Raw genomic sequence first — 71,805 nt, forward strand, 5'->3', positions numbered from 1 at the left:
TTAAAACCGAATTTGGAAGATTATATTATCTATCAAAATGGCTCAGTAAGCTATCGGAGTTTTGAAAATGGTCATTTTGAAACATTTGTTTAATTTAGAGGAAAACTTAGTCTGTTTTTAGAAAACTTACGAGTTATCAAAATCGGTTTAGATTAGCTAACCTATGTAATGGTGACTCCTTTTCGAAAACTTGATTAACTACCAATTTATGTATTCCTCAAAATTTTAATTATAACTTAGCAACGGAAAAGTGATATCTATTTATGTTTTTAATGAAAACTGGGGTTCATGCATAATTAATTAATATTCACAATTGATGTCCTAAGATCGAATTAAATGTCATGCAAGCTATAAAATAAAATCCAAAACTTATGTCCTATGCCACAATTCAAAATAAAATGATAAAATTTCTTGAATAATTAAAATATCAAATAATAAAACTAAAGTATTTTATTAACTAAAACTGAGTCGAGTCCCTTCGAATGTTGCGTCATCGTCCTAACCTGGTGGGTTATCTGTAAGGATAAAGATTAAAAGAGGAGTGAGCTCTGACGCTCAATGTGAGTTCAATTACAAGAAATCGGTACAAAACAGTAGGCAAAGCATATGAGTTAAGAATTCTGAGAATAATCACAATCATAAAACACTTCAGAATAACAATTTTTTGTATAATCACTTCACTACACTATCTCAGAAATCACAGTTTTTGTATGCACATGGTAATGAATGGTAATGCAATTTCAATTTATCGGAAAAGGTCCTACCCAACTCTGCTACACACCTCACTTATGAGTTCCCCAGAACTCATCTACCATATCACTCCAGATTTTGGTTGAACCACCGCTGATTTGCAGATAAACTGCCACTTGCTGTTGATACACAATGTAATTACAGATAAAAGCTACCGCTAGGTTTGTAAAAATTTTGGATAAACCACTAGTATTTTTAGATAAAAACATTTGCAGACAAGCTGCCACTTGGTTCGAGATCGAACCACATATTTGCAGTTACCGCCACTTGTTGCGGGTGCACAACACATTTGCAGATTAAACAAACTGTCACTTAGTTTGTGGACAAGCCACCAGTTGTTTGCAGATTATTAAATTGCTACTCTTCCTCCATACAAATCATTTGGCCCCATGCAATGCAATATGACATACTTTATAATAATGCAAAAATTCGTAGGCATGCTTAACACTTATTCCGTTCAACACTAGCAATAAACATGTTTATCATGTATTCAGTGGGGCGATAACATTATTAACACTCAAAATTTATCAATATCACTTTAACAGTAGGCATGATTAATATCACATGTTTACTCATAGCATCGTAACAATTCAATTTATCAATATCACTTTAACAGTAGGCATGATTAATATCACATGTTTACTCATAGCATTGTAATGATTCAATTTATCAATATCAATAAACACATTATAACAGTAGCAATTCAGGCATATAAATCATATATTTCCGTATAAGCACTAATTCAAGGATCAATTAAGTGCAAAAAAAAAAACCTCTAGAATAATTTAGGGATCAAGCAGGGACTAAATTGAACATTTCATAATTTTTGGGCAATTTTGTAAAGTAAGGGACACGCGGTCATGTGGCAAGGTCGTTTGGGAGTTACACGACCGTATGGCTAGGCCGTGTAACAGACTATGGTCGTGTGGAATTTACAACATTAAGCTACAGGAGAGATATGGTCATGCGACAGGCCGTGTAAAAGGGTTTTGGTCATGTGAGATTCAAACTAGCCTAGGGTTTCAAAGGCACATAGCCCAGGGTTTCAAATCCTTAGCTAATCCTCTTTTCACAATGAAGACAATGTAATTATAACCACTGGACCACTTGGCATTCCAAACTCCTCTTCCAACATCTTAAAGAGCTCGCGAAAAATGCAATTGTTGAGAAAAGCCAAGAGGATCAAAAAAACTTCTTTTTATCCATTGTGTAGATAGAAAAGCAGTCTTTATCAACTATTGATGATTTATTAGAACGATTTGCAACGAACAACTTTTTATTATTCCTTTTTGAAGCAATTTTTTTCCTTCCAATGAATGCTATCTTCTGCCACTTTCTTATCATTCTTATATGTTTCTTTAAGCTAATTATGCTTGCTTCCATTTGTGTAGCGAATAAAAATCCTAGAGAAGGAAGATGAAAAAAGAGGTTGATTGGTTCCTTATTGCTAATACTAAAGAGGGAAGGAAGTTTGTTTGATGTTTATATAGGAGGTACAAAAGCTCCTTGAACTGTTGACCTTACTTTTGTCAGTAATTTCAAAGTCGAAGCATGTAATTTTTAGTAACAAAAATATATGTAGAACCAACATAAAAAGAAAAAAGAAGGCATCGAAAAGTTCTTTATATAGATGTTTTGAATATGATGAAAAAAAGGGCTATGGATTTATTGATTGATTAATTTTTGTATTTATACATCGGTAAAAGTTAATGAATCTCAACTAAACATCCTAATAGACAAAACCTATCTAAGAGTCAATAACAAATTACTCTAATATGCCCTTTTAAGATTTGGGTTAAATTTCAACACTTAAGTTTGAAATCTTAGAGTGAAGACTACCTTGAGAGATGCCTTGGTGAGTATATCAGCAACCTAATTAGCAATGCAGACATGACCAACATCAAGTTCCTTTTGATTAACATAATAGCGAGTAAAGTGAACATAAACTTTTAAATGATTTATCTTGTTGTGCAATGTACGATGTTAAAAACGTAGAGTAACACTCATTGTCACATGATATTTTAAGTGTATTCAAAAGAGGTATCCTAAGCTCTTTCATAAGGTGTTTGACTTAGAGAGTTTTAGAAGAAGCAGCTCTAAAACCATTGTCGAAACCGCTTTTTGAAAACAAAAATTTTAGTTTCGACTTAAAAATAAAAACAAAACTGGAGTCGCCACCGATCCTTGATTAAGGTGTGATCGGCGCACCTTAAAAATGACTTTGGTCTACGAAATTTGAGAAAATGGGCTCGAGAGTCGATTCACGACAAGGAAGGGTTAGCACCCTCGTAACGCCCAAAATTGGTACCAAATTGATTTTTTTAAAATGCCTTGGTGTCGAAAATTTGAAAAGATTTTAAAAGGAAACTTTTATTTCATGAATGGATTAAAATAATAAGGCAATTCTTATTTCAAAGAAATAAAACACCACACCCGATAAGTTAGGGCACAATGTTTTAAATCTTGAATACCGAATATTGCCTTTTGTTTTGAAAATTCTTATTTCGAGAAGAAAATGTCATGGCCAGTAAGTTAGGACCCAACATTTTGAATTCCCGAGAATAAGCTTTTATTTAAAATTCGTGAATTTGTTGCAAAACAAATACTTGGCTTTCTAAATTCATCGAAAAATAATCGCAATCCAGTAAGTTAGGACGCGATCTTTCACGAGAATCATGAATGCCAAATATTTTAGAATTTATAAAATAGGATGATTTTAATACTTTGAGAAAATCAAAATTGATATTTTAAAGAGATGCCAAAAAGGGTTAAGGCATAACATGAAACAAATACTCTAGTTCAAGACAAATATGAATAAATATTTACAAGTATATGTACAAGTACACTATATAATTAAATTTACAAATATGCGTACACATATATTTAACGATATGTACAAGGATACACATAAAAGATGAAATGGGATATATCAATCAAAATATAATAAAATGCATGTATGTATTTAGAAATCGTGAAAATAAAATAAACATAAAGCATGTACATGTGTATATATTTACTGAATAAAAATGTATATGTGTATGTCTTGGTAAATCATGAAAATAAAGTAAAGATAAAAAAATGTATGTGTGTATAAATTTACAAAAATAAAAATGTATGAGTATATATATATAATATAAAGTATATAAAAGTTTTTAAAATATAAAATATATATATGAAAAAACGTATGAATAAAAGATATGCATGTATTCATAAGAGCTGAAAATCGTATATATTAAAAAATGCATATATAATTACAAAAGTAAAGTAAAACAAATGTTTTCAAAAGTAAAATATAAAAGATATATATGTTTTGTAAAAAAAACATGTATTTATAAAATTAAAAAATATATTAAGAAATTATGAAAATGTATATATATGTATATAGAAGTTAAGAAATAAAATGAAAAATAAAAAAATGTATTAAATGTGTGCAGGTATGCATATACCACATAAAATGCATTTATAATGATTTTAGAAAATGGGTTTATAAACATATTAAAACGCACATGGTATAAAACATATATAAATGTATAAAGTATAAAGTATGAACAAAAAGAGTAAACAAAAAAAAATATGTATGCGAAAAATATATATACAAATTTAAAAAACTTAAAAGTATATATTAAAAAACAAATGTATTATATATAAAAATATGCATGTAAATGTATAGTAAATTCAGTGTAATGATAGCAAACAGTATAATAATAATGATATAATGATAATAAAAATAATAATAAGAATGGACTAAATTGAAATAAAACGAAAAAATGGGGCAGATTTGAAATTAATTTGAAGATAGGACCGAATTGAATGCGCACATGATGGCGGAGGACCAAAGGGAAATTATTCCCGCCTTCCAAAAACGCTGCATGCAGAAGAGGTTAAATTGAAAAAAAAAAAAAAAAGCGAGGCTCAATTTAAAAGAAACAAAGCGGGTTTAATTGCAACGCGCCACGAGCAGGAGGGACTCAATGCGCAAATATACCATGTGACGTCAGAAGGCGGATCCTCCCTTGGTCGGGTCACCCATGCTGGTCGAGCACTGGACGAAGCGGCACCGTTTTGCATGTCATTTAAAACAATGTTTTTCCTTTTCAAAATCATTTGAAACCGAAATGAGAAAAAAAAAAACACAACCCCTCTTTTGCTCTGCTAGGGTTTCCATTGATGTTGTTAATGAACAAGGAAGCATAGGGGATAGAGAGGATTGAGACCCCATTTGCGAACTTTGATAACTTCTTTGTGCCATTGAGGCTTGCTTGAGCTCATAGATGGTCTTAGATAACTTGGAGATGTGATTTGGATTGATAGAATACTCAAATCTTGGAGGTAGTTTCATAGTCTTTTTCATCAAAAGAACCCTAAAGAAAAGCATTATCAACATTAACTTGATGAAGTTTCCAATGATTTTGCATAGCCACAGAAAAACCAAGGTATCATTGTAGGTTCGAGAATCGGGATGAATTTATAATGATAATCTATTCCTAAAATTTGCGTAAAATCTTTTCCAACAAGTCTCATTTTATAGCGATCAATAGAGCCATCAAACTCTGCTTACGATACCACTTTGCAAAGAGGATTTTCTAGACCATATTTATATGTCCTAAAAGTGATGGAGGAGTAACATTGGTAGTATAGCCATCAGGGTTTCTTTATTTTGAATATATTATTTTAAGGTCTAGTGAGTAGGCGAGATGAAAAGGGTAGGCTCGATGGACTTGGGTTTACTTTGGTGAATGAGTTTTGGGATAGTGGAGAAGGGTCGTGGGTAATATATTAGGGAACGAGGGATGCTCTAGGTTGGGGAGGTGAAGGAAGGTTGATTTGAGAAGATGTGAATGTTAGGATTTTGGTAGGTGGGGGTCGATTTCTACGAGTGTAAGTAATGATGGAAGGTGGTTAAGATGGATAAGAAGTAGAAGGAAAAAAGGTTGATGTATCTGATTACGAGAGTTCCAAGAGAGATGTGACAAATGTTGGCATCATAAGAGGAGCAGGCAAATTATCCTATTGATTTTGGTGAGTGGTTACAAATTTAATCAATATTCTACGAAGAAGTTAAAATTTGGTAGTATCGTGAAAGATATTAGAAAAAGTAGCATTGCATAATAATTTTTTTATTTGACTCAATTTTTTTTAGTAGATAGAGGATAAACCCAATCAAATTTTAAAAATTTATTTTTACATTAAAAAAAGTATTTTCAATGGGGTAATTTTCTGGAATAAAATTGACATCTCTAAAAAGAAAGAAAGAATTTTAATGTAAGTGTATCATAAGACAGATAATAATTATGGATTGAGGAAAAACCTAAATAAATACATGATTTGTGTCGAAACCACCTTTTGAAAACAAAAATTAGTTGTCGACTTAAAAACGAAAATGGAAGTCGCCACCGATCCTTTATTGGGGTGTGATCGGATCACCTTGAAAACGATTTTAGGTCTACGAATTTTGAGAAAGTAGGTTCGGGAGTCGGTTACGCACAAGGAAAGGGTCAGCACCCTCGTAACGCCCAAAATTGGTATCGAATTGATTATTTAATGTCTTAGTGTCGAGAATTTGAAAATATTTTAAAATACGATCCTTTGAAAAGAAAATTTGAATAAAATGAATTGGATGATGAGACTCACTTATTTCAAAGAGATAAATTGTCACATTCAGTAAGTTAGAGTGCAACATTTTAAATCCTCAAAATTAAGTTTATCTCTTGACTTTTAAAACCTATGCATTTTGAGAAGGATATCTGATTATTCGGATCAAATGAGGAAATCAAAACCCAGTAAGTTAGGGTTCAATCTCACAAAATTCCTAAATATCGAATATTGCCTTTATTTTAATTTGTTAGAAAAATCCTCGTCTCGAGAAACAACATGTCATACCCAATGCGTTAGGACGCAACGTATCGAATTCCCGAGATAAGCTTTAATTTTGGAATTTCTATGTTTAAATTGAAGAGGGGATATTCGGTGATCTAAATTCAACAAGGAGAATTGAAGCCCAGTAAGTTAGGGCACAATCCTCTCGAGAGTCTTGGACACCGAGTATTTTGAAGATTTATGAGCAAAACAATTTCGATGTTTTTCTAAACAAATGTAATGCAATTGAATGGTGGTGCATAATTCAAAAATGATAATTCGTAAATTGCGATAAATGCTAGTGGACGATAAATCATCAAATAATATAAACAAGCAATGGATAAATTCAAACAAGAATAGCAACAATAATCTTGACCATACAACATTCAAAGATTAAATGAATTACTAATCAATTTTATTAAGATACACTAAAAAGAAAATTATAATAAATAAATCATGTGCACAAAAAGTTGTAAAATGGACAATATAGATATATAAATATGAAATGTATTCAAAATGGAGTAAGAAAAAGAACCAACACTACATAAAATAATAGTACCTTAATGCATTTTTAAGTAAATATTATAAGAAGAAAATCAAAATTTATAACATAATACACACATATTAATTTAAAAGAGTAGTAGATATGGAGTGAAAAACTTAATATAAATAATATATATGAACATGTTTAAAAGAAAACTTAACATCAATAATTAATAAACCAATAATATATAGATTAAGCATAATTTAATATCAATAATATTATACAAAATATTTACAAAAAATGAATTAAAAGAAAAATAAAAGATAATATATATATATATATATAAACATATCAGATTTACATAAAAAATATAAAAATATGTTAAATTTAAATAATGATACATAGTGAATTTTAAATAAGAATACATATAAAACTTAAAATAATAATAAGAAAGAAACTCAATCATTAAATTAAATTTAAGATTAAATATATAAAAATAAAATAATATACGTTTTTTTTTAAAAATAAAAATAAAAAGCATTAAACAGAATTAGTAAGGATCAAATTAGATTTTAAATAGAATTAAAGGGAAAATATCAAAAATAGAATAAAATAGCGGGTCAAAGCGTGACGTGCGGATAACATGGGGACCAAATGGGAAATATTTCTCGTACCCCAAAACGCAACGTCTTTGCATGGACCAAATCGGAATGAACACAAAAATGCACTGCCAAATTTAGACGAAATATAAAAATTTATTTGAATGCATCATAAAAAGTGAGGGGCTAAGTGCGCAAGAATCCCATCAGACCCAAAAAGCGCGGATTCTTCCCTTGGGTCAGGTCACCGCGCAGGTCGAGGGCAATCAGACGACGTCGTTCTAGCATTCACAGGCTTCAATTTGAACGGTGCCGTTTTTGAAAACATTTTTAGACCTAAAAAAAACCTAAACCTAAATCTAAATGTTTCATTTGAAACTGTAGAGGAAAGGTGAACGCCACCTCCATTTTTCCCCATTCTCTGCCGTTTCAAATCTCAGGCCTCCGCCTATTCAACTTCGATTCGCCCAGAGGAGAAGAAGGCTTCATCGGCGCACCCACGAAGGTAAACACCTTCTCCTTTCCTCTCTTTATTTTCTCTTTTGGCAAATAAGAAATATAACAGACTAATCTTGAAGAAAACAGAAAAGAAAGAAGAAATCGAGGAAAAATAAATTTCAGATCACCTTTAAAAACTGTTTTTTTTATTGCTTTTCTTTCAAAGATTTGATACAATATTCGTGTCTGTAACCCCCCACACAGATTTCAATCGGCCCTCTTTATAGCCAAACCAAGAAAAAAAAGAAAAAAAATCAAATTTTCTCTATTTGTTTACATTTTCCTTCCTATTTACTGCTAGTATTTGCTGTCAAATTGTTTCCCCTTTCTTTGCTGTTGCTATCTGTTTTGCTGCTTGTTTGTTTGTCCTTCTTGCAGGTACAGCGTACGGAGGGTGGACGTGGCATGTGGAGGCGTCGCGTGCGTGCGAGGGAGAGCAGAGAGGTGTTACTGCTGCGGCGCTGGGAGCCGAATGTTGCTAGGGTTTCAGTCTCAGTTAGGCTAGGTGTTGGGCCTCTGTAATCGAGCTAGGGTTTAGATTAGTGGGCTAAGTGTTGTAACTGGATTAAGCTATTTTGGGCTATAAATTTTTTATTTTTTTATTTTTTGACTTTGTAATATGGACTTTGAATTCTCAATTTTAGGGCCCGGGCTAAAATGGGTCATTACAATTTGGATCTAGGTTGAAGCTTACTTTTAGTATTGGCTCAAATCCAATGTAACACGAGCAGCCAAGTCTTTTTTTTATATATATATATTTATATGTAATTAAAGCCTTTTCCAAATAGCTTTTTTGTAGGGAGATTCATTTTGGAGGGAACCGTTTGGTTGTTTCAACAATGTGATGTTGTCGTTTTTTGGGAAGAGCAACTTATTATGGAGTATACAGTCGGAGATAAAAATGCTTTATACCTTTGTAAAACAAATTTAGAGAATGACGAAGAAGAAAAGAACAAATTTTGAGTCAATTTGTAATATTCATTACTCAACAAACTAGCTATACACACTACAGTTTATCCAAAGAGAAAAGAAGATAATAATAATAATAATAAAACCTAATCCCTACAAATTTGCTATGTAATTTATGGAAACCCCATAAATAAGCTATTTACAATTCTATAGATCTTCTCTAGCACTCTCCTCAAGCTGGAGCATAAATATTGAAGGACATTTAAATCTAACCCGATGATTTATTTTTTTATAGTGATTTGGTTGAATAATGTATTAATGCTTAAAACAAATTGATTTTTAATGATAAAATTTTGTTACCATGCCATAATTAACCTTAGAATCTTATCATTCCATAAAATCCAATTATAGATACCTCCAAATAGTAATCGACAGATGAGCAAGTCTGATTTCTTTCCTTTTCAAGTTCCCTTGCCTTTCCAACCAGATTACTCAAGGTGTTGGGGAAAATATTATTGGTTTCCATTTATGAATTACCTGGTTTAGGATGTGTTTAGATGGACGATTGGGTACGGTGCAGTGCGGTTAATTTATTTTTTGTCTCACGTTACAGTATTTGATCCCACCGCCACCGCTGTTTTTACACTTCTAGATATTCTTAATTTAATTCCCTCTATAATTATAATTTCGTATCAACGAACAGGTAATTGGAAAAAGAAGTTCCACCTAAATAGGGTTATGTTCAAACACCTAATTTTATACCAAAAGAAAAATATCAAAATGAACAAATATAGCCTTGAAGTTAGGCATTATAATTAAAAGTAAAAGGGCATAAGTCAACAATCAATGTGAACAGGTGTGGACGTATTTTCAGTATATTCCGAAACTGACAACTAATTTGTCACAAATGAATGTAAAACAATAACACAAGACATTAAAACAAAAAATATCTTGATTGATGCATAGCACCATAGAAAAAGTTGGGTTCTTTCATACGTTTCACACCAAATCCGTTCCCTTTTATAGGCCAGCTATAGCTAGTTATAAAGGCACACTGTTGAGAGTTGTGTAAGAGAGTGAAAATGGGTGAGTGTAGAATGCAGAAGATGTTAGCTTTCTTGTCCCTTATGCTTGTTACGCTTCCACCAATATATGGTTGGGGAACTGATGGCCATTCCATAATTTGTAAAATTGCTCAGGTTTTGATGTCATATATATAGTCTGTTTATTTTGTGTGTGTGTGTGGTTACTGCTAAAAAGACTAAAAATCATATTTGTTTGTGTGATAGACTCGGTTGAGCGAAGAAGCAGCAGATGCCGTAAAGCAATTGTTGCCAAAATGGGCGGAAGATGATCTAGGGAGTGTGTGTTCATGGGCGGATCAAGTGAAGTTCCGTTACCGATGGTCATCACCTCTTCATTTCATTAATACCCCTGAGGCTTGCTCTTACCAGTACAAAAGTAAGTCTCTACTGCTTTTGGGTTTCATAGATTGACAACAGAGAAGCTGGATTGGGAAATATCAGTAATTGTTGCCTGGAAAAAGGCTACCCCAACGTGTCAGTGTTAGTGCCAGTTCTTCTCATACAACACATTAATGTCTCTTCTTCGAAAAAGGTTTACAAATGGGGGATACGTTTGAACTTGACTGGTTTGGACGGCAACCCTGGAATTTTTTTTAAAAATTTCTTAGCCAATAATTTGGGTTGCTTTTTCAAAAAAAAAAAAGTTCAATTTTACTTTATAATATTTAAACAGGGGAGGGATTGAAATCGACCGAATTGGTTGAATTTAAATTCGGTCGAGGGTAACAGTTCAGTGATTAGATTTGTAGATTAGTAAGATCAGTTGAGTTAAAAATTGGTTAAACTATTAAACCTATTTTCTCTATTTTAATTTTTTATGAATATTTAATAATTTATTTAACCAAACTGATGATTTGATTGATTCGACTATCGATCCAATTTTAAAATACACAAATTATTATTACTTGTCGGTGGGTAGTTGAATCTTGCAAGACAGTCCAATTTTAATGTTATCAACTAATTTAATCTTCAGGGGATTGCAAAGATGAAGATGGAGAAGCAGGTAGGTGTGTAGCCGGGGCAATTAACAATTACACTTCTCAACTTCTCACCTACAATTCTGCCGCAGATAAAGCTGAGTGTATGTTCTCCACTTACCCCTTTTCTTTTCTTTTTGCTGTAAACATTTGGTTTTTGGTGACGGTTCAAAAACTCTCAGATAACCTTACGGAATCACTTCTTTTCCTTGTTCATTTTATGGGAGACATCCATCAGGTAATCCATTTTGATACAAATTTTAAGTTCCACAAAAAATAAATTAAATACATAATAACGATGTCCATGTCCAGCCTTTGCACGTAGGGTTTGCATCAGACAAAGGAGGCAACACAATCGATGTCCATTGGTATAAAACAAAGCAAGTTCTTCACCATGTAAGCCTGACTTTATTTATAACTTGTTCATTGGCTCGACATGTGATATGCATTAATGCCAAAGATTTTACAGGTTTGGGACACCAATATAATTGAGACAGCTGAAGAGAGATTTTATAATTCAAATGTAGATGGCATGGTTGATGCAATTCAACAGAACATTACGGTATTTTTCTAATCCATTTTTCCACAAAGCTTTATATTTTATTATAAAATTCATCCATTTGTATTTGATGACTGTGAAACCAGAATGAATGGGCAGATCAAGTTAAAAGATGGGAGACCTGTAGTTTAAATAAGACAGCATGCCCTGATATGTATGTTTCTCAAGCCTTTTAACAATTTGGTGTTATATATGAAATAATATGTTATTGGCAGATATGCATCTGAAGGTATCAAAGCAGCCTGTGATTGGGCATATAAAGGTGTGAAAGAAGAGTCTGTACTTGAAGGTAAACTTCATGTTAATTTCTGAGATTAGACATTGTTTATTTGAGAATAGAAATATGAGGTGGTGGTTTTTGCAGATGATTATTTTGTGTCGCGATTACCAATTATTTACTGGAGGTTAGCAGAAGGGGGCGTTCGATTGGCAGCAACTCTCAATCGTATTTTTGGATGAAAAAGTTGCCCATAACCGATACTTTTAATAAAAATTTAGCTTTTAATTATTTGAGCTGGGTTGGTTTGCTTAATTACAGCCCTATCAAACTACTACCATATTATACATATAATTAATTCAAAAGTGACGAATATAAACAAATAAAATCAAATAATTCTAAAGATGTTGGTAATTAGTCAATCTCATACAGCGGAAGCATCTTTAAAAGAGGTATACAGAGTCATATTATATGAATATTAGTCCCTATTTTGACTCTTACGTAGAAAATCACGATAACCGGAATACAACAATGTAGTGACCAAGCTCTAACATATGCAACAAATCTGTTTCTGAAAGAGAATATTCTTCCAAAGAAGCATTTTTATTCCTGTTCTTTCTCATTTCGTTTTGAATCCACTTATATCTTCCAACCTAAAAATTAAAATTAATAGATAAATCAACTGATGAACAACAACAGCTGTCAAAGATATGATAAAATTTCAGAAAAAATTTAGAGAGCTGCCATGAATAAAAATCTTGGTAATTAGTGTTGGAGTGGATACAAAATTTTCAATTAGGATTGGGTGATTGATTGTAAGGCTCCATACTCGAGTTTCGATTTAAGTGTTTTCTCACATTACATTGTTAAAGCAATTTAAGTTACTATAACATAAATTCATTCAATTTAATCATCAAAATAATTCATATGCATGCATTTATACACTTATTGATTTCACTTCATCAACTTACGGGATTATGTGAGTTAATTTCAGAGTTAGGGTTCGAATCCAAACTTAAATGTCAAATTTTAAATTTATGTTTCAAGACATGAATTCCCATGTCTCACTAGGTCTCGAGACCAACCTCCTCTACTTTTTCTATTTTTGCTTCAATATTTGAATGTCTCAAGATAAAAGGTTCATGTCTCAACACTTTGTCGAGGTACCGCAAGACCAAAGAGATCGAATGGAAGGGTACATAGACAAGTAAATCCCTTATGGCACTCGTAGACTATTCAAGAATTTCACATTTCATTTATGTCCTAATTTTGAATTGAATAAAGAATTAAGAGTAGAGCAAAATTTATTTAATTTCGATGTTCTTTTGTCTGGAGACAAAGACCACTTGACTCCAGGACCTAGGAACAATTACCTCGAGACTATACAAATATGTCTCAAAACCTCAAGCACTTAAATGAAAATTTTAAATGAAATTTGTTCTAGCGGTCTCGAGACATAATCTTTCTGTCTCAAGACTCAAGGACTAAATGGTCAAAATCTTGTACTTTGAAGTGTTTAAAGTCTTAACCAAATGAATCTAAACATACCTAAAATGTACCACAAAACATATTCATCCAGTTAACCTATTTAAACATGTTCAAACATTTCCAAATCATAACCTCCAATACAACATTACTAAACCAACCATTTTGCACATTCAAACTCACATAATCAAACTTAATTAACTAGTAATCAAAAAATAAAATTCAACCATTATAACATTATAAATCACTTACCAAAAGTGTCAAAACTTAAGTGTAGTGGCCGAATTCTGTCCGGCCCAAACAAAACAAAACAAAAAAGCCAAAAACAAATAAACAACAAAAACAAATAAAAGTCTAGTCCATTTATAAGCCCAAAGCCCACTATTCTAAACCTAAGCTGAAAAAAGAAAAAACCCTAATCCCTTCAGCCGCCGCCTCTACCATGTCAACAGGCACACCCCCCAAAGTTGTCTGCGCCCCTAGAACTGCCCTCTACCAATTTCATTGAAATGGCAAAGGGTGCATCTCCCCATCACTATTGACCGAAAGGTTCCTCAATGCCACCATGCAAAGGCCTGAAACATAAACAGGAACAGAAGTAGAGAAGCAGGAAAGAAAAGAAAAGAAAATATATTGTGTAATATATCTAACTATAAATGCCGAAAACTATGTTGTAATTTGGAAAAAAAATCGAATACAAAAGAAAAAAACAAAGTTCAGAAAAAAAAACTAAGGTTGTTCATCTATTTTTTTTTACTTTTTATTTCGAAAAATATAAGAAAATAAATAAGAGTTTAAATCTTACCCATTCATCGCCACTGGGAGGCCCGTCTCCGCTCTCAAAGGTCTTTGAACCCTTTAGGGTTCGTCAACGACCACATCGAAGAAGAGAAACCAAAAGGTCTTTGGGCTTCCAATCGAACTTTGACTGGGTTTTTGGAGGATCTATCACCATATCCATGATCTATGCAAACAAAGGGGCTAGGGGAACTTTTTCGATTTTTCGGACACCGGAGGCGATGTCGCCGTCGTCTACGACCTGTGGCTGCAATGGATGGCTGGCTAAAGGGAGTCTTGAGAGAAAAAAAATTAAATGAAGAAAATTTTTTTGAAACATGTTTTAAAATGAGTTTTAAAATATTTTTTAACTTATATAGGTTTAATGAAACTACGTCGTTTTGAACTGGCTTCAAAAGCCCCAAAACGAAGTCGTTTTGAGCTCGACCCAAAGACCCAACCCGAGTATCCTCAAGATCCGCATGTTTTCTAAAGAGGGGTCTAATTGCTTGTTTGGTCCTTCCGCTTTTTGCCCCTTTTTTAATTTCGTCCCCGTCCTTTTATTTATTTTATATTTTAGCCCATAATTTTAATTTTCTTACAAACCAATCCCTTGACCCTGTGTTGACCTGCCAAGGGAATGACACGATGCTGGGTTGGGGAAAATAACACCTTAGGTCTTTGTACTTTTTATTTTGTTTTGATTTCATCCTTTGTTTGCTTTTCTTTGTTTTTTTTAATTTATAATTTGAATTTCATTTAGGTTTCAATTTAATCATTTGCCTACTTATTTTTTTATTGTTATTTTTTTATTTATTTTACTATTTTCGGCACTTTTATTTCATTCACATTTATCCCTTGTAATTATGCATCTTTTATTTTTATTTTGAGTTATCACTTTTATTTTATTATTAAATATAGTATTATGATTATTATTGTTACTATTATTACCATTGATCAATGTTATTATTATTATCATTATAGTTATATTATTAATATTGTACTATCATTACCATTGCTACTATTATTTTATTCCTTTATTATTTATTTATAATATTATTTTATTTGTACTTATGTAGCAATTTCATTTTTGTTAAGTATTCTATTATGTTTGCACATAACCATACAATGCCCAAATAAATTAATTGCACATAGCATTAAATATTATATTCATTTTTATAGGAAATAATTAGAACCGAGACAATGTTCATTAATTAGGGGATTTAAGAAATCGTGCCATAACTTACGGGGTATAACTTTCTCCTTGAACCGAGATAATCAAACATCCTTTTAAAATAAAAACACATAGCATTTAGGTAATAATCAAATGGTGATTATTCTTGTTTTCAAGGATTCGAGACATCATGCCCTATCTTATGGGGCATGATCCTTTCTTCTCGATTAACTCAAAGTAAAGCCTTTTCCACAAAAAAAATTTAATTTAGTTAGTGTTATTTTAATCAAATAATATCACGCAAAGAGGGATCGTATTTTAAATTCTCTTCGAATTTTCAGTTCTCGACACTAAGACATCAAGTAGTCAACTAGGTACCAACTTTGGGCGTTATGAGGGTGCTAATCATTCCTCGTATGTAATCGACTCCCGAACCCATTTCTTAGATTTTGTAGACCGAAAATCATCGTTTTAATAAATCTAACATTTTATTGAAATGATCAAAATAAAAAAGATTTGTGGCGACTCCATTTTCATTTTTTTTTAAATAAAAAGTTGAGTTCCAAAAAGGTTTCGACATTAAGCATCAAGCCAACCAACCTAAGTACATGTCATATAACTTCAAAACATATATATATGCATACAAAATAGGATCGTGATGGCTTCCAAACTAAGCTTTAGAATTGGATGATTAATTACAAAATTTCTTTAGCTTTATCCAAGACCGGAAACAAAAAAATCCGTATGCTAAGTAATAGTTACTCAGTAGTGCTAACATAACTCGAATTCAATTATAAATGTAACACAATTTAAATAACATAATAACTCAAGTTAACTAACTAGTCATATCACATTAATATCAAAGATATGTATATACCAATAGATTATTAATCATTTTATCTTATTCTTGCCAATGTTTTATTTAATTTCTCGATATAATTTTCAAGTATTTGCACCTAATTTAACTTATTAAAATCATGTCTCGTATTAACATTAATATATAATTCCAATTCAATATATATTGAACATGCCATTTTTACATTTATTCCATATTAACCAAATCGAATATAATAACGAATACTCGGACCAATCTACCATCACACCAAATATGCACCAAAGTGCTAAGTGGACATAAATGCAATGATCCCACCAACCACATCTGAATACACTCGTACCCTCAGGGTATTTGAGTTGGTGATACGTTCTAGACCACCAGAGTATTAGAGAACTATCACTATGTACACGTGTTGCGTTGGATCTTTCACCTATTAATACGGATCTTATGGCATGCCAGCTATACTCATGACTCTATTCGATAACATTAATAAGGTAAATATCATCATTTTTATCGTATATTATCATCAAGCATATATATCTATATTGTAAAAATAAATAGAACATTGGTAATGATAATGTATCACAAAGAAAAAGAGAGAGAGAAATAAAGAACACGGATTTTACGTGGAAACCCTTTAAAAAAAACAACGGCCAGAGGAGAAGATAATTCTCTATGTCAAATTCGAATAATTACAAGAGGAGTAGACTATATCTATTTATAGGCTTGTAAAACCATATTCTAATAGGAGTTTAGTAAGATTGAAACACCTTATTCTAATCAATATCAAATACATGGAGTTTAATAAGGTTTAAAAAACCTTATTCTAAAATAAAATAAAAGAAGTATAGTTCTATAGGGATTTTACTTTATTTTATTTTACCACTGCATTTTATTTAAATAAGAATTTGGATCACTTAATTCTAACAATATCCACCTTGACACGAATTCTCAATGAACAAGTTCTTCATCGCGAACTCTCAACGAACAAGTTCTCCACCTCTTCCATAAAACTCCTTAAGCGTTTAACTTCAACAATGAACACCAATCAAGTCTAAGCAATGCTCAAACTTGGTTATAGGAAGTGACTTAGTCATCATATCTGCAGGATTTTTGTAAGTACTAATTTTGCTCACAACAATATCACAACGAGCAATAATATCACGAAAAAAATGATACTGAACATCAATGTGTTTTGTTCTCTCATGAAACATTTGATCTTTTATAAGGAAGATGGCACTCTGACTGTCACAAAATACTGTATTGATTTGAATGTCTTCATTGAGTTTACTAAAGAGTCCCTTTAACCAAATGGCTTCTTTACAAGCCTCAGTAATCACCATGTACTCAGCTTCAGTGGTAGACAAAGCAACTGTAGTTTGCAAAGTGGTTTTCCAACTGATTACACAACCTCCAATTGTAAAGACACAACCCGTGAGAGATCTTCTTCTATCAAGGTCTCTAGTAAAATCAGCATCAACATACCAAATGACTCCATCTCTAGTTCTTCCAAACTGTAAGCAAACATCAGTAGTCCCTCGTAAGTATTTTAAAATTCATTGAACTGTCTTCTAATATTCTTTACCGGGATTCACCATGCATCTACTAACTGCACTAACTGCATATGATAAATCTGGACGTGAACAAACCATAACATACATGAGAGATCCCACTGCACTAAAGTATGGAACATGTGACATGTACTCAATCTAATCATCTGATTGTGGAGACAAAGCGATGAAAGTCTGAAATGGGCTGCTAAAGGAGTACTAACAAGCTTAGCATTCTGCATATTGAATCTACAAAGAACTTTCTCAATATACCCCTTCTGACTTAGGTACAATTTACTTGCTTTTCTATCTCTGAGAATCTCCATACCAAGCATCTTCTTTGCTGGTCCCAAATCTTTCATCTCAAATTCTTCACTTAGTTGGGCTTTGACCTTTCTTATCTCTCATTTATCTTTCGCTGCTATCAACATGTCATCAACATAAAGGAGTAGATACCCAAAAGAACTATCACTATTTTTTTAAGTAAACACAACTGTCAAAGCTACTTCTTTTGAAATCATGAGAAGTCATAAAGGAATCAAACCTCTTGTACCACTGTCTTGGTGACTGTTTCAAACTGTAAAGGGACTTTTTCAGCAAGCAAACATAGTCCTTTTTTTCTGAGACTGTAAAACCCTCTGGTTGTTGTATGTAAATATCCTTCTCAAGTTCTCTACGCAAAAATACAGTTTTTACATCTAACTGCTCAAGATCCAAATCATGCATGGCCACAATACCGAGCAAGGATCGAATTGAACTATGCTTCACAACTAAGGAGAACATATCTGTGAAATCCACTCCTGGAATTTGACTGTAACCCTTTGCAACAAGCCTTGCTTTATATCTGGGTTCTTCAACTCTTGAAGTCTCTTCTTTCTTTTTAAAAACAAATTTACAACGAACAACATTTTTATCTTTAGGAAGTTTCACGAGATTCCATGTTTTGTTTTTGTGGAGTGATTTCATCTCTTCTTGTATAGCAAACATCCACTTTTCTGAGTCTTCACAGCTAACCGCATTAGAATAATTAGATGGCTTTTGGTTTGTATCTATATCTTCAGCCACATTTAAAGCATAAGCAATTAGATGAGCCTCTTCATACTTCTTTGGAGGTTTAATTTCTCTTCTAGTTCTATTTTTGGCGACAGAGTATTGTGGTGAAGAAGCAACTCTATTTTGAATTTTTGTACTGGCTTGAGGAGTCGACTCTATTGTAGATTCTGGATTAATCTGATGCTCCACCTGCTTTTAATTTTCTTTATTGGAAGAGTCTTTAAGAGATAAGTTAGGTAGCATAGCAGTTTCATCAAAAACAACATCTCTGCTAATCACAACTTTTTTAATTTTAGGACACCATAACTTATACCCTATTACTCCAGCTTTATAACCAAGAAAAACACATTTAATGGATTCGGTTCCAATTTTCCATTATCAACATGAGCATAAGTAGGACACCCAAAAATCTTTAAATCAGAATAGTCAGTAGGATTACCAGACCATACCTCTTGTGGAGTCTTTTTCTCAATGGCAACGGATGGAGATCAGTTGATCAAAAAAATGCAATAGAGGTTGCTTCAGCCCAAAATGACTTTGGTAAGTTAGAATTTAACAACATACATCAAACCTTCTCCATGATCGTTCTGTTCATTCATTCTGCAACACCGTTTTGATGTAGAGTATGACGAACTATCAAGTGTCTCACGATTCCTTCTAACTTGCATAGTTTATTAAACTCATCAGAACAAAACTCTAAGCCATTATCTGTGCGGAAGTATTTTATTTGTTTTTCCATCTGTTTTTCAATCATAGTTTTCCAATACTTAAATACGGAAGACACATCGCTTTTTTGCTTCAAGAAGAACGTCCAAACTTTTCTAGAAAAATCATCAATAAAAGTTAGCATATAATTAACTCTACCACTCGAAGGCACTCTAGATGGCCCCCATATATCAAAATGAATATACTCCAACGTTTCATTCGTGTTATGGGTTCCTCTGGTGAATCGAACTCTCTTTTGCTTCCCAAAAACGCAGTCCTCATAGAACTTCAGTTTGTAAATTCCTTACCCATCTAGAAGTCCTCTTTTACTCAATTCTGCCATGTCATTCTCACTCATATGCCCTAGGCGCATATGCCAAATTTTAGTAATATCATCATTTGACAAAGAAGAGGATGTGACAGCTGCATCACCAGTAACAGTAGAACCCTACAAAACATATAATTTGGCAGTCTTTCTCTGCCCTTTCATCACAACGAGGGAACCTTTGGAAATCTTCAAAACCCCACTTTCAGCTGTGTATTTATACCCTTTTGAATCAAGAGTACTCAACGAAATTAAATTCTTCTTCAATTCTAGAACATGTCGTACGTCACTAAGTGTTCTAACAACTCCATCAAACATCTTAAATTTAATTGTTCCAACACCTATAATTCTACATAAAGTATTATTTCCCATCAAAACAACACATACAGACACTATTTCGTAAGTTGTAAACCAATCCCGATTGGGATTCATGTGGAAAGTCCAGCCCGAATCAAGGATCCACTCCTCGCTCACTTTAGAATTGTTGACAGATGCGACTAGAAGTTCACCATCGCTATAGTCTTCTACAACATCAGCTTTACCGAAATTTTCTAGTTGTTTTCCATTTCGATTCGCAGTCTCTCTTTTGATCTTGTTCTGTAGCTTATAACACTTAGATTTAATGTGTCCTTTCTTCGTGGAGAAGTTACAAGTTTTACCTCTGTTTGAAGACTTCGATCTACCCTTAGATTTACTGCGAGGATTCCGTTCCTGTATCCTTCCACGATCATCATCAGCATTCTGATCTTGTCTTCCACGAACAATGAGACCTATCCCTAAGAGTCAGTTTTAACCACAAGATGTTTAATCTTATCATACGAGGTTAAAGAATCATAAACCTCATCAACTGTGAGAGACTCGCGGCTATATAAAATCGTATTTCTAAAGGTTAAATAAGACAGGGGCAACAAACAAAGTAGAATCAACCCTAGATCTTCCTTATCATATTGAACCTCCATGGCCTCCAAGTTTGAGAGAATTTCTTTAAACACTGTTAAGTGTTCGTGCACAGACGCACCTTCTTCCAAACGATAAGCATAAAGACACTGCTTCATATGCAGCTTGCTAGTTAGAGTTTTCGACATACATATTTGTTTCAACCTCTTCCATAATCCAGCAGCGGTCTAAGAATAAGAATGGGCCGGTCATTCAACGAGAAGGGGGCTTTCCTTCATCACATCCTGTAAAATTTCATTAGACAAATGCAGATGTAACTATGTTAACGTCTTTCTATCCTTGCGTTTCTTCTCTTCCTCCGTCAATGTTGAAGGCATCTTATCTACCCCTAGCAGGGATTCCTCCAAGTTCATCTGTGCAAGAACTGTCTGCATCTTTATCTGCCAACGCAAATCTAGTGTTGCAATCTAACAGTGAAATCTCATACTTCAAAGACGCCATTATCGTGATTGAGATGAACAACCCGAAAGTTCGGATACCAATTTGTAAAAATAAATAGAACGTTGGTAATGACAATGTATCGCAAAGAAAAAGAGAGAGAAATAAAGAACACACAGATTTTACGTAGAAACCCTTTCGAATAAAAACCACAGGCAGAGGAGAAGATAATTCACTATGTCGAATTCGAATAATTACAAGAGGAGTAGACTATGTCTATTTATAGGCTTGTAAAACCATATTCTAATAGTAGTGTAGTAAGATTGAAATACCTTATTCTAATCAATATCAAATAGATGGAGTTTAATAAGGTTTAAAAACGTTATTCTAAAATAAAATAAGAGAAGTATAGTTCTATAGGATTTTACTTTTATTTTATTTTACCACTGTATTTTATTTAAATAAGAATTGGTCACTTAATTCTAACATATATTCATTCAACCAATTGATTATAAATCACACAATCAAGTATATACATAATTGTCGATCACATTCTTATTGATAGTTAATCATTCCAGAACATATATATAATTATTTAATGAACTCGATTTATTGGAGCACAAACTAAAATATTTATTCGTCGATGGCTTTGGATTTTCTTTATCTCCGGATGATCCTATGTCATTTTTAGCTACGAAATTAAATTCAAATCTGAAAAATTCATTAATTACACGACTCAAATACAATTCAATATATTAGACACATGAATGCATTTTATTTGATTTAGTCCTTAAACGCCTAATATCCAAAACATTCATTTCTCACAATTTACTCGATCAAATTTAAATTTGACTTAATAAATATAGTACAAGGACCTCTTAAAATCCTTATTTATTTACCAATCTCAAAACTTTCATCCCTTACAAATAAGTCCCTATTAACATGTAATTAACTAAATTACTTAAATTCAAATTAAAGCTTGAACCAACAATTTTATCACACTTGCAACTTACTCCTATCATGATTTTATCTAAAATTAATCATGCATGTCTTGAATGCTCAGCATCAGCTTTTCTCAAGTTTCTCCACAATGAAAACTAAATTAAAGCTTATTAATGCTGTAATTAAACAATTGGGCTACTCATATATATCATCAAATAATATTTTTCCAACAAAAATTAAACATAAAACTCATCAATTTGCTATGTGAGAGCTACGGCAATGTGAAGGTATAAAGAAGAATGATGTTTCCTTTCTTTTGAAGGCCGGTGGAGAAGAAGAGAAGAAAATGATATTCTTCTTTTTAACTCTCTCTCTCTCCCACTAACATTATATATAATGATTTATTAACCTTTACGATACTTAGTGGTAAGTAATGACACAACCATTTAAGCATTATCATATTATTCAAAATGGTTTAATTGCTACTATAACCTTAGTTTAATTTTCATTTAAGATACTTTCCAATTTAAAAAAATCAAATTTCCATTTATTTTAGTCATGAACAATTTAATCCCTATACCATTTTTTTACTCGTTTTAATTCAGTTACACTCACTCATTCGATCTTTTTGGTTCATACATGATACGCAATTATTCTATTTTAGCTATCTATTAATTCAACTCAATTACTTCGATTCGAAATCGAATTTTATCACACCGTTGAAAATTGAGTCGTTACATTGACTGACAATTTGGTTTAAAAATTAAAATGGGACTTTAAAAGAAACTAGTACAAATATGTGTAAATGACATGAAGAAAACGATGAGATGACATTAAATGATTGAAATGGGATATATAATGACATAATGCCACAATTTTATAGAATCATTTATTATGAAGTGTTAAAAGTTCCATCCGTGTATCTATTTTTGGATTCGTATTTAGTTAATAAGGATATAATAAAACATGTGAATGAATGGAATTTAAATTATGTTTTGAAAGTGGATATAAATTATTATTTATGAAGATGACATATTGAATATTGAGGAAGTTTGATAATAATTCATATTTGATAGCTTGTGTTGGTTGGAAATGCATAATGATTGATGCCAATTTATGATTTGTTATATCATTCATTTGTTTAATATCCTTGTATTATTACTTATTAATTTTGTTAGTAGGATTGAGTTTCATTACTTAGTGTGTGATTTTGTTAGTAGGATTAACAATTTGCAAGATTATATATATATATATATATATATATGTGTGAGTGTAAAATTATGTATTTAAAACAAAGGCGTACGGTTAGAAATAACATATAGTAAATAATGAAATATAAGGTCTGAAATTAATAATAATGTATATGCAATATGTACGAAATTTAAATAAAAGTTGGTTTAAATTATGTAAAAGGAAATTTAACTAGGTAAATACACCAAATGAAAAATATTAAATGAACTCCAATTGTTTATCCCAATATTGTCATTTTTCTTGAGTTGGTATCAAGTTCACATATGACACCAACTCAATCAACGATATTATTAATACTAAAATTCTATCACACACGTATGTATCTGAATACTATGTATTTAAAACACAAAGGTGTATTTAAAACTAACATACAATAGAACATACAATTTGAAACTAATTAATAATAACACATTAAATATGTATGATATTAAAATAAAAAAAGATTAAATTGTGAGTAAAACAAAATTGAAACACGTAAATACATCATATTAAGAATACTAATTAAATGCACTAAAATTGCTTATCCTATTGTTTTCATCCATCTTGAGTTAATGTTGAGTTAACTTGTGATACTAACTCAATCAACAAAGATTATCAATATATTCAATTGGTGGAGGTAATAAAGTATGAATAACAAAATTAATTGATAAATATTAAAACTATACATAACTTTGGTTACATGTGCAATGTGATACATGGACTTTGACTTTGTGCAATAATATACATGAAATCTTAATTTGATTTAATTTTCACAAATTACTAACAGTGTTATTATTGTAGCACCATTTTATGCTTACGTATTTTATACACAAAAATTATATTCATCCAACATGAAAATAAATAGATGCATTTATTTTAAAATTGTGTACAATTGAATCAAAATCAAAGTTTTATATGTAAAGTTGAACCAAGTTAAAGTTTCGTGTGTATATTTCCACTAAATCAATGTTCATGTATCAAATTGCACATTTGGCCAAAATTCATGTATAAATTTGAGATTTATCCCTAAAATTAAAATGTTTATATCATATTAAATTAAAGCTTGAATTGAATGGTAAAATTAAGGTTTTATTGATGCCAATGGCATAGTTTCAAATATCATTATATGCAAATTGTTTTATTTTTTAAACAATAAAAAGACTAAAATAACCTTAAATAATATAATTGATGTAAAATATAAAAGATATATTCGTAATTTTTCTAATTAAGTTTGTGTCGGAAAAATTACAAGATTAATACATTAACAATGGAATGAAGTAAATTTCATTGTCTTATTTGCGAAGAATAGAACTTAATCTAAACAAGATAAGAGTACAGAGAAAAGATTGTATAAAATCGTGATTCCATGTCATTCTCATTTATTTCCAATAAGAAAATGACAAATTAAATTTTTCCTCCTAAAAGAAAAAGCTGAAAATCAGAAGAAAAATCTAATTTGTTCTCCTAATGAAAAGAGATAAAATAACTTAGAATCACAAATTCTTTTTCATATACTCTTTAATCCGTATTTAATGTTCACTAATAAACAAAAGTATTCCCCAAATGATAATATGAATTTTTACTAAATTCTAGGGTGAATGATGAATGGGCTTACTAGTTTCCAAGAGAGATTCAAGCACCCAATTATTGGCACTAGAGCTGCCACTCTCTGACTCCCTGCCAACCAACGAAGAACCCATAGGAATGGGATGATGATGATTTGTTTGGGCTTCTTTATTTGTTAGAGATGTAATAGCAGCCGCCACTGCGACCCTAAAGTTAGGATCTGTAGCAATAGCTTTAACATTTTCAGCTAACAATGACTTATCTTCATCTTCAGATGATTTCCATTCTCTGCCGTTGTGCTGGTTTAATCTGCTCGGCATCCATGGAAAAACTTGTTGATGTGCTGATGGAACTGTGGGCAACATTTGATGATCGAAATGGTGATTGTTTGTGAGGTTATGAAGGATTCCTTTTGAAGGGTCACTAAGGTTGGTAGGTAATGAGTTTATGTGGTGATTGTTTGGAATACCATTAGAGCGAGAGCTGCTTGAATCAAGTAACACGAAGGAAGGTGAAGCTGATGAAGCTATTGAAGCCATGGCGGTTGCACCAACAGGGAGTGGATGATTGTGAGTTCCTTCATATGTTGTTATAAGAACCGACATGTCGTCCAAGCATCGTTGCACCTAAATATATAACAATGAGATCAAATTTCAATTTTATATTAATCGAAAGACTAAAAACTGTGTAACTGGATATATATATATATACATATATATATATATATGAACTGTACTTGTTTCCTGACTGGGCATCCTGGTGCTACTGTGCAACGATAGTAGGCACGTGGGCAAGGGTTTCCTTTAGCAATTTTCTGCCCATATTTCCTCCATTGACACCCATCATTCATCTGCAAATATGAACAGTCAAATACATAAACAATTCAAGTGTGTGTATACAGTATATATGTATATTCAACTTACAGTAGCTGTTTGACATCTTGCTCTGACGGAAACCCTAGGTTTTCTATTAGGTGTAGAAACAGCATGGCTTGTGACGGCTGACGGTTGACTTTGGTGAAGCTTGTTTTGCACCGATTCAACGTTTGGGGCTCCTTGACTTTCTTTTTTATGCTCTTCTTCCCCAATTCCTCGTTGAGTTGAGCTGGTTTCGAGCCTTAATGACAACCCTAGTTCATTCTTCTCTTCATCATCATTTTCATGTAATAATGGCGACCCATGTTTTCGGTGGTTGACAGTATTTAAGTTCCTTTGGTTTGCCTGCTGTTCTTGACTTGAGCTTTCATTTCCATTAAGCGAGAGAAAAATTCGAGGTTCCTAAACATCAAACAAATTCACAAACTCATGAATCAAGATTATTCGAAAGAAATCAAATTGAAAATGGAATGATTATTACTATATATATGTATGTATACCTTGTTGGGGTTGTTTTGCTGAATAACAGCAAACTTCATCTGAAGATGATTGTAGTCCTGCAAAGTTCTTTCCACCTCTTTCCTTAACACTTGGTTCTCTTCTTTCATGTGATTCATCTCCATTTGTAGCATGGACAACTATAAATACACATACAAAACTAAGACTTCTTAAAGTTGGAATCTCAACCTATGCAATCACTTCCGTTATTGCAGAAACAAAAAAGTTGGATTAAAGAGTAGCTACCTCTTCAGCCTTGCTGTGTCCTTGTAATGGTGCTGAATCTTCTACTTCTACTTCCCCTGTGGCAGCCATTGATGTCTGTTGATCCTCCTTATCTTGCAAATCTACAGCTTTATGTTGATTATCATCCCTTTGCATTTTAGGCTGATCTTTGACTGCTTCCATGTGCTCTTGTTTAGTATCTAGTTTCAGTGAGAGATCAATCTCCATTTCTTTTTCCTCTGATCTCCCCATTTCTTTCTTTCCTTTTTTCTCTCTTTGTGAATGCTGCTTTTAAGGCACCAAAGTCAATTCCTTCACGTATAATTAGATACACTTGGAGACGCATCTGAGGTTTGACTTTAATTAGAACCTCAATTAACTAAAGACTATATACACTGATTATATTTAAAAAAATATTTAATCAAAATACAAGTTTCTTCTTGATAAATTCAATTAATGAAAAGAAAATAGAAATACTAGTATTTTCCTTTTAACATTTCTCTTTATTACAATAAAAATAAAAAGGTAATTGTCTTTCTAATAGATGATAGAGAATTAAAATATCAAAAAAGTCTATTATCAATATATTAAATAATAATCCAAAATAAATACATAATCACCATTTTCAACCTTACATGATGGTGATGGAAAAATATAGCCTTTGGAACTTGGAAGTACATGGCATAATTTTATTAAACAAAATAAGATAAACAACTTCTTTACATTATTATTAGTATATAAAAAATTATTTAAATACAAATATATAAAAGATTTACTTAAAAGGATAATATATATATATATAAGTAGCATCATTTGCTCCTCTAAGGGAATTCGAGCCATTTACGAAATCCCAAAGAAAGAGAAAGCCTCCTAGGGATCATAATATTAATTTCATGAAATTGTCAACTATAGAATACCTCATATGACTCTCCCTTGATCCATGTTTTGCAACAATTAATATATATATATATATATATATATGTATATGTAATGCATAACCATCCTTCCTTGACCCTTCCTCGACACATGTTGTGAATTTGGAATACTAAACTTAAAAGATAAAGTCCTCACTTATTTTTAATTAATTTTATTTTCAATGTAAATATCAAATTTATACATAAATTTTGAGTTAATATTACAATTTGATATATGAACTTTAATTCCGTACAATTATACACATGAAACTTGAATTGTGGTTCATATGTATATATAAATGAAATTTTAATTTTGATTTAGTTGTGCACATTTAAAGAAATGAATGCATACATTTGTTTCATATTGGATTAATATAATAGTTTCGATATGCAATATACATCAACATAAAATGGTGCTAATTCGATAATGTTGTTAGTGATTTGTGAAAATTGAATCAAATCAAAATTTCATATATAAAATCGGACAAAAACAAAGGGATCAAATTTTATTAAGGTATAAGCATGGCTAAGCTAACTGAGCATTACTTCAGTTTGTTAGTAGGCTGCTTAATAGTTAGGTAATACGGTTAAGTAGTCTATTAGGTGTCAGTTAAGTCAATTGGTTTGTTGTAATCAGTTCATTTCAATTAGCGTATCAGCTAAGAATCAACTAGGCTTGATTGTTAGTATCGAATCTCTTACAGATAGAGGATGTTTTGCTAGTGGGTCACATTCATAAGGGTTTGTATCGGTTTACCTCTTCAACACAAAAAGTCATTGTTGCTACTTTTTCTAATGGACCTTCAAAATGTGCTAGTTCACTCAATCATGCTGAGTTAGGCTCTAGTTTTGTTGTTGATTAGTGGCATAAATGCCTTGGACATCCATGTAATAAATTACTTCATCAAGTACTCACTAGTTGTAACATTTTTTTCACAAGCACCTTAGCAATTTAGTGTTTGTTCAACTTATCAGCTTGGGAAGCCTCACAAGCTTCCTTTTCTTGCTTCTATGACTATGTACTCCTCCCCTTTTGAATTGGTTGTATCAAACTTGTAGGGTCTTGCTCAAGTGACTTTAGAGGGATGCTCATACTATGTTTCTTTTCTTGATGCCTATAGTAGGTATACATGGATATACTTACTCAGACATAAGTCAGAAGCTGCTGAAAAGTTTGTTCAGTTTCAAAATTTTGTTGAAGTTCAGTTTAATTCTAAAATCAAATTGTTTCAAAGTGATTGGGGTGGTGAGTTTAGATCTTTGTCACAAGTGCTCACTAAATCTAGTATGCAACACAGGTTAACCTGTCCACATACTTCAGAACAGAATAGTCTTATGGAAAGAAAGCATAGGCATATTGTTCAAAGTGGTCTCGCATTACTTGTTCAAGCCTTTCTTCCTATGCACTTTTAGAGACATGCATTTCTCAGTGTTGTGTATTTGATTGACAGGTTTCCCACGCCTATCGTGCAAGGGAGGTCACCTCAAAAATTGTTGTATCAAACTAAACCAGACTACTTGCATATCAGGGTATTTGAATGTTGTTGTTATCCTTATCTAAGACCCTAAAATAGGCATAAATTGGAGTTTTGATCCAAGCCATGCACTTTTCTTGGCTATAGTCCTCTTCATAAAGGATACAAGTGTCTTGATAATTTTGGCAGACTTTTTGTCTCTAGATATGTCATTTTTTTAGAAAAGTGTTTCCCATTTGCCTCCAACATGTCCAAGCTCTCTTAAGGAAATTCATTGACTGGCCACCAAACTCATTAGAGGGCCTATGTTATAACACCCCTAACCCATCTTCGTTTTCGAATTAGGGTTATAGAGTATCACAGTACAATTCAAAGCATTTGAGTTCAAACAAAATAATTATTCAATTTAAATTCTAACATTCATTTAAATAGTTCATTTATAGCATAAAATACACTTACGGGCCTTGAATCGAGCATACAAGGCCCCAAAAATAATTTGGGAACGTTCGGGGATCATTTTGAAACAAAATAGTAAATTTAAAAAAATGAAAAATTTCAAAAACAGGGATCACACAGCCATATGGCCAAGCCATGTGACATAGCCCAGGCCGTGTGGCTTGAAAGCATGGTTATGTGGCCAACTGTGTTCAATTCGAAGTATGGGACGTACGACCGTGTCCCAGCCCGTATGTCCGCCCGTGTAGGTATTCGAAATAGGGTCACACGATCGTGTCACAAGCCGTATGCAAAACCATGTGTGCATTCGAAGTTTGGTCACACAGCCGTGTCACCAGGCCATGTGACTCTCTGAAACCGCGTGGTTCATCCTGCACTTAAAATTTAAATGAAACAGGAACACGGCCATGTGTAGCACACGGTCGTGTGATTCACAAATTACCCCTAATGCAAGCTAATTCAAACCCAATTGCTTAGGCGCCAAACCAAACCAATTCAAGATACTTTCATATGATTAAAACACATTCAAAGACATCAAAACATACCAACAATCAATCAACCTAGGTGTCTAACCAATGTGCCCTTATTGACACCACAATTTGTAAACCAAATCAAACACTTATCAAGCATCAAACTAATTTGTAACTAGATTCATCATGAGCAAAATAATCACGTAGTTAATTTGCCATCCAACCCTACCGTTTAAGTTTATTTCTAAGAATCCAAAATTCCAACTCAAACTATCACCTAAAATAAATATAATTAGAACTACACAAACATCCCATTCCAATCCATACCTTAAATAACTTATATATATATATATATATATATATATATATATACATCATCACAAGCATTAAGCAAAAGGCCTAAAGTATTTGCAACCAAATCTTGGATCAAGTTACCAAACATATATACATGACCACAAAATATTGCCAAATCAAGCACCAAACATAACAACATAGACAAACCAACCAAAAGCTCTAATACATTCCATTCATAACCAACATCCAAAATAACTCAAAAGATCTACCAAAACAAGAGATGGATAGTGTGTATGCTCTGACTTGAATGGTTTAATCATTTCAGTGATTGGTTTACAGCGGATTGAGCCTTAGCTTGATTGGCATGAGCATTGTTGTCAATGCAGGAGGATGTGGGTTCGAATGCGTTAAAGTGTATTACTCTCCTATTTATGGGTTGGGAGGGGCTATGAGTAGTTCTAGGTATTGTGTCGAAAAGAGCAGATATGATCAAAACCTAAAATGAGATTATTAAAAAGAGAGAGAGAGATTGGTTTACATGTTAAAATTTAAAGAAAATTGGAAGATCTTAAAGTTGTGAATGTGACAACGTTTTTCTTGATTTTCTTGTTCTTTTTAAATGTCAAATCTTTCATGAATTATAGCATTTGATCACGCAAACACGATTTCCCACATGCTATTTGTGTAGATTCAAAAAGATGGATCATTTCATGGACAAACCTAATAGTAATTGTTCCCCTCCTTTTTCACTTTTTTCATCTTTGAAAAACCCAAATACAAACAAAAACTTTAAAACTATTCATCTAAACCTTAGGTTTAAATCACAATGTCAGCATCGTTAGTGTGAGGATCAATTCTACAACATTCAACTAAGATAACACTAATTATAATTAATGAGGATTTAAATCCTAACTTTGAGACCTCTTTGCCATTTAATTAAGATTAACATATCATAACTATAATTAATACACCATTCTTACTTTTTATTTAATGTACAAAATTAAAAGAATAAATTAAAGTAGGGATAAATTTCAAAGCAATACATTATATTTGATCAAATGTGTAACGTTAGGTATAAACTCGATTTTGTACAATTCTATACTTGAAATTTTTATTTGATTCAATTTTCACAAATTACTAACATAATCATTAATATAAAATCACTCCACGTTTACATATTACATCCGTAAATAATTATATTTCTCTAATATATAAATAAATTGATGTATCTATTTTTTTAAAATTATATAATTGAACCATTATATATAAAATTATAAATTATTAAGTAATAGAGTACAGAAATCTACTGTTGCATGCATGAAACCAAAGTCAATAGAAAGACTTGTGTTTACAAGATTTATCCTTTGTATTTTTGCACTTATTAACAATGGATTGGGAACTTTTGACTTATAAGGCTGCTATACATGCAATTAATGACATTGTTTGGATTGGATCTTCAGGATTTACTTCATTCATATAAAAAATAAGCCAATTCAGGTGATCTATTAAAATAATCGTACCTTTTTCCTTCACATCTTAATAATTTAATTTATTAATTGAGGTAATCGAGAACCCATCACCTCTCGAATGTGATGAGAAATGGAAATTATAAAATTCCACAGTTGACACATTTGCTTTCTTTAATCCCGGATTTTATCAAACTTCAGCACAACCAAATTCCAATCACAACTCCATCTTATTACTACATTTATGTGAATCTACAATTTTCAAACCTCACTTTAACATTTGATGCAAAATCCCAATATTTTTCTTTTATCAATTTCATTTCCCAAATCACACATCTCACTCCTAATTTTTTTATTTTTATTTTATAACACACAAAAAAAAATATGGAGCCTATAAAATAGTTTCGGTTAAATTCTACTATTAGAGTCGTTATACTTCACCAAAGTTTTGAACTTAATCTCAATTTGATTCATTTTAAAATAATAAAATTCTAATCTTTACCCTGTTTAAATTCAATTACCAACACAAATTACAATTGTACATTTAACTCATATTTTCAATTACATCTTAATACAAATGACAATTGTTAATCCATTAATTAAATTTTTAGCGAATAATATATAAAAATAACAAGTTGACATGACATTACACATATAATAATATATTTGGTACATTAAATTTTGGAAATAATTATCGCAATTTTAAAATTCAAAAAGCACCAAGGACTAAAAACAACTAAATCCACAACTAAATAACATTTGAATGGGTGGGCCTACCTAACATATAGGCAACAGGTTAATGAAGATTTAAAGAGTTGGACCCAAAGAGTAACGGTTCTTTAAAGCAAACTACCAAACAAACAAATTAGCTTTTCATAAACCAGATTAGTCAAAGATCTAAATAAAAATCTTTCACTTTCTTTAATTTTATAGTACCATTTCATCACACTATAATAATAGCACTATCCATCCATCTTCAATTTTCTTTTTACTACCTCTCATCTTTTTATACTTACTAAACCAGTCACTACTAAACAGAATCTTTAGCTTGTTTTCATACCCAAACGGCTTTTATGTGAAACAATAATAAATCTAAAGTAGAAACACAAGATATGAAAAAGGGTACCCAAAATAACATACAGAACTAATTTTTCTTTCCTCTTTTCTTCAATTTCAAATGATAAAATAAATAAACCATAAGCTATTTGTTGAATTGTGTCCCCTCAACCACTAGTTAAAACCCAGAGACTGAACTATTTACCCCCACATCCTTACATTGCAGACATAATATAAACCTATTCCCACCCTCTCTCTCTCAATCATTTTTTTGTACCTTAGAAAATCCTATGTTAAAAACCCAGGTAGAACTTAGGATTGGATCCGTTGTAACTTATTCCAATCCACTGTCACAGATGATAACAGGCACATCGTATTTTCATCTCAATATATAAAGCAAAAAAATAAACAAACTGGGTAAAAAAGGGATAGCCACTTCACCCATGCATTCAAATTTTATCAAGTGGATTAAACATTTTGACGAGTCCAAGCTGCTCCGTTGGAATCCATTGAGCTCGATCCGGATAAGGCATCACCATGAGTCCCATTTTGAGAGTTTAATGGACTTAATGAATGCATTAGCTGGGAAACTTTTGCGGATGGTTTCAATTTCATGTACTGCAGAAAAAAAATTTTGTAATAAGCTTTTTAGGAGATGGGATATAAGAGATTTCAAAAGAATAGCAGAATCTAACTGCACAAGAAAGTTTGACTACCTGCTCGAAAAAGGTACTAATCTCCTCTTCTGTAAGACCATCATCATCTTCAGCATTCTCTTCCCAACCAAGGGAACGTAAAAACGCAACCTCTTCCTCATCAGGATAAAGGTACGCATCAGGTCTTGAATGCTCATCTCCATTGCTAGAACCGTGCTGAGACTCAGCATAAGCATCTCCATTCAAGGCCACTTCACTCCTATTGTCAGCTGGCAAGTCAGCAATTAAGATCTCTGATGATGGAACACCCCCATCCTGCAGAGTAACAGAAGTGCTGGAATCTTCAGTGCCAAGTTCGTCAGACTTCTCTGAGACAGGTGGTGACACAGCAGAGCCTGAATCAAGGACAGAGGAAGCAGAATTCGAAGTAGATTTCTTCTTTAAAAGGTTGAAGAAGTCATTCCTACTTTGGGCTTGAGCAGTTGCTCTCTTCTCCATGGTCATCCGTACTGGAGTCTGATTACGCTCAGCAGTGGCAAGCCTGGGGCTATTGCCTGAACTCCTAAAGGGAACAGATGCAGCAGCTGATGGAGTGATGTTTATTGGACTATTTGCAAATTTGTTGCTTCCATTAGTAGGACTCAAGTTATCCCTTGTGGTTATTGAGGAGACACCATTTGATTCTCGTGATGGTTTGAGTATAAGAAGCCTGCTCTCATTAGAAACTTTTTGACTGTCAGATCTTGAGGTTCCACCACGCGTGGAACCAAAAGAGAGTGAAGGATGCAGCTGCTGTCCAACTTTAGGCCTTGATTTCTCTGAAGGACTGACCACCTATTGAGAAAAACAAGAATAATATGCAAAAATTTCAACAATTTGGTAAGAAAATTAGAATAATATCACTAACACAGTATAAACCAAATTTCTCCATTTCTTTGCTCATACCCTTTTTAGTAACTTATATCTATTCGATAAAAAATTTAATTTACAATACCTAGGTGAAGCAGTGCTACCTTGTTGCAACTAGCAAATCACCACGATGTGTTTTTAATAAGAAAATACATACATAGAGAAGCTTAAAAACAGCTCACCAGAGTTTTAGGTGTCGATACTGTCACTAAGGGAATTAGTTGCCTCGACTGTTTGATAGCCAGCTCCTCAAGCCTTTGAGTTTCAACATTTAACTACATCAAGGAACACATCAGATCTTGTTTCAGCACTAATATAATTGCTAAAGTATAAACTTAAGACCGGAACAATAGTTCAAGTTACCAAGGGAGGTGTACGAGCACGAGAGGGCCCCTGAGCCACTGCTTCAGCCATATTAAGGCCAGTCACCATAGTTGGAGTTGAGCCTGCAGGAACATTTTGTGAAGCAACTGCAACACCTCTACCACTGTTTCCCACACCTACTGGGATGTCTGCCAAAGCTGATGTCCTGCCATCACTGCCAAGGACAGGTGAGGTACCCACTGGCAAGCTCTGCACAGGATTAGTCAAGCCCGGAGACAAAATCCTTCCTATTTCAGACCCAACTTGTCTTACTTCAGCACCAAGTGAAGGAAAATCACGTTCAAATGCAGATTTATTACCAACAGCAGCAACTGTGGTAAGTTTACCATTACCACTGCTATGATGGCTTTTGCTGGTGCCACTTGATTCATTTGTTGCTTTCCTCGGCCATGTGTCACTGTGCTTCCCAGTTTTCAAAGACTGAGAACGCCGCAAAACATCCTTCTCAAACATACTTGGCAGCAGATTATCCAGAGAATCAGAATGGTTTCGGTTCCTTTGGTCACTGAGAACAGCATTCTTCCTATCATGGTAACCATTACTAACCTTTTCCCAATCCCTTTCCCTGTGGCCTTTACCAAAATTGCTGTAAGACCATGAGTCAGAAGCACCTTTGCTACTAGAACTCCTCCTAAAATAGGCAGAACTGGCCCTATCCAAAACAGATGTCCGGCCTATGTCACCATCACTGTCAACAGACAACTTATTTCTGGCATGCCTCACTGCAGAATGGTTGTCTATAACAAAATAATAGAATCAAAGATTAGAATTTAGAAATTTACTTTTAATTTTGCTTGAAAACAATGAAAAGGAAATAATTTTCAAACTTAGTTACCATCTGAAACTAGGTCTAAAAGTTGCAGGCAACTACATAGAAAAATTAACTTCTAGAGACATACCTCTAAATGTAAAATGAAAAGGAAACTTGTAAAATTTTACAATATCATCCTCTTTTTACAAGCAAAATGAAGATACCATATGCATCATGAAAAATGAGGAATGTAATACAACAGTTTGAGTGCTATATGCATCATCAAATGCTACCATTAAATCTATCCTAAAGATAACAACCATCACAGACTTATCACGGCCATAATGCAAGAAACAAATAATACAGATACAACCTAAAATTACCTGAATGCGAAGATGATGATGATGATGTAAACTGATTATTTGAATTGCCACTACCAGTAAGGCTTCCACTGCACTTCAACCATTCCGGTACCAATGAAGGCTCACTTCTTTCCATAACTCTTGCCAAACATGATAATAAAGAAAGAAAAATTTTCCAATTCTGTTTCTCTTTTCTCCAGATTATAACTTCTCAGTATTCCCAAAAGTGTTATGTTCACTTAAATCCAGTTTCACTTACCAAATAGCTTATTTAACATGAACCTCAAAGTTTCTGAAAACTATAAACCAAAATCTCCCAATTCCAAAGTTCTTCTGTTTAAACTGTAACTAGGGTTGTGTTTTGTGTTCCTCCTATACAATATACTCTCTTTAAGATTATTAAATCAGCCAATCAAGTCAATCAATTCAAAGAAACTAGAATTATGGCATTGCTGAGCAATAAAACATACTTGAAGATTTTCCAAAAATTCTTCTCAAAAATGGCTACTCTGTGAAAAAGCGCTTCTGCAATTAAAAGGACTTGGTCATTTGTTGTTTTTCCTTTGTATTTCAATTTCAATATAAAAGGCTGCTTCTAGGGTTCTTCAAAACTCAAACAAGAACAAACTAAGAAGATGACAGTTTTACCCTTTCAACAAGAAAGTACAAAACGAGGCGGCTCTGTATGAAAGAACCTAGACCCAATATGGTAAATAACCAGAAAAATTGAACCCTAAAATATTCCTATACCATCCTTTCAACAAACCTTCTCAAAAATCCAGGTTTATTTTCTTTTTTCCTTTTTTTTTCTACTATAAACAGTAGAGTAACAGAGTAAAAAAGGAAACGAATTCTCAGATTATCGTAAGGATTATCAGTCGCTAACCATCTAAATCACCGAAGACAGATTTAAAAAGTAAAAAGAACCTCAATCGTACGGCTCTCGACGCTTCGGCGTCCTCAATTCTCTTGCGGTGTGCGTCAGCGAATCAATTCAAAAGAAAGAAAGAAAAAAACTATCAGAAACCAGAAGGAAAATAAGGAAGTAAGTCAAAATAAACAGGTGATTTTTTTTCCGGTATTTTTGGCGTTAAGAAAACAGATGAAACGACGTATTATTTATGGTGTGAACTTCTGGAGAGAGGAAAATGCTTTGTAATTGCGCCGGTGAAGACTGGAAGAGAAAGGGTGCAAATTTTTCTTTCATATATATGAGATGGAAACAAAGGGAATAAAATATTAATATATTAAGAAGTGCAATTTTTGTGTACTTCTTTTTCTTTTGTTTTTAATTTATTTTCTTAAAAGATATTATTATTTTGGATTATCCTCTTGTTCACGATTATTGTTGGAGTAAAAAAATTTCACAACCTTATTTCATTTGTTTTAGACATAGTAAAATAATAATAAAATTATAAAAATTGATAATAAAAGTGTTTATAAATCAAATTAAATTGATTTTTTAAACTAATCCAATAGATTGTTTTATTTTTATTTAAGTTTAATTATAAAATATATAATTATTTAATACAGAATATAAAATATTACCATGTGTCCTTTTTATTTTTAGAATTTTATATTTTCTATTCCACTAATAATATATAAATTTATTTTTATATTTTTAAAATTTAAAATTTGAAATAAAAAAATGAGTCGAAATTAGAAAATCGAAGTCCAAGTTGAACCGAAGTAGGTTGAGATAATATTTGTGAAAATTTTTTATGTTATCGACTTTAAACAAAATAATTATCCTATTATCGTATTATAATAAGGCTTCTTTATTTTATTTTTTGGTTTTATGCTACCCTTCCGAAAACACCTAACAAACAACAACCGTGACTCTTGATTTTTATATCGGGTCAAGTCGAGTGGAGCCGAACCGGGTTGATTTCTTTTCTGTTTAACGCAGGGATTTGGTGTACCCGGCCTAGGCCCATTGGTCGTGGAGGTGCGAAACTTCCTCCTTAAGCTAAGGGAAAAAGAAGAAAAAGATTTATTAGGTTTGTTTGTTTGGTTTTTTTTTCTAAAACTTCCTCACACCTACTCAAAACTCAAATCATTTAGGAGGGCAAAATGGAATGGAATGAAAACATCTGAATCACCAATAAATCAATGACTGAATTTTCTCATTAACTTTTTTCTCCAGAAAATTCCGAAATTTTGTGAATGTTAAATTCAGGTATATACCAAACACAAATTTTTTAAATCTTTTTAAAAGATTACAATGTCGATTATTCAAAAAAAAATTTATTATTAGAATTTATTAAGTCTTAAAACATAAATATTCATATACAAAAACTGTAAACAAAATGGAAATCCAAATAGCAAAGCAGGAAACAACTACTGTACCACAATGGAAATGCCAATTGTTTTTTTATTACTTTTTCTTTTTCGTTTTTCTTTCACTCCTGCCGAACATGGAATAGGCGTATAATTGTCAACAATTTCACCATACGAACAAAAGAAATGTAGGCAGCATCAAGTGGAAACTTCAATCTCCAGATTTGTCAACATATGAACAAGGATTATAAAAAGTTGTTTGAATCAGCAGTGAGCAGTAAAATAGTTGTTTGAGCACAATCAGAAAGACTAACCTTGGTCATAGAGATTTTTCTATTAATACTACTGACTTGCAGTGGCGCTACCAGTGAATTTGTGCAGGCAATGTACCCCTGTAAGCATCCGAGACAGCTGCAGTGGTTTCGGAGAGACTGATTCTCATCTCGGAAATTTTGGATTCGACATGTTCTTTATATTTCGAGAGAGAATCGACCAGCATAAAGAGCTCGCGTGCATGCATCTGAGTTTCCTCCTCACTTTGCTGGATTTCTTCTTGCAACCTCAGCTGTGAAGCCTTTGTTGAGAAAAAAAAAAGATAATGTTAATTAGGGATCATTGAGACACTCCTATATGGTCATAACCTTTATTATTTTATGATGACAAAAGCTGCTTTAAACGATGAGGTCGACAGAAGAGGCCCACCTTTAGAATCTCTGCTGCTTCTCTTTCTGTGACATCCAATTTATGAGCCTCAATTTGGATATCCTCAACCATTTTCTTAGCTTCTGCTGTGGATCTATCACCATTTTCTTGCATTTCCTTCTTTGACAAATTTATTTGGGCTTCGACCTAACAATAAAACAAAATGTCATTCTCTAACACCGGTCCCATATGAACTACAAGGTAGAGCATTTTCCGACATTAGCACCATTCAAATGTAGAAAACCTACTCTAGCATAGGGGGTTAGGGGAAGAAAAAATAAAGGTCGAGACAGAATATAGTATTATTAACACTGCGAGTTCTGTGCCAAATTTGAGAATCACTTGGATGCTATTTCATTGGTTGTGCAAATTGTTCAACAATTAAAAAATCATGGAAATTCAAAGTTTTCTTATTGAGTTCATCAAAAAAAAAACAGAAGGAACCGAACATAATAACCCAATTAAACAACAAAAACAAGTGAGAGGATGTGAAAACTAGTGCAAGCATCATCTTGCAATGCCTGCATGCTTGGATACCTCAAAGTGGCAAAAACCAAGATCTAGACCGTCACCTAACCGAAGCTTGAAGCCTTAATCCAACAAGTAAGACAAGAAAAAGCCTCCATCTGAATTTCAGAGTTTTGATACTATAGGCCATAAGGGACTGAGTTATCAAGAATAAAGTTAAGCATAAAGTTTCAGCCTTGGAACATTAAATTTTTGTGGACAATATCTGCACTTGACAAGCATGAGCTGCTTTTGTTTGATCCACATACCGTATCTTTGTTACATGGCTCAGAAAGTTTGGTTTACAGAATAAATCCTGACAGGTAAAATACACGCTAACCATGACATGCACCAAAAGAAGTATAAGAAAACGTTAATATCTATTCACTACTTTCACAGATTGAAGACCAGATTTCAAAGCACTTACTTCATCAATATGGGATTGTAGCACAACAATACGATATTTTTGGTTCTCAATCTTGATATCCATTTCTTTTGATTGTTGCTGAAGAATAATCACGTCTTCAAACTTTTCCTTAGAACTCTCCCTTATTTTCTCAGCATAACTTTCCAGCTCAGATTTAAGTGTAGCTTTGTAGTTGATCCCGATCACCTCAGCAGGTGTTGAGCCTTTAGGATTCACCTCATACTGGAAACCTTTACCAAGCTTTAACCTGAACACCACGCAGAAAGTGATAGCAGTGCTGTTAGTTGCTACCAAGCACTAGGTGAAAAGCTGCATAATTTGACAACAAGCTCAAGTTAACAAATTTAACAGACTCTACAGAACAAAACCAGAGAAGATAATCTTGAGCAGAATGAGAAAAGAAACTTATCCAAAACCCCAGGGTCAGAGATCAGAACAACTCTCGGGCTCAAAATAAAGCTGCTAAAACTGAGCAAATTTGTTCAACCAAACACCTAAGGGGGTCAGCTTTCAAGGGCATGCATACAAAAAATTGTTTAAAATGTGGAGTATCATTTATCCAAAAGTTTTCCGGCCATAGACTCACCTTCATTTTCAGGAATCATTCCTTAATGCTAAAAACTCGGGCATTTAAGTTCCACTTTATAGCATAAAGGAAGAAACCCCTAATCTTCAGTATTGATATTCTTATATTTCAACTAAACTTATACGTAATAAATAACAAAATCAAATTCGACATCACATGCATGAGTAATAATTGTTGGAAAGATATCATTAGAAATATAAACATGTAAGACAAAAGCAAAACTAAAGCTCACAAAACCTCCTAATTGCTTGGTTGCAATCCATTGCAAGCGCGACAAGCTCCTTAAATTTCTGCCCAATAGTATAATCAAGATCCCAAGACTTATCTTCCCATGAATTCCTCGCAATTTCTGCCTCTGAAATATCCCTCTCCACAGCCTGCATCTCCCTCTTCATCCTCTCTATATCTCTGGCATTAAAAGTTTGTAACTCCACTCTTTTTTCAAACCCCTCATTCTCCTCGCAAATTCGCTTCCTCTCCTCTTCTTTCGCATTCAACTCCTTCTCCTTTTCCTCCAACACCTGCTCCATTGCATCAATCCTCCCCGTAAACTCTGCAATCATAGCATGAAACTTCTTCACGTCTTCCTCTAATACGTTCTTCTCCTTCTCTAACGCTTCCCTCTCCGTTGGCCCCGTCCTTAATGCCTCTGCTTTTGCCTCCAGTTCTCCAACACTCTTTTCCAAAGCCCTGTTGCTCTCCGCCACGTTTTCCCTCTCCTTCTCGACCTTCTCCATAAACTCCTTGTCTAAAACCTCCAGTATATCGTCCTCTCCCTGTATATATCGCATATAACTCTCCAATGCATACTCATTCATGCTATTATTTTGAGCAAAACTACTTGTGGAATTCTGAGATATATGTTCATTGAAGATTGCTAGTTGGACCAACCAGTGAAGGATACCAAGCCAGTTAGGCCAGTTGTGTAGGGAATTAGGGGCACGGAATGTGGATTTGTTGAATTTGAAGGGGCAATTAAGGGATTTGAGGAGGAAAGATAGGTCGTCTTCGAGTTTGGAGCAAGGGAAATCGATCATGGAAAGAAGGGATGTGAGGATATTTGAGAGGTCCTTGGCGGAAGGGGCCTGAGAAGGTTTGGTGGAAATAGGATGAATGGAATGGGAGGATAAGAAGGCATTGATGGAGCGGATGGTGGCCACTTGGAAGGCGCGATCTGAGTAGGGTTCGGCGGCAGAAATGGCGCGGCCCATACCAATGGAGGAGGGCCGGCTGCTGGCATCGGAGTCACGCGACTGTTGTTTTGGCGGGGGATGGAAGGAACCGGTGGCACGGCCGCGCACGTTGCCCCTCATTTTCCTCGGTCTAGGCAAGGCGGTGCTTCTTTATTTTGAATTCTTCCTTTCACTTCGCAGCGTTTTTTATTCTTCTTTGGGCTAGCTTTCACATGTTCAGCTTTTTATTTCCCGCCTAAGAGGTTTTTGTTTGAAACTGGAAAGTGATAGTTTCCATTGGGACCTACAGTGAGGCCAACGATGTCGTTTTAATTTTATCCCCATTTTATTTGAAAATTGGCCATATTGCTTTTAAACATTAGTATTAATTTTTGAGAAAAATCTCAAAATTAGATATCAACTTTGATTTAATATACAATTTGATACATAAGTTTTGATTTAGTGCAATTATACATATAATGGTTTAATCATAGACGTTTAAAAAATAAATATATCAATTTATTTTTATATTGGGTAAATGTAATTATTTGTAGATGAAATATATAAGCATAAAATGATGTTATAATGATAATTGTATTAATAATTTGTGAGAATTGGATTAAATTAAATTTTCATGTATAAAATTATACAAAATCAAAAATTCAATGTATAAATTTACAAATTAAATAAAAATTCATAAATAATTTTAAAATTTATCCTTATTTCTTTTTATCAAAGTTTGAATCATAAGGATTTAATACTTTTCCACCTCCTGATTTTAATGGAATATGATTTTACAACCATTTGTATACATTGAAGGTTTGATTTACTACACATTTTTCTGGGAATATAATTATTTATGAAATTACATTTTATTAATTAAAAGATAACATTAAAATATTTTAATAGTTTTTAATCAATTTTGTTACTAATTATAAACCCATATCCATTTTAAGGTGACTTGAAAAAATATAAGTTCAAGAGATAAAAGATATGAAAAATTAAATGGAGGGTTTAAATGATTTTATTTTTTTGTAAAATTTAAGGTCCAAAAAATTATTATGCCTTTAAATTAATACAAGTACTACAAACAATTAGAGGTGTATATGGGTCAAACCGAGTTAATTTGAATTAAGCTATATTATTTGGTATTAGCACAATCTACACTTAACCAAGTTTAACTCGACTTGAAATATGAACCTTAAATTTTATTCAAGTCCACTTATATTTGTAAATAGGTCAACCTGACATATTTTATCCTCGTTCATATTTTCTTTTAAAACTTACTAATAAATTTAAATTTATGTTATTTTTAAAATTTAATTTTCATAAAATTATATGTTTTTTAATTTTAACATTTACCGCTTACCATTTTTCAATGTTTATATTATAACACTACATATTATTTTAAATTGATTTATTTTGGATAAATCTATTTTTACTTACCAGCCAAAATTCATTTACAACTTACAAAATTGAATTAAACAATAACTTCTATAGACAATACCCCAATCTACACATAATTTTATCTTCAGAACATCAGCTCTATTTATTAGCTTAAATTCACTAAAAATGTGGTGAATTTGTATTAAAAACTCAAAATCAAAACTTGAAAAGCTAAAACTAGTGAGTTTGTGGTCTAGCGAATTCATTGGACCTCCAGTAAAATGAGTAAATTCTATTGTACCCTTTTTCACATTTTTTTAATATTAGCCTTATTATAGTATTTTTAATATAAATATAAATTTAATTATTTTTAAATAATTAGATTTTATAAATTTGGTTAATCAATAAAAATAATTTTTAATCAAGATGTAATTTTAATAATTCATAATTATTATTTAACATAAATAGTACGTGATATATAATATTATTTTGAGCCATTTTTTAATTTTTATTGTAATTATACACATATTTTAATCTAATGTCTTCAATGGTCATTTTTTATTTTTACTTCACCGTCACCATTATGTTTGAATCCAAATAAATATATCATCGTTAATTTTATTTTCACCACTACAATAACTAATCTCATTGAAACTAATTTCACCAATCCATCCAAACTAAGCCTTAGAGTGGTTTCGCCTCCATTGTTTGATCTACGCTACCTTGGAGAAACTTCATAATTAGCATGATTAATGTCATGCTTTTCAATCTTATAATAGTTCAACCAAGTTATTGTTGCTAACTCGGTGCCTCTTTTGAATGTGATTGATTTTTTGTACTTCACCCCTTTATTTGAGTTATTATACTAAAATCTCCCTGCAACAAGGGTTGGCTAACAATGACGATAATCTTTTTTTTTTTTAATACATTAGTGTGATTGAGCTTTAGGACTTCACCCTATTATTCTCGACATATAGAATAAGAAAGACCACATCATTTTTATCCCCTAAACATTTATAAACACAAGGTTCAGTTTTGCTCAAATCGAAGAGTCTTGATCGCTTGATCGAATCTTTGATTCCATGAGCAGGATGCTTGCTTAAGTCCATATATGCATCTAAGCAGTTTGCAAACTTTATGCTCGTTTCCTTTTGTAACACGCCAAACTCGATCATTTAGAAATATTCAAGTGTGACGTGTCACTACTTACTAATAGGTTTAAATCTAAAATTAGTTCTGGCGTAAACTTTGCATAACTTCAGTATTTAAATAAAACCTTTAATAGATCAAAGATAACAGTATATAAGTCATGTAACAACCCATTTTCAAATAAATCGGAACTGTAGTTCCGGGACCACAAATCTGAAGTCAAAAAATTTATTTTATTATTATTATTTTATGGTCTACAGTATGATAGAAATACCGTATAAAAACTTTGTTAAGAAATTTTACCTTTACATACTTAATTTGATAAAATGGACTAAATTGCATAAAGTGCAAAAGTTGAGTTCTAATAGCTAAAGGTATTAAATAGCTATAGAATTTTAAATTGGAGGTCCTTATATAGCAATTAGTCATTAAATTTGTTAGTGGATAAGCATGAGTAGTCATCATTGGAAATTGAATGAATTATTAAGGTTAATTTTAGAAATTAGTGATTAAAGTTATGATAAATAAAATAAAATAAACTATTATCATCATCTTCCATCAATTTTTTAAAAAAAAAAAAAGAGAAAACCTAGCCATGGAAGCTTGAAATTTAGGCAAGCCTATTTTGCTCAATTGGGTATGTATTTTTGTTTCGTTTTTTATGATTTCTATGTTTCTGGGATCATTGTAGCTTAATCTAGCTATCCCGGGGATTAATTTGCAAAATTGTTAAAGCATTAGGGTTTTTCTATTGATGAACATACTTGAGTTTTGAATTTTGATGATAGAAAATGAATGGTTGTTGATAGATAAACAACTTTTGTAAAGAGAATTTTGATGAAATCATCAGTTAGTGGCTAAATTGAAAAATGTGATAAATTTATGGTGAATTTTGTTAATTTTGTGAAATATATGGGCTGCTATTAATATGTATAAAAATTGGTTAGGCTTGAGTAAGGATTAAATTGCATGAAAGTTCATTTTTAAGCCTAGGGACTAAATTACAAAGGAATTAAAAGTATAGGGCAAAATGGTAATTTTGCCAAAATTCCATGTTGGGTTAAATTGAATGAGAATTAGGGTCTGTTTGTTTACATGTAAAAGGTTTTACGGAAAATATTTTCTGCATTTTCCTGTGTTTGTTTCACGGAAAACAGCTTGGTCAACGGAAAATGACTTACAGGTCAACGGAAAATAAGCCTTTTTCCTTGTAAAATGACTTACCCTTTTGAAAAGCGTAAGTCATTTTCCGAAAAAGAGCTCCTTAATATATAATTTTACTTTTATATAAAAATTAACTTAAATCAAGTTGCTTAGTGGTTATGTGCATCTATGTTTATTGACTACTATATGTGTTTTACATGGCTATCAAGGATATGTGTTTAGGCTTTTGGCCAAATTGGTTTGGATATGTTTTGTATGCTTACCTTAAATGTGATTAAATGGTAAGTTAATTTCTTTGTTATACAAACTTACTAAGCTTAAATGCTTACTTTGTGTTATTTTCCATGTTTTATAGTAATTCGGAAGCTCATTCGGTTTGGAAGCTTGTTGGAGCTATATCACACTATCCATCGGCTCTTTTGGTACTTTCGGATATTAAAATTTGGTTATAATGGCATGTATAGGTTAATTTGACCAATACTAGCATATAAGTGTTTTGTTGAGATTAGTCATTTAAATGGCTTGTGTTGGGTATATTTTGATGTATATATATATGTCGTCTTATCATATTGATGTTTGTTAGAATGGTATATTTGGTACCATTTGGGATTATGCATATATGTATTTGGTTATTTAGGTAAGTTTGGATACTTGGTTGACATGTTTTTAAGTTGTCACTTGAGGTGCCTAAAGGCATATTGGTTGTATGTGGTGATAATACATGTTTAAGACTTGATTTTAGCTTGTTTTGAATGCCTTGTTATGACTTGGTTATATGCAGATTGTTGAGTTTAAGTTGGTACCAAATTGGGTGAGAAATGTGGCTTGGAAAATGGCCTATTTTTGTCCACACGGGTAGAGACACAGACGTGTGTCTCAGCCGTATGTGACACACGGCCAAGTGACACGGCCGTGTGTCCCCTGTAACTTCTTAAGAATGCAAGTCAGTATGCTCACACGGCCTAGCACACGGGCGTGTGACTTAGCCGTGTGACCCAAGTTAGAGAGTTACACGGGCTGGGAGACAGCTGTGTGTCCCTATTTCGAATTTCCACACGCCCGTGTCTGTGTGAATCACGCAGTCTGGCCACACGGCTGTGTGACCCCTATAGTTTTGAAAAATTTCAATATTTTCTGAAAAATTCTTTGAGTACCCGGTCTAGTCTCGACTTGTTTCTAATGCGTATTTTGGGCCTCGATGGCTCATATAAGGGACAATATATTTAACTTCGATTGGTTTCTGACATGAATGTACATGATATGAAATGTTTGTTTATTTGATCTGTAAACTCCAATAATACTCTGTAACCCTATTCCGACGATGGATACGGGTTAGAGGTGTTACGAGTCATGTGGCGTATAAGTTTGAGTATGATATTTTCATCAAGTAAAGTATAAATTTTTGAAAATAAACCATAAAAATTTTAAGAAACTTCATTAAAAACATTATTTAATAGATAATTGTTCTTTATACAAGTTCCTCTCAACATACACAAAGATTTGATAAGAACTTAAGGAGACCTTCCAACAGCAATAACACTCTGGCGTTGTAACAGCCTGATTCTGGGTCTAGTCAGAACAATGGTTTTGAGACCACAAATTCGATGAGGGAAAATATAATTATTATTATATTTTTATGGTCTACAATTTCACGAAAATTTCGTTCGAAAATTTCAACGTTTGGGCACTCAATTTAGTCAAAAGGACTAAATTGTGAAAAGTGTAAAAGTTGGGTTCTATATGTTAGAGGTGTCCAATTGCTATGAAACTTTAAATTGGAGGTCCTTATGTGGTAATTGGACCATTATTTAATTGATGGACAAAAATGGGCATAGAATTAGTGAAATAGATTTTTTTTAAGTAAGAGCATTTTAGTCATTTGGTAATAAAAAGAAATAAAATGGGAAAAAGATGGAAAAATGGTGTCATCTTCTCCATAGTTGCTGCTAAATTTTAAGGGACACCATAGCTAGGGTTTCTTTGCTTTTTCAAGCTCATAGTAAGTGCATCCTAGCCCCGTTTTTAATGTTCTTCGTATTTTTGAGATCCTCGTAGCTCGGTTTAGCTATTTCTACCATTAACTCATGTTAGGGTTCATATTTGGAAAAATATCCATAGGTAAAATGTGTTTATTTTTCTATTTTATGGTAAAATATGAAGCTAGGAATTATGTTAAACAACTTTTGCTAAGCGATTTTAAGTGAAAACGGGTAAATCGACATAATTGGTAAAAATATTTAATGTTCATAAGTACATGTTAGAGTGAGAATTTGATATTGCCATAGAAGAAAAAAGTATTCAGCATGTTGTAAAACATAGTAATAAGGAGTGAAATTTAATTTTCGAGCTTGGGGACAAAAATGTAATTATGCAAAAGTTTAGGGACAAAATCATAATTTTGAAAAAAGTTGATTCGAAGCTTGTTTTAATAAATGTGAATGTTAAACAAGCTCAATTTGCTGTTATAGATCAAGAAAGACGAGAAGTCAACCTTAATCGGGGAAAAGAGAAGATTGGGGATTAAATTCTAAAATCTTTACATTTTGTATCGAGGTAAGTTGTATGTAATTAATACATTGTTATAATTATTTTTGTTATATTTCGTGACAATATATGCAAAAGGGTTGGATATGAAATAGTTATATTAAAGTTAGAAATTTGAAATTGATAGTTGATTTGTTTAAAATCAGCTTGGTTTATGGACATACCAACTGCAAGTAATGGTTGAAGTGATTTAAATCGAATTATTAGATTGGTTATGGAGTTGAGTGGAAAGATTGATATTATAATGTGCTATGGACAAATTGTAAATTATTGGAAAGTAAGAATCTTTGTGGAACTGTCGGAATGGTAAAGATTTGAATAAGGTATCGATGAACACGTGTGTAGTACTGTGTGAAGGCTACTACGTGTATCGATAAATAATGGTCACGTGTAGTACTAAGTGAAGGCTACAATGTGTACCGAGAAGCTTTGATCACGTGTGCAGTACTGTGTGAAGGCTACCACGTGAATCGATAAATGATGGTCACATGTGTAGTACTAAGTGAAGGATACTATGTGTACCGAAAAGCTTTGGTCACGTGTGTAGTACTCTATGAAGGCTACTACGTAAACCGTAAAACTTGATCACGTGTGCAGTGCTATGTGAAGGCTACTACGTGAACCCTAAAACTTGATCACGTGTGTAGTACTATGTGAAGGCTACTACGCGTATCGAATGATAAAAGTAACATGGGTAGTACTGTGTGAAAAACTCTAAATATTTGTTGTTATACCGACATGTTCAATGAGATATGAGTATGTGATTGGAACATGATAAGTTGCGAAAGAGTTGCTGAAGTGATGAAGTCTTGTATTGTGTTAGAAAGAATGGCCAAAGGAGTTATATATTTTGAGATATTGGAATTTTAGCGAGACAAGGTCTGAATGATTTCGAAATCCTCTGTTTTGAATTTGGAAAATCACTAAAAAGTGTAAAAAAATAATTATGTTTTGAAATTTACATTATTAAATTTCTTATTGAATCTATTTTCAAAAGAAATAAGTGGGAACATAATTTGAACTTTGTACTAAGAGATAACTGACTTTTAGTGAAGAGAGGTCAGAAGTGTCAAGCAGTGAAATAGGGGAATCTTTAGAGAATAAACTGTACTAATTGGCTGTACCAAAAATTCTGAAAATTTTATTGTAAGAAGGTATATGAGTCTAGTTTCAGGAAAAATTTACGGATCTTAATTTGGAGTTCTGTAGCTCCAGATAAAAATAATTTAGTGACTGTGATGCAGAGAAACAATTTGCTGGAAATTGAATAGATAATAGATTTATGTGTGATAAAAATTATATTATATATGGTATCATGCCAGAAATTTATTTATCAATTACATACATACTTACTAAGCTATAAGCTTACTCTTCTTTATTTTTCCCTTGTTTTATAGTGATATTAATCAGCTTGGGAATTGGACGGGGTCAGAACATCATTCACACTATCATCATCATCTTTTGGGTATTTTGCAACCAATATTTTGAAAAAATGGCATGTATAGATGACTTAATGTAATGTGGTATAAATTTTTATATATATCTATAAAATATTGCTTGGTTTAAAATGTTGGTGTATATTAATTGATAAATTGTTTTCTTAAACTATTAACAAAGTAATTAGAATGTTGTGGATGGATAAATTGTGTCTGAACATATAATTGTATTTGGTTGAAATATTGAAGTTGTTTGAAATTGTGTTTCAAGAATTTGCAAGAGGAATTGAATGTTTATGAAAAGGAATTATGTCAAATTTTTTTTAAAAAATATATATTTCAGATCGTTTGATAACACTTCTTACTTTGTTTCGATGATGAATGCGGGTAATAGGTGTTACAGGCGTAGTCCTTCAGAAAGATCTTCCTTCAAACAGCAAACCTGAGAAGGAAAAAGTTACGGTATAAGTTCATAAGAACTTAGTGAGTTCCAAAGAGATCTTAAACATGAATATTAAATGCATAAAAGGGCCTTTCAAAAAGGATTTCACAAACAATAACACAGATTACGCCTAATGGCGTATACAGTTCACAGACAAACTTAGTACGCCGATGGCGTGCCATATTGTAACACCCCTTACCCGAGACCGTTGCCGGAGTCGAGCTCGAGGAATTACTTTACTTAACTTATTAATTCGTGGCATAAAAATTTGCTTTTAAAACTTATCTCACTATTTATGACAAAGCTATCCACTCGCGTAGTAGTCACTAAATCATTTATAACTCAAGCTAAAAAACTTGAAATTTAAATCTGTAAATTTTTACTGAAACTAGACTCATATATCTTATTACCATAAAATTTTAAGAATTTTTGGTTTAGCCAATTAGTAAATTTTATTAGTTAAAGTCTCTCCTGTTTTACCACTCGACTGTCCTGACCTCTTGCCACTAAAAATAAGTTTTCTCATAGTAGGATTTTCATATGGTGTTCCCACTTGTTTCTACAGAAAATAGACTCAATAAGGAATCTAGAAATATAAATTACAACTCATAGCTATTTTTTTTACAATTTTTAGTGATTTTCTAAACCCAGAACAGGGGACTCCAAAAATAGTTCAGACCCTGTCTCACCATAATTCACATATATCAAAATATAAAATTCCTTTTTCTAAACCGTTATTTTTCCATGAAAATAGACTCAACAAGATTTCATTATATATAACATACACACTCTAATTCATTTTATACTATCCTAAGTGATTTTTCAAAATCACGTCACTGCTGCTGTTTGAAATCTATTTCTTTGCAAATTATTACTCTTTCATGATTTCTATGCATAATTTATCACATAGACATGTATAACAACAACCACCTTAATACTTAGCCATTTTGACAACCATTCATCATTAGATATTTACACAACATTCTTTAGCAAAATCTTAATACAACATTCAAAATAAGTAAGTCCCTATACATGCCATAGTTCAAACATAGTTCATCATAAAATACTGAGTCGTTGTGGTTGATAGTGTGGACGATCTCCGACATCTTAAGGATCCTTGACTTTGATTAATAATGCTATATAAAAGAAAATAAACAAAGTAAGCATAATGCTTAGTAAGTTTACAAGTAAATTAATAGCAACATTAAACACAAATAATAATAATAACCAAGTAACATAATTTTTAATTTCCTCTTTACTTGATCTCTTACTCATTCACTTACTTGTTTACTTAGATAACTCATAATTATGACTTATTTTTCTCTTGTTGAAATGTTGATTCTCAATGGGTAACATAATATACTCTTAACTCTTATAACTCACTTGAACTTGCCAGTTATGCTTTTAACAGAACTTTCATGGATATAAGTTATTTACTAGCCCGTTGAACCACATTGGAATAATAAGGATACTTGGGTCTCTTTCTGATAATAACATGCCAAAGCCATGTCCCAGACATGGTCTTACATGAAATGTTTCATGTACTGCCAATGTCATATCCCAGATATGGTCTTACATGAGAATTCTCATATCGGTGCCCATGCCATGTCCCAGACATGGTCTTAAGGGGGACCTTTCATCTCGGTGTCAACGCCATGTCTTAGACATGGTCTTACATGGGACCTCTCATCTCGGTGCCAACGCCATGTCCCAGACATAGTCTTGTATGGGACCTCTCATGATCTCAAGGATGCCAATGCCTTGTCCCAGACATGGTTTTACATGGGATCTCTTTACCCAAATGTCATGACATTTGTATCTAATGCCTTCCTTATGCTTCAACGGGACTTTTTAATATCAATTCTCTATCGTCTCATACTTGAGTCAATATCAAATAAATTCATGAAATAAATATATAATTTTTGGAAAATAGTAGCATTAATAATAATTATTGAAATATTGCATTTATTTACCGTAAACTTACCTCGGTAGCAAATATAGCCAAACTTATCAATTTAGTCTTCAACTTTAGTATTTCCTCAATCTAACCTCGAATTCTGTTCTTTTTGATCTATAATAGCAAATTTAACTTATTTAATACTCACATCCATTAAAACAGCCATCGGCTCTAACTTTGGAAAAATTACAATTTTGCCCCTAAACTTTTACATAATTATGCTTTTGCCCCAAAGTTCAGAAATTAAACTTCATCTCATATTCTTATGTTATATAACATGCTGAACATTTTTCTCTTCTATGACAACATCAAATTCTCACTCTAACACTTACTTATGTACATTAGGAATTTTTACCGATTATGTCAACTTACTCGTTTTCGCTTAAAATCGGCTAGCAAAAGTTGTTTAACATAATTTATAGCTTTATATTCTATCATAAAACATCAAAATAAACACATTTCACCTATGGGTATGTTTCCAAATATGAACCCTAGGTTAAATTATTGCTAGAATAAGCTAAATCAAGTTATTGAGACTCAAAAAACGTAAAGAACATTAAAAACAGTGCTTGGAATCACTTACTATGGAGCTTGGAAGCTTGAAAACCCTAAATATGGCTTCCTCCTTGCTGATTTCGTTCACCATGGAGAAGATGATATTTTTGCCATCTTTTTCCCTTTTTATTCTTTTTATTATTCATTTACTAAAATACCCTTCATTAAAACTTTAGTTATTTTTATCTATGCATGCCTATTTTTGTCCATGGAAATTTTATGGTCTAATTACTATTTTAGGACCTCTACTTTGATTATGCACTTCAAATAAATCTATTATCATCTAAAATTCATATTTACCCACTTTTGCAATTAAGTCCTAATAGGCCATTTAGGCATGCAATCAATACAATTTTTTATCAATACTCTAATACTTATATCTAATCACTCAATAAATCTTAAAAATTAATAATAATTTTCTCTTTAAATTGGATTTGTGGTTACGAAACCACTATTCCGATAACCTTAAATTTGGGCCATTACACATATGGGTGAATTTTATACGCCAACTCAACATAACTCCAAGAATTCATTTTCATGCCAACCACATACCCCGTTTACAGAATCAGATACATAACATATAGTTTCATTTCATTCATATATATTCTCCCCATTAACTCCTCATTTCAGTATCATAAGGTATAGCATGTTTTATCGTGATCTACCAATCCGGTTTGCAATATATCTGCCCTACCGGAGGCTATAAAAACATATCTCATTATCTTCATCTCCTCATATCAGATCATTTCATTTCTTTCATATCAGAAGCAAATGGTAGTGACTTAACATAAGAATGACTTTCACTTCATAACACAGACTTACTAAACTCAAACCCACAACTCTGGACAATCACAATTCACACACATATGCACTTTTCATCCCTTACAGAGAAAGAGTACTTACCTTAATCAACTATCAAATAAAGAAAACCACAACAAATGAAAATAAGAAGGAACTCACTAGAAATAATAGCAAAGTCTATAAAGCACGTCCTTTGCCTTTATCACTCGAACCTTCAGTAGCTTCTTGAGCTAAAAATAAGGATATTTAAAAATATCAGACCACTGATCTATCAAATCTAAACATGCATGCAAGAAACATCAATTCTTAATCTAGAACCAGGAAGTTTCTTTCCTTGCATACCATTCTAATATTTATGCATACTGAACCATAAACACATAAATAACTTTGAGAATATTTTAGGGTTCATCAGCAATTACCAATGAGCTAAAATGAATGTTTAAGTTACCTGAATACAATGAACCCAATTGGAGAGGTTTTCTGAACTTAAGTTTTAAGAGAGTTCAAAGAAAATCAAGGAAAAGAACAAAACAAAGATAATGCAAAGGTTTTCAGAGAAAACACCGTTTTTCTTATATACTTAAGCTCAGAGACAAGGTTTAATGGAAAAATCATATAATTCCACTAACACTCTTGATTCCTTTAATTAAGTGCGCTTATCATAATTTAAGTCTTTTCATCTACAGTAGCTTAATTCTATTCTAACTAAACCTCAACTTAACTAACTCAATTAACTTACTAAAATATTAAAATATTAATTAAATATATTCAGCTACGAACCTAATGAGTTCGCCAGAGCATCTAAGGTGGTGTATTCTAAAAGAAGGATCCACCAAACCACAAATCTAGCCAAAACTAAGAGTTTGCCAAGTGGCGCATACATAGAATCCTATACTTAGTCAAACAAATATTTTACTTACTCATCTCTACACTTATTTTACCAAAACACACCCAACAATAACCATATACAGAGACTTTTCCAGGCGGGCTGTTACAATTTTCCCTCGCTGAGAAATTTTCGTCCATGAAATTCATACTTGTAAATAATTGAGGATACGACTATTTCATTTGAATTTCTCTTTCCCATGTAACTTATTCTAAACTATTATTTCTCCATAATACCTTCACTAATGGAATCCTCTTATTTTTAAGCTTTTTTTTACCTTTTTTGCTAAAATACAAATGGGCTCTTCTTCATAAGATAAATTCGATTCAACCTCTAATTCTTCAATCTGCACAACATGATCTGGACCATGGTAATGGCTAAAACGCGAGTTAAAATAAACAGGTCTAATTTTTGAAAATACTTGCTTAATATTTCCTTTGAACATGGTTGTTTTAAAACATAACTTGAGAAGAAATCTTATTTTTGAAAAACGTTGCGACAATCTTAAAAATTCAAGTTTGATCAAGAGTTTGCAAAAAGTGGATTTTATTAAAAAAACACTTAAAGCAATTCATCCATATTAAAACCCATGCAAATGTCCACTTGTCTACAGTTTTTAAAATAAAACATCCATGCCACAATTTAATGATAAACCATAATTAAAGTCCCAAAATAAAAATTTAAAAGTCCACGAGTTTCCTAAAAATATAAAATAGTCCATAACCATAAAAATCATTCATTTTTGAGAGCCTCTCTGATGGCCGAATCCGAGTCCTAACCACGAGGATTATCTAAAACACATAAGTAACGTAAAAGGCTCCGATTGAGATCAACACATAATATATATTTGTATACATATCAATGTACATACATCAATCATGACATAATCATAATTCATCAAGATCATGAAATATAACACTAAATGCTTATGCATGGACATACCGATGCATATTTTAATCAATGTACATTTTATAAAGTTCTTACCCATCTCTGCTACATACCAATATCGAGTTCCTCATAACTCGTCCATCCAAAACACCGTTTGTGGACAAGCCACCACTGAATTGCAAATATACTGCCAGTGCTTTTACCTTTCACAAAATCCTACCTGATGCATGTGATGACGATTTTCACTTATAACACATATAAATCACTTATACACTTATGCATGTAAACATGCTCACATAATCACTTATCACATAATAATCACTTTTAACATGTTTAACATGTTTTGCACAATAGATCCTAGATCTTGATTTGTCATACATATATACACATAAATCACACATTTTTAAATCATCACATATAACACATGTGCCATACATCACATATCATGATCATGAGATCTACACAAATGTTATAACCACAATCATAAGCATATCACTTGTCATGTAAATCATAAATCCACTTGGTTAGAACACATACTTGGTATCCATCTCGATAAGTTATACAACTCTTCATAAATATTTAGTATATTAATATATTTTAATATAATCAATTTGTTAATAATAAAATATTGATTTCACACAAACAAATAGTATCGATCCACACCTTAGACTGTAGATCCGAATTGGCTCAACCCTTATTTATGGTTTCATTCGATCTATCTCGTAAGACGATCTGTCACATAAGTAACATGTATTAGTGTAGATATTTGAAAATGTTTTGTCACTTAAGAGATCTATCACTAATAGCCTTAACATCACTTATCCCATTATCTAAGACTCTCGAAAAAAGAATTTCCTTTACGAAGTTAGGGGTCTCCCCTACAATTATTGTTTGGTCCTTCAAAACGATACAAAGAAGTATTAGTACTATAGTTCATAAATAAATAACAATAACAAAATACCACTATGATTCATGGCACTAGACCATTCGACCATATTAAGGAATCACTAGGAGAAGGGTTTTTACGACCCAAAATAATCTTTACTTACACTTGATTAATTCAAATCGATTAGTGAATTGGAAAGGAGCGGTGTCAAAAAATCGAGCAATCTAGAAAGGATTGTTACAATGAAAGAATAAGTTTAATTAAAAAAAGTGAGAATCGATATAAGGAGAGAAAGAAAAGGAAGATTTTTGGTCATTGACGACAGTGACAGGGGAGGTTCGACAATGGAGGAGTTAAAGGTTCAACTAAAAAGAGGGAAGAAAGAAGTAGGAGAAAGAAAATTAAATAAAAATAAAGAAGGACTTGCGGTGGCAAACAGTGGCGATGGGAGGAAGGAGATGAAAAGAGTGGAGGAGCGGCGACCATGAGAGGTCGTAATCGGTGGAAAGAAGTTTGGGTCACGGTGGAAGAAGAAAAAGATTAGGAGGATGGTGGTGGTTTGCAAAAAGGAGAGAAAATGGTGAGAAAAAAAATGAAAAAAACAAAAAGTGAGAGTGAAAGGGTGTATGGACCCCAATACAAGGGATGAGGGCTCGATCAACCATGGCCAGGTTCAATGTATCAAGCAACAAGGTAAAAGGTGAGGTTATGGCAAGGGAGAGGGGCATGGAGTAAAAAGGTGGATCATGTACCCGCTAACTATGGTAAGTTTGACCTTTGAATTGAGGAAATAAATCTTCCTCATTATAATGCAAGAAGTGGACGACAATGCTCATTAAGTATGAGAAAAATTGTCAAAAAAAATTAAATGCAAGAGTGTGAATAATGAGGCTTGAGCCACTATGATAGCGAAGTAACCACTAAACCACTAGGCCATTAGTTCCTTTGTTCTCATCCATGCGCACAAAAATAAATAAAATATATGAGATGTGACACTGGACACACGACCGCGTACCTCAAACTTACATGACTTCAGTTTGTTACACAGTCTAGGACATGACCATGTGACCTATGTTAGGAATTTTACATTTAGGTCCGCACAGCTACAGTTTATTACACAGTCGTGTAACCCTTTTATGTAACACCCATATCCCGTTTCTATTGCTGGAATAGGATACTGGATATTACCAGTCAAGTTGGAATAGTTAATATGATTTATACTCAATAATCAATTCAATTCCATAATTATAAGTAATATTCAATAAGAAAGAGATAATTTAGTTTCGATTCTTAGATCGAGCTTTCGAAGTTCTAAAAATAAGTTACGAACTTTCAGGGGCCAAACCGGAACAAATCAAAACGTTCAAAAAGAATTCAAAAAATTTCAAATCAGGGGTCACACGACTGCGTGTCTAGACCGTGTGACAGAGCTAGCCCGTGTAGCTCCAAACTTGGTTGTGTGGTTAACCTACACACCTATGTGTGACCTCACATGCCCGTATGCATGGACCGTATAACACTCTGATTTGGATCACACAGCCATGTACCAACCCGTGTAACATTCGAAAAACCCTCACACGGCCGTGTCGTAAGCCGCGTGTCTACCCGTGCGAGAACTATACCTACACTATTTTTTTAAACACGTACTGGGCATACGCCCGTATGCTTCACACGGTCATGTGATAGCCTGTGTGCTTCACACAGCCATGTGATAGCCCGTGTCCTCTACACGACTATGTGATAGCCCGAGTCCTAGGCCGTGTGAGCCCAAAAATGACCAATTCCAAGCTAAATTTTCACCCATTTGCTTAGGAGCTTAAACACATTCAATACCAGTGTACTCTCATTGACACTACAAATCATTTCATAACATTTCATCTTCAAGATTGCATATACAAGGTATAGTTACATATCAAAACATCAATTCATTTCAAACCATAATCTCATATATTGTCAATGTTTCCTACCAGCATGCTTAATACTTAAAATTAGATGAAACATGCATAATTTCACTTGTCACAACATATAGCACAACTTAAGTAAATTTTGCTGAAGCTAAGATTCAACCTCATATATACAAAGAGGTCCTAGTACATGCCATATATACTAGACTAAAACAAAGTTTACCAAAGATCTCTTGGATAGTGCGATTTCTTGTGTTGATCCAATCTTCAAAACCTACAAAACGTAATATACAAAATGAAACAAATACAAGTAAGCTTGAATAAAGCTTAGTAAGTTCATTTTATAATTCAATAAAACTTTATTGTCGAACATAGCATCAACTAATATTAACATAGAGATTCCCAATATACCCAACCTATAACAGTCATTACAACCAATTCAATAGTTTATTATGCTCAGTAGACTTTGTTTAATTGAGCTTTATTTCAATATATCTGTAGATTTTACTCATTTGAGCTCCATTTAGTATAATAGTAGAATTTGCTCGTTTGAGCTACTTTCAGTAGAATCATTAGGTATGGCTCGATAAAGTATACTTTCAGTAGAATAATTAGGTAAGGCTCGATAGTACACACATTTCAGTGGGATCAAAAGTATGGCTCAAAAGTGCATACGTTTCAGTAGATTCAATAGATATCGCTCGCATGAGCACCAGCCAATATATCAATGGATAACGCTCATTTGAGCTTCTTCAGTATATTGGTGGATATCGCTCGTTGAACTTCATTCGGTATATGTAATATAACATTCAATAATAGTATAATAACCAAGAATCTAAGAATTAATAGAAGCGTAAATAAATGCACGAACCCATAGGATTGAGTTATAGTAACAACTCATAGTATCTCAATTAGTAATCGATGTCATTATTTCCATTTCCAATTACACACATCAATATAATCCAACATTCTGCAACTAGGTTCATATAATACATATGTAAATGTACTAAAATTAATCTGAACGAACTTACCTGACTAAATTGCAGCAATGACAAAGGTATAGGGACTATTCGGTACTTTTCTTTTTTCCTCGGTTTTCCACTCATTTTTTATCTAAAAATAATATTTTCATTAAATTAACTAATTTTAACAGTAAAATTAATTCATTTTATGCAATTAAGTCTTTTTTGGCCTTTTTGTGAAATTTCCCCTAATATTTCACTTTTATGCAATTTAGTCACTAGCTCAAAACATGCAATTTAACCATTTTTATTCGAATTTCAGCTTAGGTGAATATTCAAGTGCCATTCTACAGCCCATTTTTGCAATTATTTTGCATCAAGTCCTTGTACTTTTACTATTTTCACATTTTAGTCCTTGAACATTAAAATCAACAAAAAACTACTTTATAAAACAATCCTATTGAGCAACCAAGCTTAATATTCTACCATAAAACTTCAAGAACAACTCAATTTCATCAATGACATAATCTAAAACATTTGACAGTTTTACAATTTAATCTCCGAGTTAGCTAGATTAAGCTAATACGAGCTCAAAAACATAAAAATTACTAAAAAGGGGCAAGATTTACCTACTAAATTGACAAAACCTAACTTGGCCGAAGGTTTCTCCTCTCAACAATGGTAGATTCAGCTTTTGAAGGAAGAAACAAAAAGATGATAGCCAATTTTGGCTTTTGTTTTATTTCTATTTTATCTAATTTCATAAATTACTATTATAACTTTACAATTTCAATAAAATTTCATGTAATTAGCCTTGGAAACCTTCCATTATCTACAAAAATGGTATAATTTCCAATTAAGGAGGATTTAATTGCATAATTGGTTATTCAATTATTTTAAAATTTAACTAAACAAGCTTATTTTCAATTTAATCCTAAACTAATTAGGACTAAAAGAGCAAGTAGCCCAAAAGTTAGTGGATTTAATATTCCGCTTGGACTTTTTGAAAATGGTTTAATTACCATTTTGGTCCCTTTACTATTTTAAATCTATGGCAATTAATTTTTACCTCTTTTACAATTTAATCATTTTACCTTAATTTAGGAGTAAATCATCAAAATTACCAACCCAGCTTCAATTCACATATAATACAACTCTGTAAATATTTAATAAAAATATTTATGGCTTAAAATTATAGAAACGATGTCCTAATACCTCGTTTTCAATAACCACTTGACTTTTGAACCGGACCATTTATACTAACTTTTAATTCATTTAAATTCATCAAATCAAAATTCAATATAAAAATTATTATTGATTTGTATAATTTAAATACAAATTATGCAAATTCACTCGTTGGATTTGTGGTCCCAAAACCACTATTACTGACACCATTAAAAAACGGGCTGTTATATTTTATACACGACATCAGCCTTTCACATGGTTTGAGTACACAACTGTGTTATCTGGCTCTACACGGCCTGGCCACGTGGCCACATAACCCCTATTTTCTGTTTTTACCTTACTTTTTTGTTATGTTACGAATTAGTTTTTGTTTGTTTCTGAATTGATTCTAAGGTTTCATAGGCTCAATTTAAGCCACGTTTTTGTATGAAAGTTATGATTATTGAATGACTATTTATTACTGTTTGTTTTGGAGTAAAATTTGAATTGAAATAGCATATTCCTATTCTCTTAATTGTTGTAACATCTCGTAACCCTAATCCGGCGATAGATACAGGTGAGAGATGTTACATAATTTCTTTTCGTCAGGCAGCGGTATCGTGACACTCAGGCTTTGGTGTCGCGACACCTAAAACAGTGGCGAACTTGTGGATCTTGGGGGCCTTGGTGTCGTGACACCCAATGGTCGATGTCGCTACATCATTGGAGTTGGCTTCAATTTCTTCACTTCAACACCTTTAGGGGTATCGTGAATCCGAAGGCTCAATATTGTGACATTGGCTCGGTGTCATGACATCCATCCTTCGATAGCGCAACTCCCACGACAGTAAGCTCCATGTTGATTTTTCGTTGAAGTTTTGCATCCTCAAGGTGAAAGTTCTGGGTGTTGCGACTTTCATGGCATAAGTGTTGCAACACCCATTCTAAATGATTTTTTCCTTGAGGTTGGGTCATTATTGTCTCCCTACACAAACTCGATCACATTGTTAGGTTCTCCATGACACCGTTTGGCCTATTTGGGTCTCAAAAGAGGCAAAACTCAGCAAAAAACGTTTATTTAAGGCTTGAAACTAAAAATCGAGAAAAACATATAAAAGACACTTAAATTGCTTGATAATAAGCTCATCGAGTGTAATGGAGAGCTTAATTTGACAAATTAATATTATAATTTGAATATTTTATATTTATCTCAAATAACAATGAATTATGATTTTAAAACTATCTTCTATTTATTTAATGTTATTGTTTTCTAAATTTTAAAAATTTAGTATTTATCTATTAAATAAGTCTATTGGTGATTTAAACGGAAAATCCAAAATTACTACGGTAAATTTAAAATTATGTAATATAAATTTATCATGAATGTTTATTTCTATTTAATTATCCATGTCTTTTTAGTTATCCGTTGATGATCTTATATAAGTATTGTAGATTAATTAATAAAAATGGATTATGTTATCTAAATATTTATATAAAATTATCTAATGTATTGATTAATATAAGTTATACCTAAATCTTTTCAAATATCTATTAAAATTAATGATACCCAAATTAACGGATTTTGAATATTTGATATTTATGTAATTTATATTGCTCATAATACAATCTTTCATGTAATTTTATAAATTTAAAAACAAAACAAAACTTGAGAAACTAATAATATTTGTTCCTTTTCTGGATAATAAACTTCAATTTTGTATAAAAATTTAAGCACAGTAATGAGTTTGGTAACTTTCTTATTTTTGAAAATAAAATAGAACTATTACAAAATACTAGAAAGTTTTAATAAGAGGAGAAGTTTCATATAATTATAAACCTTCCTCCCTGCTAAAGGCCAACTTGGTAATACTATTAGCTTTTCTGTTCTCGTTTCTAGGAACATTCAATCAACCAATTTTTCTCATTTTGCAAAAGTTGCAAGATACATCTGATTAATGTAGAATTTGATCCCTTCAACAAGGACTCATTGATAGCTTCGATAACTTCCATATTGTCTGTCTGTATAATTCTATCATATATTCTGCCATACCATCGAGAACGCCCCATAGTTAAACTTCAAAAACAAAATATTTACCCAATATGTGATTGAACCCAAGTAACCATTTGTCACAATGATCTCTCAATACACCACCTATTGTAATATAACTTGTGTCAATTTTAACGGCTCCATCAAATCTTAATCGAATCCATCTTCCTGTTTTATGTATTATAACATAGTATTGATTTATGCATAGTTTACATTAAAGTTATAAATAACATGAATAAAATTTATAAACTAAGATATATAAAATTATTTAAATAATTATGTTGTAATATAAAATTATATAATTATGTTATGATTTAAATAAAATTACTTATAAATCCGTGTTTAAATTCAATGTTTATGAAGTAACATTATATTAAACATACAATCTTTTATAATATCTAATTATTGGATATAAGATATGGAAATTCAAATATAATTAGTTGTCACCAATTTTAATTACTATCGAATAAATTTATATATAAATTAATATATGTAGGGTAATAAATGATTAATAAATCATATTAATTAACTAAATATTTTAGATTATAAATTATTTTAACATATTTAGGTAATTTATAACATAATTATGTTACAATAAAATAAAATAATTATAATCCTATAATTATGTTATAATTGATTTAAATTTTATTAAAAATAATTATACGAAATCTAAAATATATAATTTAGTATTTAGCGTATGTAAGTTGTTTCAATTTAATTAATGAATAGAAAAATATGGTTGCGTGACTTGTCGCATATATATGTATATAATATTCAAACCATTGTATTATTTTAATATCAAATATTTATAAAATTAAAATTTCAAAAATATTTTGTAATTTCATTATTTTCCAATTTATTAATAATTTTAAAGAAATTCATTAAAAATAAACAAAATTTAATATTAAAAAATTATAAATTTAATTTCACGATGACTCCTTTGACTAACTAAAAAATTTTCATTTAATTTGATCAAACACTAAAGCCAAACAACATAAAAAATTAAACTTTAGGGTGTTGAATTTATATACATAAATTTATTCTTAAATAGTTGTTATTTATATCACCAAATAGTTTTTACATAATTCGAAATTTCAGGTTATCGATTATTATTTGTTTCCGGTGGGACAGCTCTTTGAACATCCCTTTAGGCGGGCTTTTTCCTTATGCGCTCTCATTCCCTTCAAAATTTTACTCCTCTCTCCTTCCTTCTCCCGCACCTTCCTTTTCATTTTCACTCTCCATGGCTACTACCACCGAATCCTCCCTCCTCTCCGATCTCCAAACGTCCGATGACTCGAAAGGCATCCACTCACTGGTCTCCGACTACCTCCACCCCATCTCCACTCTCGCAAACTCCAAGAAGAAGAAACCTGACCAGGCCGCCGTCCGCTCCCTCGCCAAACAGTTCTTGTCCTTTCTTTCCAAATCCTTCCCAATAATATACAAGCGTATCTACATACAGAACCCTAATCAACAACAACATGCCTCTCTTAGTTATTTCTTCGAGACTTACCGACTTTGCATAACTTGTCTCGAGTTCGTCTCCTCGCAGTTAGCCGGCGGTGCGCACTTGGTTCAGATCCAGAGATTGAAGCTCGTATACTGTTTGCAATCGTGGGGCCGGTACGATGAGGCAGAAAGCGAAGCACTTAGGGTTTTGGAGAGGCTTAGAGGGGAAGTCAAGTCTAAAGGTAAATTTGTTCCGGGTATTGATATTGCTGGTGGCGATTCGAAGTTTGGATCTATTGTGGTCGAGGCGGTGGCGTCTGTAGTGAAAAGCGTGGCCATGGGACACTGTAAAGATTCCGGGAAATATGAAAGAGTTCTTGCTTTGTTGGAGCAAGTGAGGCCTTGGTGCAGGTACTCAATTTCTTGATTTACATAAATATTAACACGAACCATTTGCTTATCTAATTTTTGTGAGCCTTTTCAGGGCATTAGAAGCCGATGTTGTTGAGAAGTCGCACAATGTGCTTGTTACTTTTCTGGGTAGATGCTGCCGGTTTTTGATTGAGGAGATTAATCATTTTGGCGAGGAGTTGATTCGAGGGTTCTGCAATGAATGTTTGGCCGAGTATGCAAGGTCAATGATGAAGGATCAAGTTTTCAAGGTATGGTTGTTAATATTTGGCTCAACATATATGTTTATGTTTTTAGTTTTCTTACTAATTCTTACATTTGCAGTTTGCCCGCAGAATATGTTCCTCATTGTTCTCGCTAGAGAGAACTGATAGCTCAATTCAAATTGACTTAGTAACGTTTTTGTTAGTCTCCATTTCCCGTGAATGCAAGGTAAGAGTAACTATATAACGTTTTAGAATGGTTGAGGAATAGGGTTCAATATGTCATTTATCTTAATTAATTTCAAGACTTTTGTATGCGTACAACTTTCAACTCTAAATTCATGATGTAGCCAACAATTCCCAACACCGATACAGATAGTAGTGGCACATAGTAGTAATTTTGTAAATAGTGTTTCTCGTTAGGAATGCTCACACCTATTTTCCTTCTGTACCCATTTGAACCTTTCACAATTAAGCAGTTGCAGCACTTTTTAAGCTGGATTAATGTGTCAGCTTTGAAATCCATTATTTGAAGACTTATGGTGCTGTTTGATGGTTGTCTGTAGTAATGATGGCGTCATTCTGTTTTTTTTACATACCATCATTCTTTTTATTTGCTTATGTCAACACATTGAGATCTTACCAAACATTCTTCCTAATTTGTTTCTAGTTGTTTTGTGCATAATTTTGCTTTACTTGCTCGCTTTTAATTTTTTAATTTTTTATGAATGGACATTTTTAATCGGCTTAGGGCTTCATAACTAAAGTTTATCTCTTACACTGTGATTTATTGATTAAAGATTCTTTTGGCAGGTTGATATAGATAATAATGCAATGGAGTTTGTTGAACTTGTTGATTATTGTGCCTATAAATGTAGAGATGCTGGCACAACTTTCTGTAGTACTCTTGCAAAACGTTTAAATGACATGGCAGGTGATTTTCATCAGGTATGTTGCTAAACTAATCGCTTTTTTGTGGCTTGGATCTGTATCTATTTCATTTATTTGGATAAGATGCCCTGAGTTATAATCTTAAATTTGGTAGAATTTCACAGGCTACAATCCCTGTTGATCTAATACTGAGGCTTTATGCAACCGGGCTAGATTTCTCTGTGCGCAATGTTAAGCTGAAATATAATGATCGTACTACTTCCAAAGGTGTAGAAGATGATTCAGCTATTGATGTTTTGTTTCTTGAAAGGGATAAGCTGCACAATTTGTCTGGTTTACTTGGTTTGCTTGGAAATTGCTGTAACATTGGTAAAAGTGACCCTAGCATTGCATCTGATGTTGAATGCAAAAATTCTTTGCCTTGCAAAGACAAAAAGGCTTGTCTAGTGATGTACTATAATACACTGAAGTTCTTGTGTCAGCCACTTGCTGAACTAGTAAATTCAGAGAAAAAACGCATACTTGCTGAAACTGAAGCCTCATCTGATTCTAGCAGCCTCTGCATTATCCAGGACGCTTTTTATCAGTTCTGTGATAGTTTCTTTTCTCTTGAGAGGTAAGCTTATTTCTTTCTTTGATGGATTGATTTGCTTTGTTGTAACCAAATGTGATTAGGATGACAATTTGGCATTGTAGTCAACGGTGTTTAATTTTTTGTTTATCCAAGTGACCAAAATGACATGATCTTTTTCCCTTCTGAATATGACATTCTTACTGCTAATTTGTATATTGGTATTATTGTAATTATGCAAAAGTTAAGGAATTAAGTACATTTTTGGTCATTATTAGAAGGATGCATGTCAACAGTTATAATTGTGTTTGCTTAATATTTTGAGTTTGATACATTGCTAACTATGGATGATGCTGAATTTATGCTAATGCTAATAAAATTACTTATAATGTATTTTGCTACATATTGGGGAATTGTTATGCACATAAATCAGTTATGAATATGATGGTTGTCCGAATTTTCTCTTGCCCTTGCAGCTGTGCATCTGAAACAAAGAGAGAAGGATTTGATGATGGTGAAGAAGTGTTAGTACCTAGTATAATTGTGGCAGGGTTCATTCTTTCCACCTGTACAAAGTGTAAAATTCCGGTCAGTTGATCTTATTGGTATTCACATGGAAAATGAAATTTTACTTTTGCTACTTGGTTGTTTATTTATTGACTAATTTTGGATGAGGTGATGTTTATTGAACTTTCACTCTTGCTGACTGGCTTTCCCTTTTATATTTCAGAAGAGTGTGTGCTACATTAAGCAAATAATTGGCAGTGGAAGGATTCAATCTCAAGGGCTAAAATATGTCTATGTCTCTCTGTATAATATTGGTGTTCTTATGTACAGAAGCAAGCAAATTAAAGAGGTACTTAATTCCTTGAAACTTGTGTATGTTAAGGTTATGGTATTAATATTTAAATGCTCTTTTGCATGGTTGGCAACTTTTATTAGTTTTGCTTTCTAAAGGAACCTTTATCATTTCTGTATGATTGAAGCTATTTTATGCATATCCATGACATGTATGGATCTGCATGTTCTTGTTGCAAGCATTCTTGTTCAATTCAATTCCTTTGCATTTAAGTTCCTCATTCATATAAGTTATCAATCTAACCTTTGCAGGCTTTGAAGGCTTTAAAACTTTCTCATAGAGCATCATGGACTAATATTCAACTTCTCCGTGAGATGTTTATTCATAAGAAAAGTTCTGCTGATCATCTGTCAGAAGATGTTGTCAGAGATTTGGTAACTGATGCATGTACTAGAAGTGCATTTCTTTTGGAAGTTCTCCATGCATGTGGAAATCTTAAGGTGGAAAAAATTATTGTGGAGAGTCTTGAAAACTGGTCCGCGCTTGAAAATTTGTTTAGACAGTTGTCAGGTCCTATGCCTTTGATAAAGCAATGGGTTAAGGTATTGTCAACTCTTGTCTGTTTTTCTGTATGTTTTTGTTATGATGGCCAATTGTTCTTTTGATTTCAGATACAGTGCAAACTTCATAAAAACAAGGATTTAGAGGATAGTGCTCCAACTTTATGTTGTATGCTGTTGTCTTCTGCGGAAGTGTCAAAGATGGCCATTTGCAAAATTTTAGAGCAGGTTCATATTGTTAGTTATTGAAAATGGCCCTTCTAGATACTTTTTGGTTCTGCATGCTTATGACTAATGGATGATTTTTCCAATTTCAGGAGCTTCTTGCGTATCAAGAAATGACTCATGGGTACCCAGATTTTTGTCAGAGAATGCAAATTAAAGTTATCAATTTACTTCTGCAAGATGCTTATGCCATAGAAGATAGTCCTTTACTGAAAGCAAGGATGTTAATTAGAAAGGGGAGAACGATAAGGGCCAATGGGATTGAAGCTTTGAAGGACTGTATTTGGTGCTTGTCTGAAGCTATATCTATTATGGTACTGCACGAGATCACTTCTTTATTTTTCTTCCCTGTTGATATTAATTGTGATACTATTGCTTCTTTTTCGCGTTGAATCCATGACTAACCTGAAATATTATTTAAATAGAAAAACTTCTACAGTGAAACAAGTATTGCTGGAACTCCAGCCTGCCATCAATTAGCTGCTGCTTATTGTTTACTTGCACTATGTACTCAGGAAGCTGAACCAAACTCAGAGGTATTTTTGCATAAAAAGTCTGTTGATTTGACTAATTAGTGCTTAGTGATTCTGTAGGCTTGACTAATGCGTTTTGATCAAGATTAGTGATAAATTTCTATATTACTGATTGCTCATACTTTCTTTTCATCATAAACAGCAACTTTATCAAGATATCTATGCTGCCTTGGATCTTTGGTTGAGCATATTCATTCCTGATAGTTGTTTTGTGGATGACGAGTTCAAAATGGTGTCCGGAAATACACTGCAACTTCTATATAATGTACTTGATTTGCTATCAGTGAAGGTGTGCTTATTGATATGATCGTCATTATCTTTTGGTCATGAAAATCTATTTGTCTAGAGTTCTGAACATCTTTTAACTGTTTTACTTGTTGCTTCTTCACCTTTTTGTCTCCAGGGTTACACGAAATTACACAGTAGCATATATAAACTGATAATTAGAATATACAAACTAAACAATGTAGAACTTGGGATATGTGTGGCCAACCTTTGGGAGTGTAGGCGGCTTAGCCATGCACTCTGTGTTTCTCCAGTAAATGAGTCATTCATCACAAACTTATCAGAGCATTGCGGTGGAAGTTCCAAATCTGTTGACTTCTGGATGCATAGTCTAAGTGGATCCCAACCAGGGCTTCTTGGGTTCCAACAGAACCTCACATGTTTCTTTAACAATTTCAATCATGGCTTAAAAAATCCTGAAAGCGATATACAATCAGCTGTCTCAGCTAACAATGTAAATCTAGTTGCTTCTGAACTCATTGCGAGTGTAAGTCATGTCAGCTTTCTAGTAAATGCTACAGTTTTTTGTATTGAACATTTTATGCCTTTGACTGAATTGGTCAGTGATCTCTCTGTTGCTCTCATAGGATCCTGTGCGTAGTCACTCTCTCTTCCTTGCGGGGTATCTCTACTATGATTTGTGTGAAAGACAGATTTGCCGTGGACGATTATTTGAGGTTGATTTCAAATTTTTGGATGATCTAGCATCTTTTATTTTACTCCTTCAATTTTCCTTGTTCTGCAACATTTTAATGAATCCAATATGACTAGGACTCTCTTTTCCATGAAAATCTTAATCATATTGTTACTTATTATGTTTTTCTCCTGTTATTTCTTATTATGATTTTCTTTTCTAATTGCAATTTTTCTGCTAGGGTCTTTCATATGCAAAAGAAGCTTTTCGATTGCGGAGTCAACTTTTCAAAAGAAAATTTACATTCTCAATTGAGGCGCTGGTTGAGAAATACAACGAATCTGGTGAAATAGGTGAAATTGCCCAGACAGCTATAAATGGTCCTAAGACTCTTCAAGTACACAGAATAGTTGCTAGTGAACTTTGGTCTTTTGACAGTAGTTCATCAAACCTATGTGGCTGTTATCTTAGTCCGTGGAATGTACTTCAATGTTATATTGAAAGCATTCTTCAGGTTAGAAGTTTCTCTCTTACAATGTCTGATTTATTTCTCCCTAATGTTTTCCACTTTATAGGAATTTTTTTATTTTTTTTATCGACATACAATTTCCAGGTTGGATGTATTAATGAAATGATTGGAAATGGGGTTGAGGCTGAATCTTTCCTATTATGGGGAAAAAGTATCTCCTGTTCACAGAACTTACCACTATTTGAAGCTACTTTTTCTTCTATCTTGGGTATGAAAGTCATTAGCCCATCTTTTTTTGTGTCTTGTCGATACTTGTTCTTTCTTACAACTGCATTGGTGGTTTGCTGAAAGTGTACCTTCTGCTGACATTAGGGAAATTATATCGAAAGAAACGACTCTGGAATTTTGCAGAGCAGGAACTGCAAAGTGCCAAAAGAATTCTGGTGGACAGCAGCAGCCATTGTTCCTGCATAAGATGCCGATTGATGCTGGAAGCTAATCTTGACCAACAACTTGGTGATTTGTTCCGTAATCTTTTTGATATTTCTACCATAAATGATTCAAAAGGGAAATTATCTCGTGCTGAAGTTCTGTATAAATCAGCCCTTGAGAAATTAAATTGTTCCGAGTGGAAAAATATCATTTGCGATGCAGAAAGTAATGTGGATCTGGCAGTCAGAAATACTATAATAAATGGTGAAGATGTTGCTGGCAATGCTGCTACTCAGCCAGAGGCAATAGGTGCTAGAAAGGGTAGGAAAACGAAGAATGTATCCAAATCTGTGATGAAGGAGCAACATGTGATACCCGAACGAAGAAGTTCAAGGGTAACTCGCTCTAGATTTCGATCATCTCAAAACCAAAGCACAACCTGTACTGGTGAAGCACAAATTGAGATTTCGAAACATTCAAATGGTAATGTTGCATCCAAACTCTCTGACACCTGTTGGGAAAAGGACTCCTCGCTCTTGGGTAAAGGAAGCTGTATGGAGGAATTGACGAGTGAAATTGCATGCTTTTGTAACCAAACAAAGTGTTGGCATTGCCTTCCCGCTGAGATTATGAAATCTGGGTTACTGATCTACTTCATAAATATGAAATGGGAGTATGCCCACAGGAAACTCTTGGTGAGGATACTTACTGGTACAGGTATGGTTCTTTTGCCTTGATATTATTTGATTGTACAAGCCAACACATATGCCCAGCAACATATAAAGGCTAGTAAGCTGGCTTTAGTTGTCTTTCAATTTGAGCCAATATAACTAAATACAAAATATGTGATATTAATTGTTGTCTAATTGAAAGTGAAAAAAGAAAAATGTTTTACTCCTTTGTAAGTCAAGTGAGGTTTAACGAACATTCTACACTCTTTATTGGAAAAAGCGCTGCATGTAGGATCATACTCCAGTCATCTGTCTCAAGACTTTGTTTTTATAGGATAGACTGTATAGTGGCCTTTTTGTTCTTTACTGTAAGCTGCTATTTACAAATTTTCAGTCTTGTAGCTGTTTTCCTGGGCCTTGTTTAAGTGAGGAAAAGAGGAGAATCATATATGGGGGTGATTTATCAAGAGAGTAGTAATATTGAGAACGTAAAGCTTAGGCTTGAGGAAATTGTTTTTCTTTCTTGTCAATTAAATGCACTCTTCATTATACATGGTGTTCATTTCAGTTATTGTAGGTTAATGTATGAATGCGGAATTACTTGATAATTTCTTGTAACTTCTTTTTTCATATTTTTAGGAAAATGCTTGGGGTATGGTGATCAAACTCATGAGATACACGAAGTTGTTTGGCAAAGCATATCTGTCCTAGTCAGCAGAAATGCATATACTCAGACTTGTTCCTCTGCTCACAGAACTTTCTTGCTTGATTTGATTGGGAGGGAAACCGTGGGAGATACTTTCGCTATTGAACGTGCAGCTATCCTATACAGAATAGGCTGGATGACTCTGAAGGGTTTCCATTCTAAAGTTGCCAGGTATGTGTTCTTGTGATGTCTGTCACTTGTGTACATGTTCGAGTAGTGGTTGTGCTCAAAGAAGTTTACATGCTTTATTTTCTAATCGCTTTTTCCTGAAATCATTTTGTCTTTTGTATTAAGAAAGTACTTCAGTTATTCTTGAGGATGAAGTTTGAATTTTTTTTTTGCTAACCTTTTGCTTTTGTAGCTTTTCTTTTCTAAAAAACACTCTTGTAATTTCACCTACTTAATTCTTCTGGACTAGCAGAAATTTTGTTGTATTCTTATATAGGCTTAGAAAGAATGACAATTTTACCAAAGGAGGATTACATTATTATTTGAATATCGCTGATTATTTGTTCTTCTAGGCTACGTCCCGATTTAACGTAATTGTAATCTGCTGCATCAATTCTCTTCACCCTTGTGATGTTACTTGGAATATCCTCTGTTAGGTTGTAGGATACTTATTTACACGCTTCACTATGTATATTTATATATGTTTTCTGATTCACGTGTATCTAAATAAGTGAGGACTCTGGTACGATAGTAAATTTCTAATATCAGCTTTATGAATTATATCTTTTGTATCAAGTACTTGTTTATTTTCCTCTTTTCTTGGTTTATATTCTGAACAGGATCGATTGCTGTGATCTTTCCAAAGTTCAGTTATCAAAAACAGTACACTGGTTGAAGCTAGCCTTTGTACTCAGCCGTGAGGTTCCTGTACTTTTTCAAAAGGTTGAATTTTTTTATCATTCTGATCTATCTTATGCTTGCATAAGCTTAATATAATCTTAGGTAAATTTTATTGTAACTGCTCAACTGTGGCTTGATGTAAGAATCTGATTGTGGTATATCAGATCCAGTGACACTAAGAAACTGGTCTTCCGTTTGAGACTGAACATTTTTCTGTGTTTAGTTTATTTTAACAAGTATGGTACAGTTGAGTATATCATATTCACTATTTTCTGACAGTTAATTTAGGACTAGTGCAACACTTAGAAATTTGATTTGTTCTTTTTGCCCCCTAATTAATTTACTTTTCCTAATTTTGTGATCTATAATAACATCAGACCAAATTACTGCTGCCTTAAACTAGTTCTTGAGACTTGTTGCTGCTTCTAAATGTCTTATTCATCCAAATCCAATGTAATCTAAGTTAAGTTCACTAAAGGTCAATAATGAAGTTTCTCTCCAGAACTGTTGATATACGGATAACATCTACTGCACCTACATGGCTGTAATGAAGGAAAAAATGAGCAT

General features: G+C 32.7%; 5 protein-coding genes across 13 annotated transcripts in view; 2 read left to right on the top strand and 3 right to left on the bottom strand.

Annotated features, from left to right (window-relative positions):
- Window positions 1–10,090: 10,090 nt before the first annotated feature.
- Window positions 10,091–12,351, top strand: LOC105786005 (endonuclease 2). Of its 3 annotated transcripts, none has more exons than XM_012612233.2 (9): window positions 10,098–10,295; window positions 10,386–10,557; window positions 11,155–11,262; window positions 11,341–11,396; window positions 11,471–11,554; window positions 11,628–11,720; window positions 11,804–11,871; window positions 11,933–12,006; window positions 12,082–12,351. In XM_012612233.2, exons 1-9 carry the CDS (start codon window positions 10,179–10,181, stop codon window positions 12,174–12,176), a joined length of 867 nt encoding a protein of 288 aa, XP_012467687.1. In that variant the 5' UTR covers window positions 10,098–10,178; the 3' UTR covers window positions 12,177–12,351. The 3 variants fall into 3 exon arrangements, with proteins under 3 accessions (XP_052490229.1, XP_012467687.1, XP_012467688.1); XM_012612234.2 differs by having other exon boundaries at window positions 10,100–10,295; window positions 11,947–12,006; XM_052634269.1 differs by having other exon boundaries at window positions 10,091–10,295; window positions 11,155–11,396.
- A 12,340-nt stretch (window positions 12,352–24,691) lies between these two features.
- On the bottom strand, window positions 24,692–26,825 carry LOC105787323 (probable WRKY transcription factor 9). 2 transcript variants are annotated; one of them, XM_012613692.2, is made up of 5 exons: window positions 26,531–26,825; window positions 26,287–26,424; window positions 25,835–26,188; window positions 25,648–25,761; window positions 24,692–25,537 (listed from the first exon to the last, which is right to left on the bottom strand). In XM_012613692.2, exons 1-5 carry the CDS (start codon window positions 26,759–26,761, stop codon window positions 24,935–24,937), a joined length of 1,440 nt encoding a protein of 479 aa, XP_012469146.1. In that variant the 5' UTR covers window positions 26,762–26,825; the 3' UTR covers window positions 24,692–24,934. The 2 variants fall into 2 exon arrangements, with proteins under 2 accessions (XP_012469146.1, XP_052484063.1); XM_052628103.1 differs by having other exon boundaries at window positions 26,287–26,444; window positions 26,531–26,674.
- Window positions 26,826–32,721: 5,896 nt separating this feature from the next.
- On the bottom strand, window positions 32,722–36,909 carry LOC105786006 (uncharacterized). Of its 2 annotated transcripts, XM_052634278.1 has the most exons (7): window positions 36,630–36,909; window positions 36,173–36,227; window positions 35,724–36,074; window positions 34,569–35,326; window positions 34,388–34,480; window positions 33,357–34,130; window positions 32,722–33,258 (listed from the first exon to the last, which is right to left on the bottom strand). In XM_052634278.1, exons 3-7 carry the CDS (start codon window positions 35,836–35,838, stop codon window positions 33,109–33,111), a joined length of 1,890 nt encoding a protein of 629 aa, XP_052490238.1. In that variant the 5' UTR covers window positions 35,839–36,074; window positions 36,173–36,227; window positions 36,630–36,909; the 3' UTR covers window positions 32,722–33,108. The 2 variants fall into 2 exon arrangements, with proteins under 2 accessions (XP_052490238.1, XP_012467689.1); XM_012612235.2 differs by having other exon boundaries at window positions 35,724–36,909.
- A 1,024-nt stretch (window positions 36,910–37,933) lies between these two features.
- Window positions 37,934–41,607, bottom strand: LOC105786007 (kinetochore protein NDC80 homolog). 2 transcript variants are annotated; one of them, XM_052634281.1, is made up of 5 exons: window positions 40,442–41,607; window positions 39,619–39,865; window positions 38,685–38,831; window positions 38,297–38,556; window positions 37,934–38,198 (listed from the first exon to the last, which is right to left on the bottom strand). In XM_052634281.1, the coding sequence occupies exons 1-4, from the start codon at window positions 41,515–41,517 to the stop codon at window positions 38,344–38,346; spliced, it is 1,683 nt and encodes a 560-aa protein (XP_052490241.1). In that variant the 5' UTR covers window positions 41,518–41,607; the 3' UTR covers window positions 37,934–38,198; window positions 38,297–38,343. The 2 variants fall into 2 exon arrangements, with proteins under 2 accessions (XP_052490241.1, XP_012467694.1); XM_012612240.2 differs by having other exon boundaries at window positions 37,934–38,556; window positions 40,442–41,606.
- Window positions 41,608–62,707: 21,100 nt separating this feature from the next.
- The window catches only part of LOC105786009 (separase), a 12,887-nt gene continuing 3,789 nt past the window's right edge, over window positions 62,708–71,805 (top strand). The window contains exons 1-19 of one of the 4 annotated variants that reach the window (XM_052634289.1): window positions 62,708–63,410; window positions 63,484–63,661; window positions 63,735–63,842; window positions 64,427–64,561; window positions 64,669–65,120; window positions 65,552–65,663; window positions 65,806–65,931; window positions 66,186–66,476; window positions 66,546–66,662; window positions 66,752–66,973; window positions 67,085–67,195; window positions 67,335–67,481; window positions 67,596–67,964; window positions 68,065–68,154; window positions 68,353–68,625; window positions 68,725–68,848; window positions 68,953–69,729; window positions 70,323–70,560; window positions 71,178–71,280. In XM_052634289.1, coding sequence (XP_052490249.1) covers window positions 62,791–63,410; window positions 63,484–63,661; window positions 63,735–63,842; window positions 64,427–64,561; window positions 64,669–65,120; window positions 65,552–65,663; window positions 65,806–65,931; window positions 66,186–66,476; window positions 66,546–66,662; window positions 66,752–66,973; window positions 67,085–67,195; window positions 67,335–67,481; window positions 67,596–67,964; window positions 68,065–68,154; window positions 68,353–68,625; window positions 68,725–68,848; window positions 68,953–69,729; window positions 70,323–70,560; window positions 71,178–71,280 — 4,593 coding nt within the window. In that variant the 5' untranslated portion in view covers window positions 62,708–62,790. Of the gene's footprint in view, window positions 63,411–63,483; window positions 63,662–63,734; window positions 63,843–64,426; window positions 64,562–64,658; window positions 65,121–65,551; window positions 65,664–65,805; window positions 65,932–66,185; window positions 66,477–66,545; window positions 66,663–66,751; window positions 66,974–67,084; window positions 67,196–67,334; window positions 67,482–67,595; window positions 67,965–68,064; window positions 68,155–68,352; window positions 68,626–68,724; window positions 68,849–68,952; window positions 69,730–70,322; window positions 70,561–71,177; window positions 71,281–71,805 lie in introns of those variants that run through there. The other 3 variants (XM_012612243.2, XM_052634287.1, XM_012612244.2) reach the window with 3 other exon arrangements.

This window comes from Gossypium raimondii, chromosome 1 (genome assembly GCF_025698545.1).
Source record: "Gossypium raimondii isolate GPD5lz chromosome 1, ASM2569854v1, whole genome shotgun sequence".
NCBI lineage: Eukaryota > Viridiplantae > Streptophyta > Magnoliopsida > Malvales > Malvaceae > Gossypium > Gossypium raimondii.

Bases quoted from the DNA above. Each gene is read 5' to 3' on its own strand.
- LOC105786007 (XM_052634281.1), bottom strand. From the start codon at position 41,517: ATGAGGGGCAACGTGCGCGGCCGTGCCACCGGTTCCTTCCATCCCCCG. The intron at 39,866-40,441 runs GTTTTGTGAGCT...CGTGGTGTTCAG, and splicing joins TGCAACCAAGCAATTAGGAG to GTTAAAGCTTGGTAAAGGTT. The intron at 38,832-39,618 runs GTAAGTGCTTTG...TTTTATTGTTAG, and splicing joins TACAATCCCATATTGATGAA to GTCGAAGCCCAAATAAATTT.
- LOC105787323 (XM_012613692.2), bottom strand. From the start codon at position 26,761: ATGGGGAGATCAGAGGAAAAAGAAATGGAGATTGATCTCTCACTGAAA. The intron at 26,425-26,530 runs GTAGCTACTCTT...GTGTATTTATAG, and splicing joins GACACAGCAAGGCTGAAGAG to TTGTCCATGCTACAAATGGA. The intron at 25,538-25,647 runs GTACAGTTCATA...TTATATATTTAG, and splicing joins GATGCCCAGTCAGGAAACAA to GTGCAACGATGCTTGGACGA.
- LOC105786005 (XM_052634269.1), top strand. From the start codon at position 10,179: ATGGGTGAGTGTAGAATGCAGAAGATGTTAGCTTTCTTGTCCCTTATG. The intron at 10,558-11,154 runs GTAAGTCTCTAC...TTTAATCTTCAG, and splicing joins TTGCTCTTACCAGTACAAAA to GGGATTGCAAAGATGAAGAT. The intron at 11,872-11,932 runs GTATGTTTCTCA...TGTTATTGGCAG, and splicing joins AAGACAGCATGCCCTGATAT to ATATGCATCTGAAGGTATCA.
- LOC105786006 (XM_052634278.1), bottom strand. From the start codon at position 35,838: ATGGAAAGAAGTGAGCCTTCATTGGTACCGGAATGGTTGAAGTGCAGT. The intron at 35,327-35,723 runs GTAATTTTAGGT...ATTTTGTTATAG, and splicing joins ATCATCATCTTCGCATTCAG to ACAACCATTCTGCAGTGAGG. The intron at 34,131-34,387 runs GTGAGCTGTTTT...TTTTCTCAATAG, and splicing joins TATCGACACCTAAAACTCTG to GTGGTCAGTCCTTCAGAGAA.